The sequence below is a fragment of the Anomalospiza imberbis genome, chromosome Z (assembly GCF_031753505.1).
Source record: "Anomalospiza imberbis isolate Cuckoo-Finch-1a 21T00152 chromosome Z, ASM3175350v1, whole genome shotgun sequence".
NCBI classification, from domain to species: Eukaryota; Metazoa; Chordata; class Aves; order Passeriformes; family Viduidae; genus Anomalospiza; species Anomalospiza imberbis.
Window position 1 is genome coordinate 183634 of NC_089721.1, and position 60125 is coordinate 243758.

The following is a 60125-nucleotide window of genomic DNA, read 5'->3' on the forward strand; positions in this document are numbered from 1 at the left end:
AGGTCCCAGAGATCGCAAGGCAAGATTGTTAAGGCAGTGTAAGAAACTCAGTATTTCATTCGCACCTCCCGATCCCCTTAGAAGCACTTCTAAGGCATCAGAAGGGGCCTGTGGTTTGTGCTTGCCTTTCCCGGAAAAGGCGTTTGGTGCAGTGTGAAAAGGGGATGCTCAGAGACACCCGGGAGCCGCTGGGCCCCGGGCAGCGGCCGCACCGCCCCGGAGGAAGAGGGAGGCGCAGCGGGGCCCGCGGGGCCCTCACCACCGCTCCTTCTGGTACACCTCCGCCTGCACCATGTCCCCGGGGTGCTCCGAGATGCAGGCCCCGTTGATCTCGTTGAGCTTGTTGTCCGGAAGATCCTCGGGCTTTGTGCAAAGTTTCAGCGCCCTGGAGATGAAGACGTCCAGGTCGAACTCAGGGTCGGTCTCGCTGCTCACCTCCGCGGGTTCCTTGTGGAGGCGGTGAGGAGAGGAGGGCAGGCTCCGCTCCTGCATCTCCGGCAGAGAGCTGGGGCACTCCAGCCCCACCTGCGTGCTCTTCACCCACTGGGCAATCTCCAGAAACAGGTTGGATGGCTCCTCTTCCAGCGACAGCTCGGCTGCGGGTGCTATGGTTGCCCTTTTCCAGTGTGACAAATCCAGGATTAGCTTGGGCTCTGAGTAGTGGTGGGGCTTACTGTCCCTCCACAGCAATTTGTCCAAATAGGAGGGCGATCCCACTTTGTAATCACACGATTTCCCGCAGTCGGCATCAAACACTCGGTCCATGGACGAGTGGGACAGCTCCAGGAACCTCTCCGAGCTGCTCTGCGAGTATTTCCGCGGGTCAACCTGCGCCTCCTCCGCGGTGGACTCGGAGCCCGCGCGGGGGTCCCGCTGGACCTCGTCCATGTCGTGGTGCTTGTCGTGCCTCCAGTCCAGGTCGGAGGAGAGGCTGATGTGGTACCTGCCAAAGACACGCTGCTGTGAGGCACGGGCAGCACGGCCTCGCTGGCAACCGCAGTGCCCAGACCAGGCCGAGCACTCTGCTGCTGGCCTGGCCTTCTGCTTGCTGATTTAATGTCTTACTGATAGCACAGATAACCTTCTTCTCTGTTAAAATATCAGGGGGCCAATAATTTTTATTTATCAAGAGCCTGAGATGCAGGAATAAAAGCCCAGCAACCAAATCAAGCGGTGCCTTCCTTCAGATGCCGATCATCTCCCCTCCACTCGGGACTAAAACATGATTAACACCATTAATAACCAATCCACCCCTCAGCCCACAGACAGGTACCGCGGCGAGAGTCCTTCCTGTTTGGTGACAGAGCAGTAAAAGGCATCAACTTAAAACTGACAGCACCAGAGGACACAGGCTCAAGCTGCGCCAGGCGAAATATAGGTTGGATGTTAGGAAAACGTTTTTTACAGAAAGAGTGATAAAGTTCTGGAGTGGCCTGCCCGGGGAGGTGGTGGAGTCACCATCCCTGGATGTGTTTAAACAAGCCTGGATGCCAGGCTTTAGTTGAGGTGTTGGGTTGGACCCGATGATCTTGAAGGTCTCTTCCAACCCAGTGATTCTGGGATTCTGTGAATTCTGTGAACAACCCCACTGAGGCTGGGCATCACCAGTTTGTTCTGATGTCAATGACCCAGAGCATTCCTGGAGGGTCGCCTTGCTCAGTGACAGCTTCCCCAGCCAGCTGAAGTCCCTGACTTGCACCTACCCGACAGCACCCACGGCTCTTCCAGTGACACCTGATTTACAGTTCCTAACCTAGCTGCCTGTAGGACACGTTATCCCAGGCACTGGGGGCTCTGTCACGGCAACAAACTGCTCTTTGGGTGTCCCACAACGCACAGCCAAAGTCACCTCCTGTCCCCAAAACACCTGGCTCGTGCTGCAGAACCTACAGCCTGCTATCGGGTGCCCCCAGCTCGGGGGCAGGACAGCCTCACTCAGCTTCTTGTGCCACACCAGGAAAGCCAGCCGAGGTGACAAGGTGGCCTCCAGCAGCTGAGCTGCTCTGGGGGCTGTACCTGGCAGGGATGCTGGGACTGTGGGGATACACTGAAGGTAGATATCCTGCTTCCAGCCTTCCTCCCCACCTGACTTGAGCCCCCAGCCCCACCCTGACACTTGATCACTCAGGCAAAGAGACTAATGACAGTGAAGGCAAGGTGGGGGTTCCTTTGGGTGATTTTTTCAGTGCTGGTGAAACCCAGTGGATCAGGAAGGCGAGGAGGTTTAATTGCTCTGCTGAGAGGAACAATGCTGCAGGCATCCTCGGCCAGTTCATCCCCTGCAGCCGGAAGGAGCTCTACAGAAAACTGAACCTCGTTAATCCTTAGCTGCTTATTTCACCCTGCCTGCTCCCGTGCTGGAACAGGCCCAGGGAATGGGGTAATCACCTAGAACGTGGGAGACCTCAGCTCAAGGCTTTCAGCTGTTCTAAACTTCCAGTACGGCTTCCAGCAAACCATTTAAACATCAACACAATTCAGGATTTTTTACAAGGCTCCCAGATCTGTGGCCTCTGGGGCTTATGCACCTTGAAAAGTGGTGAATATAGCACAGGGCCAAATCAGGCCTTGTCCCCAAAAGGTGCAAGGATTACAGTAATTTGTAACCTGTGCTACAGGGACAGAGGGCAGAGGTAAGGGCTGCAGAGCCACTTAAACCCACATGGAGACAACCCAGGCTGTGAATTAAACCAAGAACAGAAAGGTACTCAGCAACTGGGCTGTGCAGGCTCGGCTTCTGGTCCCTGTGGAATCCAGGATGAGCCTCTGGGTGGCTTCAGCGAGGCGCCAGCTTGGGCTGGAATTACAACATGGCATAAAGAAGGAAAAGCAGGCATCTTTCATGGGCCTGGAACATGGTGCTGGAATCCAGCCACGAGCACGTCAGAGACTCACCAGCCCAGCTCTGCCTAAAGCACTCCAGGCAGGATGTGCTTTCCAGCCCAGCCCTGGTACTGTACCTGTCCCAGTTGGACATCTGGCTCTGGTTGGCTTCCATCAGCAGGATATCATCGATCTCGTCCTCGATCCGGAACGGGTGCTGGGACACCGGCTCGTCCTCGGGGCAGGCGTACGGGCTCATGTAGGGGTGCTGCAGGCCCATCTCGGCTGTTAGTCGATCCATGGGGTTAAATGTCAGTATTTTCTCCAGAAAATCAATAGCTGCGAGGCAGAGACAAACAAGCCCACCAATTCCTCAAAAGCAGTAACATCTTCCTTGCCACGGCGAGCCTCGCGGAGCCCCCTGAACAAACCCCCCTGCAGTAAGGGACGAGTCAAAGGCCACCCCCAGGTGGACCCAAACCAGGCACTTCTGTCCCTGCTGCGTCCCCCTGCCCCCCACGGCAGCTGTGAGCTTGCAGGGGAGCAACCCTGCAGCCCTCGGGTGTCACCTCCTGCAGCACAGCCGGGGCAGCGGCTGCGAGAGCACCCTCGCACCTGCGCAGGACAGCAGGCGTGCGTCACACGCACCCCGCGCTACGGCCCCGGCACAGAGCTGACATCTCGCCCAGCACAGAGCTGACATCTCGCCCCAAAAAGGACTTTGGGTGGCGCTGGGATCTGACCCCACACCCTCAGATCCATTTGACAAGCACGCTGCCTTTCAGACAACTGATTCCACATCTTAGGTGCGAATAAAGTGGATTATATTTACTGTAATTTTTAAAGCCTTTGGCGTGACTGATGCTATGAAATTATTTTACCCATTAATGTTTGAAGAATTCTGAGTGGCTAAAATAATTTTAGAAAGACTGTGGTGCATGAAATCTTTCTGTGATGACAGGAAATTTAAGTGCAATTAAACCTAAATGCAGAGTGTTTGCTATGATTGCTTTGATGATTCCTTCTCCGGAGGTTCTGTGAAAAGGTAAAATCCTGTCACTGAAGTTGTTGCCTATCCAGTTGATCCTTTCATGGGAAAGTCCCTTTGAGTTCAGGCAATAAGAATAGGAATAATGCCTTTCTTCAGATACAGCTTCGTATTGAAACCTTCGGGAACATCCCCGTTAAAGTGTAATTGTGTGAATGGGACAGCTTCTGTAGGGGCAGAACCCCTCAGCAGAAAGGACAGCCACGCGTGCTGCCCCAGAGCTTAAACATTAACCAGTTTACGACTGTCTCCTGCGAGATTACCTCATGGCCCGGACTAATTCAGCAGGAAGGAATCAATTGCTCCATAAGGTCACGACAACGCGTTACAGGTTATATATTGTGATGCACCGCGGGTCAGCGAGGCAGGGAAATGACAATGAATTGTGTAAGGGGTGCGGGTGACCTTTCCTCCTGCAGCCACGGCAGGGAATAAATCTGCTGCTGCTTGCCGGAGGCTGACACGGCCCCGGGTGCCCTGGGCCCATGGATATCGTGTCACCAGGGCCAGGCACGGCACGTCTCACAGTGAGGAGCCTCACCGGCAAACGTGAGCTGAGCCTGGTCCTGACCTCTTCCCAAAAGCAGGTGGCCAGGCCTGGTTTAACCCTCAGAAGGAGCTCAGGACAGCACTGCTCGGTGCTCCTGTCCACAATACCTCAGGAGCCGGGGTGTTTGTCCCAAAAAGGAAGGAAGAGCCTTCCCTCGCTGTGCTGCACAACTGTGCCCAGGCCAGAAGCACGGCGAGGGAACAGACAGGGCTTGGAAGGAGCCTCTGGGCTGAGCCCTCGCTCAGAGATCGGGGAGCACACAGGAAGCCAGGCATGTACCTTCAAAGGGCCTTGGAAGTGTGTTTCACCCTGAGGAGCCACCTGTGAGCAAGCTACAGCATCGTGAGTGCTGTCCTGCGGCAGGGCCCGGGGACAGGCCACCACTGAGGGGACAGCAGTGGGGACGTCCGAGCTACAGCCAGGGATGTGCATCCCCTTCTCCAGCGCTCAGGCCCTTGGCCTTGCCGGACAGCTCCTATGACGCTCCAAGGAGACAGCTCCGAGGACATGGCAGCCGGGAGAAGCCCCGCCGAGCCAGTGGCCACCACGGTACCTTCACTGTCCACCTCGGGCAGCAGCTTGCGCAGCGGCTTCCGCACTTCCCACGTGCTGTTGATGAACATGGGCATCACCTTCAGCAGCTCCTCTTTATCCTCCTGGTGGATAACGGGGATTGTCTCCAGAATCAGCTGCATCTGCTCCAGCTCGTGGCCCCCTGAACGGGAAGAAGACAGCAGTGAGACAGACGCACAAGTTAAACTGGGGCGGGTGTGGGGTACTGTCAGCTCCGGGTGTCCCCAGGCTCCACCTTTAAAGGAACGCAGGTGTCCGACCCCAAAAAAAAAGTGTTTTCTGACCGGCTCCCAGCGGCTGCTGGGCACCAAGTCATGGCTCTGGCGGTGCCAATCCCCACGGCTGCTGTGTGCCGTTACGTGTTTTCAGTCCTTTTCCTCCAGGACATATTTATCCACACAGCCCCACGCCCCGCTCAGGGCTGGCTGCCGGTCAGTGAGAGGAGAGGAGCAGCAGAGCCAAGCAGAGCACCTCGTCAGTGAGCGCTAATCCCACTCTTCAGGCTCTCCTGGATGTCACCAGGAGCTCCGTGGCGGATTTCCAGCTTCCCGCGCGCGCGGAGGAGCCTGGCAGGAACGCAGAGCCGCGCTGTTGAATTTCTGCCTCTAGCAGGAGGGCTGGCTAGAAATGCTCTGTCCTCAGAGGCAGTGTCGGAGTCCAGGACATCCCTCTGGCTGCCCTGGCTGTCTCGAGACCCTGGCAGGGGTCTTTGATACCCTGCATGAAGTCAAAACCACCCGTGGCTTCGATTCTAGCCCGTGGGAAAAAGCTGCCAACCCGGTATGAGGAATTACAAGCCACAAGGGGTTTGAGTAGTGTGGTAGGTGAATTAACAGAGGGTGAAAAAGTAGAATTTTGGGGTTTTTAGAATGTGATTCAGGGGTACAAGATGGAGGAGTTTGGGCGTGTCCTGACCTCCTTCTCCTTCTTCTTGTCCTCCATGTCTTGGTGTGATGGTGGCACTCTTCTATTGGTTTAAGGTAGAGACACACTGTCTAACATAAATGATAGATATTAGCTATTAGACGTTAATGTAAACATAGTACACATAGTTTTTAGTATAAAATGTAAATGCCGCCCAAGATGGAGAACAGAATGCCATGGCCGACCTGCTAGACAGAGCTCAGCAGGTCAGAGAGAGAATGTTATAGATAAGGACGAATAAACAACCTTGAAAAGCCGACCCTACACATTTCAAACTTCTTCTCTGGCTGCACAAGCTAAGAAAAAAAGACTTTTACAATCTTAAGGTCATCCCAACTCCCACACCCCAAAAAGGCAGGACCAGCCACTGAGGCAGGGAGCAGCCTGGGGCAGCCAAAACAACGGGCATTTTCAGGCTACCAAGGCCCTGCTGTCCCAGTCCTGCCTTTCAGGCTGCTTCAATGGCGATCAGCGCCCGTCCGATCTACGACAAGGAGAGCCAAGCTCATGGACGGCCGGCACTTCTGATCAGCCAGCAGGGAGGGTGGGGACGGGGTCACAGGAGATGGGGATCGCTCGCCCTGAGGCAGCCCTGTTCCTGTGGAGGTCCCTGGTGTTTGCAGGGGCTCCCCTCCACAGCCCAGAGCTCCCTGTGGGTCAGCACGAGTTTTCCAGACTCACACCCATGGAGCTGACCCCCAACACAGCCCCCACGCGGAAGGGTGGGGACAATCATCGATGCTGGCAAACTTTCTTCTCCCATCCTGGCTGGCCACTCCCAGGCCACAGGGCAGAGTGGCCAGCAGTGGCACGGCAGTGAACTCAGGCAGCCCCAAGGCGATGCTGACGGAGCCCAGCTGGTCACCACCGCCACGCACGACCGCTCGGTCAGCGCCCGGGGAGGAGACAGAGCCACAGGAAAAGCAGAGAGGACAAAGGGAGGGACGCCCTTCCCATATCAACCCCGGGCAGATTAATTCCCTTCCCTACAGAAGAGCTAATTTTAGGTCACTCAGAGATTCTCCAGGGGAAACTAAAGGTATCTACCAGGAAATGGGCGCCTTGTTAGTCAGGCTAATTCCCAAGCTGTGATCAAAATTACAGGGTGATAAAAGTCACAAAGCCTTTGTGGCTTTTCTCTCAGTGCAGCCCCAGCCACTGCTCACCAAAGATACCTGGCAGCCAAAAGACACTGTGTTCAGTCACAAAAAGGAGCTGCTAATGCAGTGCTGGAAGCCTTGAATTATGGCTCTCAAGAAACCCCATTTTCTTCCATTATGCTCTATTTATGGAATTCCCAGGGACCTTTTTCTGAAGGTATTAACTCCTGAAAAGGAGAACACGAACCACAGGCAGAATAAACTCATCAGGCTGTTGTTACCCAGGGAGAGAACGAGGAGCTCTGCACCACGACTTGGAAAAGAGAACCTTCTCCAGGCTTGCAGCCAAGTCCCAAGGTAACACCCAAGCCTGGGAGTAAGCCCTGATCCCATGGGAAAAGTCCCTGTGCCTTCTCTAGCTCTTGTTCACAGGCACGGCCCTGCTGGTGAACCCCATGGAGATCTGCAAGGACAGATCTCTTTTCCTTTTTTCTCCTCTTTTCTCCTTTTTCCCCATTTACTCCTGCTTCCACTGCCGCATCTTTCTGTGGAAAAGACACAGGAGGGAGCTGTAGCTGCTCAGCTATGGACGCTTTTCCCTGTTTTCTGTCCTGCTGCGGGTGGGGAGCTCCCCCACGGCCTGCAAGCCAGGATCCAGCTGTACTCCGTGAGCCTTGGGACAGCCAGGTTTGCTGTGGCCTCCCAGGGCTCTGCCAAGCCCAAAGCACCCAGGGAAGGGCCTCTGGAAGGGGCTGGGGTCCCTTTTTGCTGCACGTCCAATAACTGGTGTGGGAGGATGGAAGCGGTGAGTGGCATCTACTCCAAATAACCAATCACCTTCATTTACCTGCCTCGCTTAAGCACCCCAGATAGACTACTGAGTTAATTATATTGATTTATGCTAAGCACTCAATTTAAACAGCGCCGCTGACGCACTCTCAAGAAACCATTTACCCAGGGCGAGGTGCTGCTGCAGGTTGGAGGCTTCCTCTGAACTACACTGCTGTTATTTCCCACGGGGCGCTGGCTGGCCAGCCACGGCTCTGTGAAAGCCTCATCCCGCAGGGAGGGAGGCTGCAGCTCTCTGAAACCCTCATCCCGCAAGGAGGGAGGCTGCAGCTCTCTGAAACCCTCATCCCGCAAGGAGGGAGGCTGCAGCTCTGTGAAAGCCTCATCCCGCAGGGAGGGAGGCTGCAGCTCTGTGAAACCCTCATCCCGCAAGGAGGGAGGCTGCAGCTCTGTGAAACCCTCATCCCGCAAGGAGGGAGGCTGCAGCTCTGTGAAACCCTCATCCCGCAGGGAGGGAGGCTGCAGCTCTCTGAAACCCTCATCCCGCAAGGAGGGAGGCTGCAGCTCTGTGAAAGCCTCATCCCGCAGGGAGGGAGGCTGCAGCTCTGTGAAACCCTCATCCCGCAAGGAGGGAGGCTGCAGCTCTGTGAAACCCTCATCCCGCAAGGAGGGAGGCTGCAGCTCTGTGAAACCCTCATCCCGCAGGGAGGGAGGCTGCAGCTCTGTGAAACCCTCATCCCGCAGGGAGGGAGGCTGCAGCTGGCTGGGGGTGAGCTCCTTCTCCCAGGCAAAGAGGAGAGCAACAGCAAAGGTGATTTCATGTTGCTGTGCAGGTGTTTGTGAGTTTTAGCTGCTCTGAGGAGCTGGGCTTTACTCTCCTCCTCTCTGCACAGCAGCAGGTGAAAGTCACCATGGGCATCCTGCCTGCTGCCAGGCACCTACCCTGGCCTTGCTCTACCTGCTCGCACAGGAGGAGGCCAGGAAAAAGGGCCAGGGGCCAGAACCTCCCATGAGAACGATGTATCTTAAAAGCCACCCAAAAGGAGTTGATATTTTGAGCTTGGGTTTGATCCCCGCCCGTTAAGCAAGCATCCTGCCAGCACATGGGGATTATCAAGCAATTTATCTGGGCTGCAAGGCACAGAACAAGGGATGCTCACAGCATGTGTCAGGCTGAGCCCAGCCTGTGGTGTGCCAAAACCCACCTCTGGTCACCAAATCACCCCAAATCACCTCTGGTCTGCACCTGCTGAGGGCTCCCGGGAGCCAGCCTGGGGAGGTTCCTGCTCTGGGGCAGCTCACCAAGGCAGAGGACAGATCAATCCCATCCCAGGACTGCTTCTGCCTCTGCCTTACCACAAAATGAGCTTCAAGCACCACCTCGGATGCCTCAGCGGTGTCAGCCAATATTACTTACACCGTGGGATCCACAAAGAACAAAAAGAAACCCACGCTGTGGCTGAGAGAGGGGTCAAGCACAGTGTGAAAAGCCAGAAATGCTCGGGAGCTGTGCTGGGGTGGCCAGGGGAGCTCGACAGGCAGCTCTTGTTTTGCTGTTTGACGTGAGGAATAAGTACAGGGGAACAGAGACTGCAGCATCTCCCAGCAAGGTCAGACAATGCCCTGCAGGGGCAGATGTGCCTGCTCCTAGAACATATCCCAGGGAAACACCAGGAGCAGACAGGTTAAACGCACCATCTTCAAAGCTGAAATCCCTGCACTGGAAAGTTTTGGTGAAATTTGAGGACAAAAAGAAGGAAGGAAAGGGAGGCACTTTTAATGATCTCTTCATAATGGCACTGACTGCTTATTTTTAAACTTTCACAAAAGAAATATGGAAGCTGCTGGCAGGAACAGCTGCAGCCAAGTCTGTGGAGCTCAGCGGTGCGCTGAGATATCTGTGAAGGAAACGTCCTCCTCCATTATTAACGGGCCTGATTATTTATTTACACAACTCTGCAAACAGCTGCTCACGAAACGCGTTAAACCCTGTCGTTCAGAGCACTGGCAGGCACGGAGGACAGCCCGGGAGGAGCCGTGCCCGGGAGAAGCCGTGCTGCAGCCCTCGGGCCGAGGGGAGCAGCTCCTGCAGCAGGCAGAGGGAAGCTCCTTCATCCCCCTGTGAATGGCTCCGTGTCCCAGCCTGGGAAGCACAGCTTTGCTCCCGACACAGCATTTTTGGGACTCTAATTAAATACATATTTTCTTCTCAATAACGTCAGAGCTGAACTTCAGATGCTGCATTGATAACTCCTTGACATGCTTTTGTTGTCTTCTTTTCTTGCACTTCACCTTTACAGCTGTAATCCGTGCTTACAGGTAAATCCTAAGTTACGTGGCATTCCAATGTCTTCCCTCAAAGGAAAGAAAAAGCTTGGAGACACCAATCACGATCCAAATCCACGGCATAGAGTAGAAATCTCCTGGAACAGGGCACCAGCACCTCCTCCCCTCACACAGGGCAATTCCCTCTGCTGGGCTAGGAAGCCTTGGAATTGGGTAGCAAGGAAGGAGGGAGGTAAAAAGTGAATCAACGGGAGACAGAAACCTACCAGCGAAGAGCATCCTCCCGGTCAGCATCTCGGCCAGGATGCAGCCGGCTGCCCACATGTCGATGGCTTTGGTGTAGTTGTTGGGCGACAGGAGGAGGCGAGGCGAGCGGTACCACTTCGTCACCAAGCCTTCGGAGAGGTAACCCTGGAACAGCAGAGAGGGCTCAGGAGGGGGAACGGGCAGCACAGCTCCTTCAGCCCGAGCAGAGAGGGCTCAGGACAGGAGCGGGCAGCACAGCTCCTACAGCCCGAGCAGAGAGGGCTCAGGAGAGGGAACGGGCAGCAGAGCTCCTCCAGCCCGAGCAGAGAGGGCTCAGGAGAGGGAACGGGCAGCAGAGCTCCTGCAGCCCGAGCAGAGAGGGCTCAGGAGAGGGAACGGGCAGCAGAGCTCCTCCAGCCCGAGCAGAGAGGGCTCAGGACAGGAGCGGGCAGCAGAGCTCCTGCAGCCCGAGCAGAGAGGGCTCAGGAGAGGGAACGGGCAGCAGAGCTCCTGCAGCCCGAGCAGAGAGGGCTCAGGAGAGGGAACGGGCAGCACAGCTCCTGCAGCCCGAGCAGAGAGGGCTCAGGAGGGGGAACGGGCAGCAGAGCTCCTCCACCCGTCCCCGGTCGCTCCTGGCTGCGGCCCCACCGCAGGGAATCCTGCCCCCATGGCTGTGCCGCTGCCGTGGCCGGCTGGGGCTGCCTGCCCTGCGGGAAGCAGGGACCTGGGATGCTCCAGTGGGGACAGGGGCACCTCAGGGCTCCACCAGGCGGGGCACTGGCTGTTTGTCACCATGGTATTGCAGCATCACCTGCAAAGGACAGATGGCTTCGGCAGCACAGAGCTGCGGATCACACCTGCCCGAGTCATTCCAGGTCACCTCTGGAGGACTTGGATGTATCCTACAAATCCCAATTCCCCTTCACGTGAGACATTGTTCAGAAAATCAAAAGGGTCAGGGCGGATGGGCAGTGCAGTGTGGAAGGAAAGCCTCTTGTGTCAGAGGCTGTCTGCATGGGGAGCAGAACTGCCAAGGGCTCTCAGCCAAGACTCCTACAACAACATACCACGGGAAAAGTGGGAAAGCCCTTCTGGGGAGCACCTGGCTGATGCAGGGATGGGAAACCCTGTTCTTCCTGCACTGAGCCTGAGCCTTGCCTAAAAAATCACCACCCTCACTTGTCACGGGCTGCTGTGGCTCCGGCATGGCGAGGGGCAGCTCCTGACCCCCAGCCCCACTGTGCTGGCACTGAGGATGGTGAGGGGCAGCTCCTGACCCCCAGCCCCACTGTGCTGGCACTGAGGATGTCCTGGGGCAGCTCCTGACCCCCAGCCCCACTGTGCTGGCACTGAGGATGTCCTGGGGCAGCTCCTGACCCCCAGCCCCACTGTGCTGGCACTGAGGATGGTGAGGGGCAGCTCCTCACCCCCAGCCCCACTGTGCTGGCACTGAGGATGGTGAGGGGCAGGTCCTCACCCCCAGCCCCACTGTGCTGGCACTGAGGATGTCCTGGGGCAGCTCCTCACCCCCAGCCCCACTGTGCTGGCACTGAGGATGGTGAGGGGCAGGTCCTCACCCCCAGCCCCACTGTGCTGGCACTGAGGATGGTGAGGGGCAGCTCCTGACCCCCAGCCCCACTGTGCTGGCACTGAGGATGGCGTTTGGGATGCTTGACCTGGTTCCCCAGGAGAAGCTCTCAGCAGCATCCGTGGGACAAAGGCCATCACCTCTCTGAGGCAGGGCCCTCCTGCTCCTGAGCCCACCCAGGAGAATTGCCACCAGAGCCAAGTGCTCAATCCCTGCTGGAGCCAGGGATGTGTCCCAGCAGCCTGGGAATAACCCTGGCACCGCCAGGGACCCCTCACTACCACCGTGGGGTTCAGCATGGATCGTTATTGCATCGGGATAACATTGGAATATTCATAAGCAGCCCTTTCTATATTAAATTTAACACATTAGCAGAAGGAGGTAGATTGAAATGCAGCAGGAGCAGCAAAATAAAATTAAATTATAAAGCTGAATTGCATTTAAATGCCACAAAGCATTTGGAGAATGTAAAAATGCAATGACAGCATGAAGACAGTTCACATAAAAGCTTATTTGAAAACTCCTTCCCTACTGATTTAGTTCCACAGACTGTTTTCAGCTGCACTACACCTGGAGTTGTGCTGTAGAGCACTTCCTTGGATGCTGCAGGATGCATCTCTCCATCTAAACACAGGAGCAGTGCACCACCACAAACACCACGAGGCTGATCACGCTCCTCTTCCCCCAGTGCCGGTTTTTGTGCCAATTCCCAAATGTGCGAGTCATCAAGCTTTTAATCATAAAGGTCTTGCTTTTAAAAGAGCATTTTAATTTTGGCCTTCTCATGATAAGTTGTAATGGAGTCTGATTAGCTGAGAAGCTTCCTTTAATGCTGTTATATTTTTGCTAATGCTGCTCAGCCAGAACCAGCACAAAAGCCCCCAGGCATCATCCGATCAAACCACCACTTCTCAGCTACTGCAATTATTCCCAACAACGGAGATGCTGGAATTTATTGGAGAATCCCAGGAAAATAAACTCTGAGGGTAGTAATCCAGGGCAATTCCTATCTGGAGCCATTTCTTCCCTCTCCCAGGGAAGGAGCGCCACCCTCCTTACGGATTTAACACTGCTCATGTGTTTCTGCTCTCTGACAGCAAGAAGGATCTGAGTTCTCGGGGGTGTCTGCACCATGCAAGATGCATGAGCAATATACTGCAAATATCTGAAAGTCACAGCAAGCCGAACATTTTCCTCCCCTCATGTCTTGGAGAAAATTCCCTGCAAAAACTCGCCAAATGGACAAATTTTCAACCTTCCTGCTGCCATGTGAGGCTCCTGGCGGTGGTTAATTCTCACCATGCTCCCCTCTCCCGCTGCCCCTCACCCCAGGTCTGACTGGAAGCCATCTCCCCGCTTCCATCTGCTGGAAAACCCTGGCTCGCCCCCAGCACGCCCAGGAAGGGCCCATGGAGAGGAGGAACCTGCAGCTGCTCTCCGTCCCCCCCGCTCGTGGTCCTTGGAGCCAGACCCCACCTCGTGGACCCCACCACTGCCTCCTGGGGCATTCCACACCGGGCTCTGTGTTATCCCTGCCCTTCCTCAGGGGACAATACAGGGAGGAGCAACTGGAGGTCTGGAAATCGAGACTTTTCCGACCTGGCTCGAGGTCCTCCCGTGGGCAGCACAGCATCCCAGCCTCGAGCAGCTGACACAGCCCCGACACCTTCCCCCTGCTAACAACGTGGGCTAGATCCCCGTTTTTAGGGAATACCCAAGCTCCTGTCCTGCTGCCTGCAGGAAGTAGCTGCAGTCCCGCGGACTAACAGGTTCTAGGGGGAAATGCCACCACAGCTTTGGGAGAAATGCCACCGCAGCTTTGGGATCCAGGATCTCGAGGTCACTGCCACGGGACCAGGACCCACCTGCAGCTGGGCTGGGCACGGGCTCAGCCCTGACCTGTGGTGCCAGGCTGGGGAGCCCAGGCACTTCTGGCCATCAGCTCAGCAAGGCAGGGCTCCAGCACAAGGATTTCACCGTTTATGTAGATTCAGCGAGACAGCAGGACCGAGAGCTGAAGCATATTAATTAGTTCTAATTAAGATGGAACATAACCTCTTTGTGACAATATTCTGTGGGTTCAGCACAGCCCTTTCTGCACTGAAAAGTCTCTTTAAAAAACAACATAATGGAGTTAACAGAAAAATAGAAGTAGTTTCAAGTCTAAGCCCTCCCATGCTAGATTTTTTTTTTCCTGGCAATTTTCAGGTATCATTTTCCTGCTTCTCCTCTTGTCCTCCCGCGTGTGTGGCAACAGCTCAGGCAATCTATAAAGGTGGTGAATTCACTACAGGTAGGATAAGCATCGAGTCGGATCAAACAGCACAGCAAGGGAACTGGAAAGCAAAGAGAAATGGATGTTTTTTCAAATTCCTTACACGACACATATTTTGCGTTTTGCTTGCAAACACCAGAAGGAGAAACAATGCGGGGCAGGCCCTGCTGCATCCCGGTGTCGCCCTGGCGACAGCACACTGAACCTGCCTTCCACAGGCGCTGAGGGAGTCACGGCGGCACACGGGGAGCACAGAGCTGCTGGTGATCCAAAACCACCACCAGCCAGCCCCGGGGCTCCTCCCTGGAGCCAGAGGGATCCTCCTCCAGGGGCCATGGAGTTCAGGATCCCACCTGCTGCAAACCCAGCAGCCCCCACGCCACAGCCCAAGGCTTCTCCCAGGGGTGTTCCACACCAGAAGCCACCTTTCTGCAGCCAAAAAGCTGCAGAGGTGCAGACCAGGTGCTCTCAAACAGGAGATCCATCAGGATCCAAGCGCAGCCTGCGTATCCGTGCCTCCAGCCACAAACACGGCTGGGATTTCTGCTGCTGCACCCGTGGGAGCCGGATCAGCTCCTGGTGCAGATGGGGGGCTCAAAATAGCAACAAGCCCAAGCTTTTGGAATAATCCTGGAGCAGCTTCTGCCTCTTCACAGCAGGGATTTTAACCTCATTTATAAAATGCATGTCGGGCAGCTCTAGGAGGGGCCGTGGGAGACGCCGGGTTTGCGGGAACGCTGTTCCACAGGAGGACAGCAGAACGGCTGTTGTGCGTGGCCCCAGCAGCGTGACAGGCTCACGTTTGGGAGGGTTTTGGGAGGGCAGAGGGCGTTCATTTCAGGAGCACGCACGATTACGGGCCTCGTTGGAGGACAGAGAAGGAGAACAAACGAGCCGGGGTCACAGCGGGGAGGTCAGCACCGGCTGCACGGGCGGGTGCCGTGGGCTGGACACGGAGGGTGGTCCTGTCCACAGGAGCACACAGCCCCACACCCTCACCTCCTCTGAACTCCTCCTCACCACCACCCAGCTGGGAATTCTCTTATTTCACAGGGCTGGAAGTGATTGGAGAAAATTCTGCATGGGCTGGAAGTGATTATGCTTGCACCGAACGGCAAGTACAAAACTGAAGGAGGACTCCAAAGCTTTTGAAGAAGGTCAGTGAGGTATTTACCACAATAACTCCTCCCAAAAGGGCTGGCACACCTCCACGGTGTGGAATTTCTGCCAGTGAATCGTGTAACGAATGCTGCCAACAGGCAGAGGGAGAGCAGGTCCCCTGGGAACGCCGTGCCGATGTCCCCAGGTGCTCTGGAGCACCCAGAAGGGACAATCTATCTCGCACAAGGCAGGGAGGGTAAGGATCGTTCCAGTTCATGGTCGTGTCATCCAGGGAAGACGTTCAGCGAGTCTCTGTGTCCCCATCAGCAGAAATCCCCTGTCCTTCCCAGACAGGACCACCCCAGTGCTGGGGGGTCCAGCTCGCCACACGGGATGCATGCTGGGGATGAGTCTGCCCTACAAAACGTTTATTGCTCTAAAGTCCACACATCCACGGGCGGTGATGGCAATATTTAATGCGTGACGTCGCTGTCTGCCTGCTCACCCACAAGCTGAGGGGGCTCCGGGGAGGAGAGCACCACCCTTCCACAGCACTTCCCTCCCAGACCTGGCGCAGTGCGGTCTGAGCTCCCGTGTGGAGACAAGGGCGCTCGTTAGGGCACAAGAGTGGGGATGGAGGGAGGGATGATGGATGATGGATGGATGATGGATGATGGATGGATGATGGATGGATGGATGATGGATGGATGGATGGAGGGATGGATGAGGATGGATGGATGGATGATGGGTGGATGGATGATTGATGGATGGATGGATGGATGGATGGATGGATGAGGATGGATGAGAATGGATGGATGGATGGATGATGGATGATGGAGGAAGGGATGGATGGATGGATGATGGGTGGATGGATGATTGATGGATGGATGGATGGATGGATGGGTGGATGGATGAGGATGGATGGATGGATGGATGGATGGGTGGATGGATGATGGATGAAGGATGGATGAGGGATGGATGATGGATGGATGATGGGGGGATGGATGATGGATGGAAGATGGATGGATGAGAATGGATGGATGATGGATGATGGATGATGGAGGAAGGGATGGATGGATGATGGATGGATGAGAATGGATGGATGATGGATGATGGATGATGGAGGAAGGGATGGATGGATGATGGATGGATAATGGATGATGGAGGAAGGGATAGATGGATGATGGATGGATGATGGGGGGATGGATGATGGATGGATGAGAATGGATGGATGATGGATGGATGGATGATGGATGGATGATGGATGGATGGATGATGGGTGGATGGATGTTGGATGGATGAGAATGGATGGATGGATGGATGGATGGATGGATGATGGATGGATGGATGATGGATGGATGGATGGACGGATGGATGATGGATGGATGGAGGGATGGATGGATGATGGATGGATGGATGAAGGATGGATGATGGATGGATGGATGATGGAGGGATGGATGGATGAAGGATGGATGATGGATGGATGGATGATGGAGGGATGGATGGATGAAGGATGGATGATGGATGATGGATGGATGAGGATGGATGGATGATGAGTGGATGGATGGGTGGATGGGTGGATGGATGGATGATGGATGATGGATGGATGGATGGATGGATGATGGATGGATGGATGATGGATGGATGGATGATGGATGATGGATGATGGATGGATGGATGGGATATGGGCATCAGGCCCAGAGCCTCTGCAGACACACAGGCAGTGACAAGTCCATGGGGCAGGCAGGGCCGCACAGCTGCAGACAGGGAGCATCGTAGAGGATTCTGGTGGGGAAGGTGGGATGAACACATTCCCCACGGGGATGGAGGGCTGTGAGCAGGAAATGCCCAACTTTGCCTGTCCTGCACAAGGATAACGACTGTGTGGAGGCTGGGAATGCTCCTTTCTTTGCCTCCAACCCCCCCTTTGCTCACCATTTGGGCACCGAGGTGCAGGGCCAAGTGTTTGAACCACAAGCAGCAGCGGCCAAGGAGAAATGCAAAAGTGTGGAGATGTTCCAGAGGGATAAACTCCCAGGGATAAAGAGCAGTGTGGTGGAAAAGAGAGGAGCCTGCACTGCTGGGTGGTGAGAGCTTTGGGGAAGAGACAGGATGAGAGAGAGACATGGCTGAAGAGGCTCAGCTGCTGAGGGTTCTCTCCTGCTACACCTGCTACTCTGTGCCCTAAAGAGATGCCTGCAAGTACCTGAGCTTAGAGCCTCGCCTGTCTGAGACAGGGCTAAACTTGTCAGGCCTGAGCAGCCTGGGAAGGTGCAGACCGAGATCCGGATGCGACCTTGGCAGCTGGAAATCCCTTTTGTTCACTGTGGACAAGTTTCAGACAAAGAGATGTCCCTGTGCTGCCCTTACCACATGGAGAAAGGTATCTGAGCAGCAAAACCAGCCAGACAGTGGGAGAGACAAAGCCAAAGCTGCTCTGCTTCGCAGCTGGGGAGGCCAGCTCCTCGCTGTGCCCCACGGCATCCCCCAGGGCTGGGGAGCTCTCCCCTTCCCACCACGTTATCCCAGTTCAGCATCCCCCAGGGCTGGGGAGCTCTCCCCTTCCCACCACGTTATCCCAGTTCAGCATCGCCCAGGGCTGGGGAGCTCTCCCCTTCCCACCACGTTATCCCAGTTCAGCATCCCCCAGGGCTGGGGAGCTCTCCCCTTCCCACCACGTTATCCCAGTTCAGCATCCCCCAGGGCTGGGGAGTTCTCCCCTTCCCATCACGTTATCCCAACTCAGTGTTTGGCTGAGGAAAATCACATAAACAAGACATCTTGCCAGGCATGTCTTGGATGGTATGTGTATTCCAAGCTGTGTTTGAAATTCTGCTCACAGTCCAGCGTGGTTCACATCTGCCATTTTAACACTCAGCAGGATGGTTTGGGGTTTGAGAAACACCAGGTCAGAAGAGATGTGCCCTTTGAGGCAAGTAACACCACAACCTGCAATCGTTTTTGTTAGCAGAGCCCAGCCATTAGAGTAAGCATATTCCTGACACAAAACATGCTAAGAGAAAAAAAAAATCCACGCGCTTAAGACAACTCTTCCTCGCCTCAAAGGCTCCCAGGAAACAATTAGGACAGAGGTGCAGCTCTGTGCTGCCTCCAGAGGTTTGGATCTGCTGGGTCTTTGGGGTAGTTAATTGCCCAAAGGGTGCAGGATTTCATCTGCTGGTGGGCACTTCTTCTGCCCGAGCACAGGCCCGTCCCTGCTCTGCTCGGGCCCACGCCTTGGAGTGGCTGCCTGGAACAGAGGCTGGACAAGATTAGGAGAATAAAGTGGGCATTTATTAAAGGCCCTCAATAGCTACACCTTGGGCAGTCAAAGCCTCCCAGAGGCCTCACCCAGGGTGGGCGATGGTCTCGAGTTTTTCACACAATTTTAAGTTGGGTCCATTTACATGTCAGGGGTTAATCCTCCAATTACAGCTTCAGGTAATGAAGTCACACACCCCCAGTTTGCTTCTCCCGATTCACTTTTGTTTGTACTTTTCAGGGCCTGAGGCTGTAGGGTGTCCTTGGATCTCAGGCCTAGAGGGATTGTTCTGCCTGCCCAAAATGTGAAGCCAGCACCTAACACTCCATATGGAGTTCGGAGCTATGCGCTAAAGCAGTACAGGATTTGAAAAATATAAAAGCTAAAATCCTATGGCATCGTGGGGCCCCGGGGTGGAGGCCCCACAGCCTCAGACTCGGGATGCTCCACTGCTCTGCCTCCTGCTGCTGCCTCCTGCCAGAGCACGGAGCTCATCAATCTGAGTGAGCCTTGCAGGAGAGCGGAGCTTGAAAGGGAAACAGGGAAAGGAATTGATTTCTCTGAGTTATCTCCGAAGCACTGGACATCAAAGGCAGGGCTGACCCACACCCCGTCCTGCTGTAGCCCTGCCTCTGTGGGCCCTGGCAAACCCAGCCCTGGCAAACCCATCTCTGGCAAACCCAGCCCTGCCACTGCCAGGGATCACCAACAGCTGATGTTATCTGCTGCTTCCAGCTCTGCTCCCGAGCAGCCTCCAGCTTTCTCTGCACACTCACATGGGCTTTTTTGCACTGATGCTCCAGCCTCCCATCCTGTGAGGAATTGGAGGTGCTCGTGCCGTGGCATCTGCCAGAGTTAAACACCAACATGAAGCTGCAGCCCTTGACAGCTGCTTCCACTGCACTGGCTGTTATTGAGGCAACAGAGAATTGCTTAGAAATAACAATAATTCTGCAGCTGACTTGAACAGATGACTCCTACCCTGATCCCGCAGTCCTTGACAGCACGATGCTCCTTAAATCAGAGACTTTTGGTGTTCATGTAGCCTGCCCTGTTTGCAGGGGTTTTCTCTGGGATTTACCTGACTTTAAACAAATAAATCACACGTTTGAAAAGCCAGGAGCCTCTTCCTGAGCTGGGCCGTAAATAATGAGTGAGGAAGGGAGCACAGAAAGGGCAGGCAGAGTGACAGGGACCCTGTGCTTTCTTCCTGCAACCTCATTCCTTTTCCCCAGGCTCTGTTTCTCCCCACAGCCCAGACTCATATCCAGAATAAATCAGCTCAGGATCATGAGATTGTCTCTCTGCCATCCTCTGCTGCCTCCCCCTCCATGCCTCCCTTCCCAGAGCAATGGGCAGGAACCCACTGGTAAATGCAAAGTGCATTTAAACCTTGGCACAGGCACAACAACAGATCCACGTGGGACCCCAACCTCGCCCACAGATGCATCCAGCTCTAGAAAACAGATTCTATCTGGTCTCACAGCACCAAACAGTGACTTTAGCCAGAAGCCAGCTGCAGACCACACCGTGGCTTTCTGTTCTCCCAGGAACGCGCGGGCCCACGGGCTGATGGAGCCTCCGCCACGTTCCTCCACTGCTCAAGAGCTCCAGCCTGGAAGGCAACCTGCACTTTACATCTGCAGCTGTGTTCAGGATCCATTAGCATCAGGACTGTGTGTTACAGAGCCTTGTCACCCATTACCCCTCCCTCCCTGCCTCCCACGCCGCCTGCCCGCTGTCAACACTGCAGGCTGCCCCGGTCACTCGCGTTATTGCTGCTTCATGATACACTGAGTGCCAAGCAGCAAAGAACTGCATGTGTCCTTTGGATCCGGACCTCAGATGAAAGGATTTGGCTGAGCCTCAAAGACCCACTCCTCTCCCGCCATGTTAAATGAATGTGATTCAAACGAAATCGGGTTTTTAAGAAGCTGGTTGGCACCGAAGCGAGGACAAAGCCCAGCAGAGTGGGTGTGGACATGCCAGGTCCCCTCTCCATGTGCTTCCAGCAGCTTGTGCTTTTTAACAGCAGCAGAGCAAGAAACGCAGAGCTTAGTCATTTGAGTAGAGCAAGCAAACACACGCCTCCCCACAGTCCACTGCTGAGACAGAACAAAATACCTGAGCATGCATTTGATATACACAGGGTAAAGGATTGCAAGGCAGCCGAAGGGCACTCAAACCCTTCCCGTGCCCTCTTTGCAGAGCCCCGGGGACTCTGGCAGAGCTCAGCGCATGGGCTGTGCCCAAAAACCATCGAAGGCCAGGCTGGACAGGGCTCTGAGCAGCCCCTTTTAGTGGGAGGTGTCCCTGCTCGTTGCTGTGGGGTTGGGCCGAATGAGCTTTAAAGGTCCCTTCCCACCCAAACCGTGACTCCCTGGACATGTGCCACGGCTTGGGGCAGAGCAGTGTGATCACCCAGCAGGGCTCACAGCTGCCCAGAGAGGCTCCAGGACCAGTTCCCCTGGAAGATCCACCACGGCCCAGCCACATCACCCCACAAGCGCTGGCTGACCCCTGTGCTGGCCAGCCGGGCCCTGCCTACCTTGTGCGAGTAGTGCTGATCCACGATCCTGGCCAGGCCGAAGTCGCCGATCTTCAGCACCAGGTCCTCCGTGCTGATGAAGATGTTGGCGGGCTTGAGGTCGCGGTGCAGGACGTTGGCCGAGTGGATGTACTTGAGCCCGCGCAGCAGCTGGTACATGAAGAGCTTGGCGTGCTCCTCGGCCAGCTTGCCCTGCTCCAGCAGCCGCGCCAGGTCCGTCTCCATGTACTCCTGCACGATGTACACCATGTTGAACTTGAAGAAGTCCCCGCGCAGGTTGGCGCCCTTGGGGCCCAGCACCTCGTAGACCTTGACGATGTTCTCGTGGTCGAGGCGGCGGATGATCTTGATCTCGCGGAAGGCGTGCTTCACGCTGCGCGCGTCGCCCAGCGTCAGCTTCTTCACGGCCACCTTGCGGCAGCTGCGGCTGTCCAGGGCCGACAGCACCAGCCCGTTGGCGCCGAAGCCCAGCGGGCGGAAGTTGACGAAGCGGCAGCCCAGGTCGTAGCCGTACATGCTGGCGATGCAGTCGCACTTCTCTGCCATCGCGCGCTCCGGCTCTTCCCGCTCCTCCGCCCTCGTCACTCGAAAAGCCGGGAGCGTCCCAGGGCCTCCAGGTCAGAAACGTAGCTGGAAATCAAGCCCCTCATCATTACTCACAGGTGCCTGGGGAGGGGTCTCGCTCTGAGCCCGTCGCTTCAAGACGACACAGGGCGAAAATAAATCTGAGGGCACACACACACAGAGAAATTAAATGTTTTAAACGGACTTTCCAAGCAGCATAGAGAAACACAGCCCAGAGATCTCTATCAAAGCAGAAGGGTTCTTTTTCTTGAGATTGAAAAATTAGCACTGCTACATTTTTCAGCCCCTGCCTCGCTTCCCTTCCACGGTGTCCTGAGACAATGCTGAAGGGCAGGGCCGGTGGCACAGTCCTGTGTCCCTGCTGTCTCAGCACCAGGACAGCCAGCCCCGCTGCGGGGCAGAGGCAGGGAAGGGAAGGGAAGGGAAGGGAAGGGAAGGGAAGGGAAGGGAAGGGAAGGGAAGGGAAGGGAAGGGAAGGGAAGGGAAGGGAAGGGAAGGGAAGGGAAGGGAAGGGAAGGATCCATTTGATGCCAGTGCTGCCCGTGCCCTGCCCACGTAGCAGCTCCATGAAGGTTGACCATGAGCAAAGCTGTGACCTTTCAGAGGATCATCAGTTATCCCCTCCCAAGGCACGCAGCACCACCAGCATTTTTCAGCTGCTTAATTTTCCCTTTCCCATTTGTAAGATGCAGAGAACTGTAACTCTTCCTTTCCCCTTTGCTGCTGCCTTTTTTTTTTTTTCCCTTTATTCTTTTTTAAAATTTTCTTGAAAATATTACAGAGCAATTTGCAGAGGCTGCACAGCGTGTCACGTCAGCAACTGCCCATGTAAACCACGCGGCAAAACCAGCACAGAAACGAGGGTGCAAACCCTCCCTGCCAGGCAGCTGAGAGAGCCAAGGAGCTCTCCAGCTTATAACAACCAGGACTGGTCAGGCAAACGAGGCGATTTTTGCAAAAAGCCTTCGGAAGTGTCTGTGAGGATGTGACACCCCCCGAACTCAGGTCCCACGGCAAACATCGGCAGCAGCGCGGGGATGCCATCCCTGGGTCCTCTGGAGTGGTAAACGTACACATATTTATAGAAGAAGGATATAAAGTTTGTTTTCTCACCCACTGAGAAGCTGTAACTGGTGCGTGTGGGCTGACCAGGAGCTGGGTGAGCAGCGGCAGCAGGCTGAGCCGTCTCTGGAGCACAGCCCCAGGGCCCAGAGCTCTCTGCCTTTCGGCTGTGCCAGCACACACCCCCGAGCAGCCCAGGAGTCTCTCACCAAGCTGCAGCGGCTTTGGAAGGAATCTGCTGGCACCACGGCAGACCCTCAGCTCTCTGTGGGCCTCTGCTGGGCTGTGCATTCAGCCAGAGGATCCCAGCTCCCGGGGGATCTTCTGACAAAATGTCCTTGTCTGGTGGCAGGTGACCATGCAGACCTGGCCATGAGCAAGGGACAATTTCTCACAGCTGTTCCAGCTGGGAAAAGACCCTCAGAACACTTCAAGACTCAGAGCACTTCAAGACTCAGAGCACTTCAAGACTTCCACTGTGGTTTTCACCTCCTTTGGAAACAGAATGGAACAAAAAGTCTGAAGCAGGAGGGAACAGCTGGGCTTCTCCTCCCGGATGATCAGCACAAGGTTCTCAGCTCACCGTGTCTCCCTGCAGCTGCTTGTGAGTCTAGAGGAGCAAGGACACCTCTCCTGCCTGAGCCTGGCCCCCATCCTGCTCCCAAAAACCCCTGTGCCACCCCATGAGGGTCCTTCCTGGCCTGGGGGACCTGTGGGACCACCCAGCTGCACAGGGGCTGTGACCTTGCGCAGGGATGTCCCAGGTTACCCACTGGGCCCAGCAGAGAAACATAAAATAAAATAAAATAAAATAAAATAAAATAAAATAAAATAAAATAAAATAAATAAAATAAAATAAAATTAAATTAAATTAAATTAAAAATAAAATAAAATAAAATAAAATAAAATACCCAAAATAAAAATAAAATAAAATAAAATAAATACCCAAAATAAAAATAAATAAAATAAAATAAAATAAAATAAAATAAAATAAAATAAAATAAACAACTGTGGATCTGCTCCTGTTGTGTTCTTCATGCCAGAAGGATGGCTCTCTTAGAGCCCCTGATCACCAGAGCTGCTCCATTAACCTGGCAGAGGGTTCACAGCCTGGTCCTGTGCCCTGCGCTCCCCAGGCAGTGCTGCTGGGACCCTCCTGCTCCCTGGCAGAAGTTTCCAGGAATAACAAAGCGCCAGGGAAAGCATTAAGCACTGAGCAATCACCCACGGCTGAGGGTGGATGAGAAACGCAGCGCTCCGGGGCTGCAGCGGTTTGGAGAGGGAGCCAGCTCACAGCTGAAATGAAGGCACACGGAGCATCTGACGGCAGGGAGGATGTAGGCAGGGCAGGGATACCCTCTGAGGAGCATCTGCCAGCAGCTACCGAGCCGTTTGGCAAGCACTGCCTGCTCCTCCAGTCGGGAAGCAAAAATAATTACAGCCTCTTTTCAATCCAGCAATTATCTCTAATGCTGGCTTTTGCACGCAAGGACTGAGCAGAGAAAGCTGCTGGTGCTCTCAGGGAGTGGGGCAGGCACCAGAGAGGTGCCCCGGTCCACAGGCAAAGCAGAGGGACAAAGCCAGATGGAGAACTAGGGGAGAAAGGGAACGGGGAGGTGGATAAATCCTGAGGCTCTGCAAGGAAGGAGCAGGAAGGTGCCCCAGCGTGCTGACCCAGCTGCGAGGCCACGGAAAGGGAGCAGGTGTTGCTGAAACCACCGGAGCTGCGGGAGGCTCTGAGGACCATGGCAGGGCTCAAGGGCAGCCTGGGACCCGGTGAGCAACCAGGAGGCTGCAGCAGCAGTGGGACTTTTCCACCGTGGGGAATCACCTGAGCTTCCTCAGCCTGCGCTGCAGACCTGAGCCTCTGCACGGGTCTGGGAGAGAGCCTGACAAGGAAAGGAAAACAAGTGAAAGCAACCAAAATCTCCTGCTGGCGAAGGGAACTCTGTGAAGTGGGGCTGGGATCCATGTGCTTTAGCACGGTGCCACGGTGCCTTTGGGAGCCATCTCCACACCCCGCAGCGGCCCCAGCACCCAGCCCCAGCACGGCTCCCTGCCGCTCCGCTCTCCTGGGCCGTGGGACTGGGTGGTCCTGGAGGGCCCTTCCAACCAAACCCTGCTGCAGTCTGTCGGCAGAGCCCCGTGGGGCTGCTGAGCCCAGGCAGCCCTGGGCAGGACCCAGTGCGAGCCCCCAGTCCGAGCTCCTTGGCTGACTCCAGTGGAAAGAAAAAAGTTCTGCCTCGTCAGCCCAATTATTAATAATTAGTAGAGCTCTAGAAGCACTGAAAGGGAAAACGCAACACATGGGGAAGGAAAGGGAAGAAAGAGCCCTGTTTTTCCTCACAAGCAGGACGATGGCCTTTGTGGTGCTCCTGGCTGTGTCTCACCCTCAGCTGAGCCAGGGCGCTGCTGCAGCTTCTGCAATCAGAGGGGCCGAGGCAGAACAGCCCGAAAGGATGGCCCTGGAGCCCAGCATGTCACGCCCCTGTCCTGTCGTGGCCGCGTCTCACTGAACGTCCAGGGAAAAGCTGCTGGCAAATACAGGGAGCCGTTCCATGGCCAAGGGACCAGCAGAAAACAGGATCCCACGGGAGTGGGAGAGAGGCAGGGCAGGGGAAGGGATTCTGCCCCTCTGGCCCTGGGCTCAGCTGAGACCCCACCTGCAGAGCTGCCCCAGCCCTGGCTCCAACAGCACAAGGACGTGGAGCTGCTGGAGCCAGCCCAGAGGAGGCCACGGAGCTGCTGCCAGGGCTGGAGCCCCTCTGCTCTGGAGCCAGCCTGGCACAGCTGGGGCTGTGCAGCTGCACAAGAGAAGGCTCCAGGGAGAGCTCAGAGCCCCTGCCAGGGCCTCAAGGGGCTCCAGGAGAGCTGCAGAGGGACTGGGGACAAGGCATGCAGGGACAGCACACAGGCAGTGGCTGCCACTGCCAGAGGGCAGGCACAGATGGGATATTGGGAACCAGGAATTGCTGGCTGGGAGGGTGGGCAGGCCCTGGCACAGGGTGCCCAGAGCAGCTGGGGCTGCCCCTGGATCCCTGGGAGTGTCCCAGGCCAGGCTGGACAGGGCTTGGAGCACCCTGGGACAGTGGCAGGTGTCCCTGCCCATGGCAAGGGTGGCACTGGATGGGCTTTGAGGTCTGTTCCCACCCAAACCACTCTGGGAAGGGCCAGGAGCCCCGTGGTGCCACCAGCCTGCCCTGCAGCCACCGGGAACAGATGGACACGGGGAGGGGACCAGGAAAGGATGGGGGAGCTTAAACCACCAAATTAAAAACCAAAACCACCCTGCATTTAAGAATAATGCAGGAGATGTAGAGCTATTCCCTCCCGATGAACACGGAGTGTATTTCACAGATTCAATTCACCTCTCACTCGCTTTTTCACCAGGGGCGGCCCCAGCAGCTGCTTCTGCACAGATGCAGAGATTTTATAATTGCTACCCTTAGTGCCATGAAATACAAAGATGGGGGGAAGAATTCAGAAGTTTTCCTCCACTGTTCCATCCTTCCTCTCCCTCTCCCGTGCTTCTGTGCGCAAGGGCAGCGTTTGCCCTGACAATGCTGCTGGGATTTGTGCTGACCTTCATCCTCACTTCTGCTGCCTTCATCCTCTGAAGGCTCGGGGGCCCTCACAGGGCTTGGGGGGTCTCTGGGTGCCCTCAGAGGGACTCTGCCTGCCCTCGTGGGGGCTCTGGGTACCCTCACAGTGGCTCTCTGCTGTCACATGCCAGTGAGCTCCCAGCACAAGCCCGAGGGTGACGCTTGAGTGAGCTTCTCCTTGTCCCCAGCCCGCACTCCGAGGGCAGTGATCTCCCTAGCTGGGTGAATCCACTAAAGCTCGAGAGCCTGAGCAGGATGTCTGTCATTAAGAGGGCACCACAGGTGCTAATTAGGGCGGGGTGGCAGTGATCTCTGGCTTGCACATCTTGGAAAGGGCTGGACCCCACGGGCCATCACACCTCGTATTCCGGGTGGCTCTGGCAGCAAGCAGCACAACGAGGTTCATTTTTTCCCTTTTTCTCTTCACCCCAGCATTCCTCCCCCCTCAGCCAAAGCCTTCCAGACATCCTTTATCCTGTCCCACAGTCCCCGTGATGCCTTCAGACCTGCTGAAGACCTGCCTGTCTTCAGGAGACCTCTCCAAGCTTCAGTCACAGCGCCGGAGCTACTGAAGCAGCAGGAAACAAGGACAAGGCTCCTGCTGCTCTTTGCTCCCACGCCAGCAGCTGCTCCAAGGCTGAAATTTAATTACTGCAGCCCATCAATAAACACGGCTCCTGGTGCTCAGCTCTGCAGAGCATCCCACAGAGAGCCCCGGGGACGGTGGCTCCTCGGAGACAAGCGCAGGTGGGGGAAAGCTCTGCTCTCCTCCCCTGCTGCAGCTCCAGCTACAAACCACAGCGCCTGGCTCCCTGCTTTGCGCCCTCCTGCCTCGCCCAGGAGCACCAGGTGTCTGCCACAGGGTTGGGGATCCCTGTCCCCCCTTCCTGTGACCCCCCCCCACCCCGACACCGAGGTCTGTGCCCTGCCCTGGCACCGGGAGCACAGCGGGACACCGGACGGGATATCCCAGGGACGCAGGGGCATCACGGGCTGAGAACCCACCCCAGCTAAACCAGCCTGACCTCAGCAGAAGAAGCTGTTCAGAGAATCATTAGGGCTGGAAAAGGCCTCTAAGACCACCTAGTCCAAACATTAACCTAGTGCCAGCATGCCACAGCCACAAATGCCACATCCACGCGCCTGGAGAACACTTCCAAGGTCCCCAAATGCCACATCCACGGGCCTGGAGAACACTTCTAAGGTCCCCAAACCCTGTGGCGAACACAGCTCATCTCTGAAGGACTCTGAGGAGCAAGGGAGGCTCCTGGGCTGTGCGTGCCCTGTGTCGGGGTCTCCAGCAGGGACACCCCGCCCTGGCCCCCAAGGCGCCCTGATGGCTCTGGGAGCTGTCTGAGAGCCAGCTGCCGTCACAGGGCTGCACTGGGAGCTGCTCTGAGTGAGGCTCTCACTGATCACCCGTGGCACGAGGTCCCCCCGGCAGAATCAGACGCCCTCGGCCAGAGCTGGTCACAGCAGAGACAGAGAGGGCCAGTCAAACCAACCCACCCCAGGTTTGTGAAGGGAACCTCGCCCTCCCAGCCTCACTCACCGGAGCTGCACAGCACACCAGTGCCCCGGTGATCCGAGCAGCCTGCTCTCCCAAAATCTGCTCTCACGGGTGTCCCGCTGCCCTGGCAGCCCGGCTGTGCCCAACAACAGCCATGCAGGCTGCTCAGGAGTGGATTGTGTTCCTTCTGTTCCCCTGAAAACACGACTTTTCGAAATGTCCTTACTACCAGGAACCACACAGAAACTCATCAGCGAGACGAGCAGACGCGCCACCAGCTAATAGCCAGAAGGCACCAAGCAGCACTGCCACAGGAGGGCAAAATCCTCATGAGCCTGTGGGAGAAGCCAGAGGGAAAAGGCAAACCCAAGGGAAACAGCACAAAACGACCCCAAGTCCTGGTGTGACCAGCAGTAAAACACAGTTTTCCCATGCCCTGTGAACAAGCAGAGCATCATCACCCAGCTCTGCAAAGACAGCTCTGCTGCCCAAACCTGACTCAGGGAAACAGGAATTCTCCTCCTTAACAGCTAGGGTAATTGTGGACAGGCCAAAATACACTCAGAAAAAAAAAAAATAAAAGGAGAAAGAAAGATCAGACAATGCTCATTAGCTCACAGAAAGAACAGAAAACAAAGAAGAACTTGCTGACACTCACAGGGGCTTTAGGCAGTGTGGGAAAGCCACCCATCTGTTCCTGAGCAGGCAGCCAGCCCTGGTCAGTCAGCCGTGGAGGGGCTGAGCAGAGCCCAGACGTGGGGACAGGCCTCGTTTCCCGGTGGGACCCAGCACATGAAGCCACTGGGGCTCGGCTGTCTGCAGCCAGACAATGACCAGACAGTGCCTGAACAAACGCGGCCGGGCCCGCGAGCCTGCGGCCAGCAGGGCTGCCCCGCTGCCTGCCACCTGCCCCCGGCATGGCCTCTTCCCGTGACAGCAGCACCCACCTGTGCCAGGCACCCACACAGCCGGATGGCCCAGCAGCTGCCTGTCCCTGTGGCTCAGCCCCTGTCCCTGGTCACCCACAGCCCCTGGTCAGCCCCAGCCCCTGTCCCTGGCCAGCCCCAGTCCCAGTCCCAGCCCCAGTCCCAAGTCAGTCCCAGTCCCAGTCCCAGGTCAGCCCCAGTCCCAGTCCCAGTCCCAGGTCAGTCCCAGTCCCAGCCCCTGGTCAGCCCCAGTCCCAGTCCCAGGTCAGCCCCAGTCCCAGTCCCAGTCCCAGGTCAGCCCCAGTCCCAGCCCCTGGTCAGCCCCAGTCCCAGTCCCTGGTCAGTCCCATTCCCAGGTCAGTCCCAGCCCTATTCCCATGTCAGCCCCAGTCCCAGTCCCTGGCCAGTCCCAGCCCCAGTCCCAGCCCCAGTCCCAGGTCAGCCCCAGTCCCAGTCCCAGGTCAGCCCCAGTCCCAGTCCCAGTCCCAGGTCAGCCCCAGTCCCAGCCCCAGGTCAGCCCCAGTCCCAGTCCCTGGTCAGTCCCAGTCCCAGTCCCAGCCCCAGTCCCAAGTCAGTCCCAGTCCCAGTCCCAGTCCCAGGTCAGCCCTAGTCCCAGTCCCAGGTCAGCCCCAGTCCCAGTCCCAGGTCAGTCCCAGGTCAGCCCCAGTCCCAGTCCCTGGTCAGTCCCAGTCCCAGCTCAGCCCCAGCCCCAGTCCCACTCCCAGCCCCAGTCCCAGTCCCTGGCCACTCCCAGCCCCAGTCCCAGTCCCAGTCCCAGCCCCAGTCCCAGTCCCAGTCCCAGCCCCAGTCCCAGTCCCAGTTCCTGGTCAGCCCCAGTCCCAGTCCCTGGCCACTCCCAGTCCCAGCCCCAGTCCCAGTCCCAGTCCCAGCCCCAGTCCCAGTCCCAGGTCAGCCCCAGTCCCAGTCCCAGTCCCAGCCCCAGTCCCAGTCCCAGTTCCTGGTCAGCCCCAGTCCCAGTCCCTGGCCACTCCCAGTCCCAGTCCCTGGCCACTCCCAGCCCCAGTCCCAGGTCAGCCCCAGTCCCAGTCCCAGGTCAGTCCCAGTCCCAGGTCAGCCCCAGTCCCAGTCCCAGTCCCAGTCCCAGCCCCAGTCCCAGTCCCTGGCCAGCCCCAGCCCTGCCAGCTGTGGTTCCCATCCCGCACTTTTGCTGGCTGACAACACATTGATTTAAAACCAGCAGAATTATCTCTGTTACCAAAATAAAGCAGTTCCTGGAAGGGATGACTCAGAAGCCTCTCCCCTCACCATAAATCAGAGCAGAAACATGATACCTCATTGGGGCAAATCACTTTGCCCTTTTGGTTTGGCACCTACAGCCTTTTTTTCCAGAAAAAAAGAGATTAGAAATCCACTCTGAGCCGGCACTTTGTTGGAGAGCTGAGCCTTTCCTCCCCGGGACGCCACGGCTCAGGGCTTTGCCTGTGTTATCACTGGAGGGGCTGGACAAAGATAAGCAAAAGCAGGATGGATATTAAAAAAATAACTTTTTGAAAAGCATACAGAAACAGCCCTAGAGGTTTTTTTTACTGTCTCTGAGAAGCCTGCACGAGGAATTTGCCCCAAAGGAGGTATGTGCAGCATGTGCCAGCAAGGCAGAGCAGTGGCAGAGCAGCTCCTCCAACCCTCCATGGGCCCCAGAGATAGGTATCTTTGCAGAGAGAGCCCCTGTCCTCTCCAAACACTGCTCTGGGACCTCACAGAGGTGCCTGCACAGCCGGCCTGTGCCTCCCCTTTAATCCTTGTTCTCGCTGACAAATCTCACCCAGCTCGCTCCGGAGCCGGATCGCTCGCAGATCCGCACGCCCAGCGCGGGCAGACAACAAACGCGGGCTTTACGGAGAGGGAGCCAGCCTGCCTTGGTCTGCACAAACCGTCTGGGCAAAGGGTTCCACCCTGGCTGCTCGCTCACACTGCTGTGCAACACCGGGAACACCCCCGTGCCCTCTGCTCCCCCAGGCAGCCGCTCCAGGGCTCGGGGAGCCGCAGCCCCGCGTCCGGGGAGCAGCCGGACAGCAGAGACCCCAGTGAGTGACAGCAGACACACCAGTGAGGAGGGGGATGGCCCCACGGCCCTGCACTGGGGCTGCCTCAATGTGAGAAAGATCCAAAGCTGTCAGAGTGTCCAAAGGAGGGACACAGGCATGGGGAAGGGTCTGGAGGGGCCATGTGAGGAGTGCCTGGGCACCTGGCCCGTTCGGGTGGAGGAGACTGAGGGGAGAGCTCACTGCAGTTACCGCTTCCTTGTCAGGGGAACAGCAGGGGCAGACACTGATCTTCCTGCAGGGGTGACAGGGACAGCACCCAGGGAACGGCTGGAGCCGTGCCAGGGAGGTTTGGGTGGGATATCAGGGAAAGGTCCTTCCCCAGAGGGTGCTGGCACTGCCCAGGCTCCCCAGGGAATGGGCACGGCCCCGAGGCTGCCAGAGCTCCAGGAGCCTTTGGACAGCGCTGCCAGGGACGCACAGGGTGGGGTTGTTGGGGTGTCTGTGCAGGGCAGGAGCTGGACTGGGTGATCCATGGGGGTCCCTTCCAGCTCAGGGTGTTCCGTGATTCAGTGATGATAGGGCAAGGCCACCGAGCAGAGCCAGCACCGAGCACAGCCAGCACCGAGCACACGGTGCCCCGTACCCCACACTGCCCAGCCAAGGCTGCCCAGGCCTTGGGGCGATCCAGCAGGATCCCCAGCAGACTGCCCAGATGCAGCGAGGCACAGGGAGCACTGCGGGACTTGGGCACTCTTCGGCCAGTCCTTGGCCCGAGCACACAGAGGCTCACGGAGCCTCTCCTGGGATGTGCCCCTCTCCGAGGGCAGGCTGGAGCCGCCTTCCCCCCACAAACTGCTCTGCTGCTCCTCGCTCAGCCAGCTTTCCGTGTGCCACACGTCCTCCCAGCGCTGGGAGGCATCACTCAGCACCCCAAAATCCGCCTTTTCCTTGGGCTGACTCCCTAGAGAGAGGGGCTGTCCCACACCTGCAAACAGGGAGAGGGGAATCCCACACCTCATGTGGCAAAGCTCCCCCTCGCCTGCTCTGCAGTAAAACATAATCTCTGCTGCTTTAATGCCGCCCAGTAATTTTGGGAGACCCTGCTGCACAGCCGCGGGATGCCAGAGGCCAGCAAAGCTGAGGGACAGTGGCAAAAACAATGCAGGACATTTTCTAGGGAATCACAACAAAAATATTGTAAGTCCTGCTCCTGTAATAGACCGACCAAACCCAAAATGTGCTCCCAGCGACTTTTAGCCACCCACATAACAGACAGGGAATAAAAGGCTTTGCTGGACCACTGCTAAAGCTTGCTGTCAGTATAATCACCTACTACTATAATGAGATTACATGGATTAGCTGCATTTTAAGGAAACATCAATGAGCTGGACAGCCTTTCTAGGCAGGTTTTTAGAGCTGCACAGGATAATACCGGAAAAACCGGGAGGCTATTTTTAGAAAGCATTTCTCCAAATAACCTGGGTGGGGTGGGCGATCACAAGGCAGCAGAGGTGTGTTGATGCGGGCAGGAGCTGAATGAATGAACGCTGCAGGGGGGAACAGATCCACCCCTGGTCTCCCTCGGCCGAGCTGCGCAAGAGATTAACTGAGCCGGACCCAGGCCTGCGCTCCAGCCGTGCTGAGCTGCGAGATGGACTCACGGGCTGGAGGGGAACGGGGGCACAGCACGCACCGTGCTGAGCAGGGAACGCCGGGGCCCGGCTGAGCCGCGAGGAACGCGCTGGCATTTGAGCCGGGTCCCCTCGGGGCACCCGCAACCACAGAGCCGACGAGCCCCAAGCCCTCTCTCTGGCTGCACACAGGGTAGCTCCCAGGAAAACGTCCCCAGAATCGAGCCCAAAGTGAAGACTTCCCGGCCACCGCGGCATCCATCGCCAGGTGGGACCCGCGGCTCTGTCCCATGCAGCCCTGGGGATGCTGGCCTTCACCTGGAGGAACAGGGCTGCTTTGCAGACCCCACATTCTCACCCAGGGAATCCCACACCCACCTACACCCCCTCATTTTCTCCCAGCAGTCCTCAGGATTTTAGAGGAACTCTCAGGCAATCTGTTTTTTGTTTTGTTGTTTTGTTTTTTTCCCATTGCTTTTTGTCCTTGGAGCTTACTCCTACAAAATACCCATCAACCATCCAAAACAAACTGCACACTTCATTTTACAAAGTCCGTTACTCTTCCTTTCCAGGATGGATCCAGCCTGGAAGCCCTGGGGAACTGCAGCCTGGATATTTTGCTCCCCATGTTCCATCCAGCCGTAACCCCGCACCTTCTCCCTCGCATTGTGACTCAGCCAGGGCTCGTGAATAAAACCCAATTAGTGATTAAACATCAGAGCAGCACAGCAAAGGGATGGCCCCTACCCCAGGCAGCTCACAGCCTGGGATCCTTAGCTCCCACCATGGTGAGGCGACAAAAATAACCCATTAAAAAGTCACTTTAATTGCCTTGACAGCGGTTTGCACAAACTCCAGCTAAAGCTGGAGGTAAAAATGAATTAAAAGCTTAAATAAAAAATTCTCTTTCATTACACCCACTTTTACCCTTAAATTTTAATGGGGTCGTGGTGAGGCAGGAAGCACATCCAGCCAGTCCTCTAGCTCCTCTGCAACAAGGACCAGCCTGGGCTCTGCTGGGTTTGCTCCACCACGGGCTCCTGTGCAGGCCTCCAGGCTGCCCTGGACACCCAGGCTGTCCTGGGACAGACACCCAGGCTGCTGCCAGGCACAGCTCAGGCAGCCCTCAAACTCACATTCCTCAGGCCAAGAGAGCCTTAACCAGGACAACAAAATTTAGAGGGTGAACCCTGCGGCAGAGTCCCCCAGAGCCCTGGAAGTTCTGTCCCACGTGTGGTTTGTGCTTCTCAGCCACTGCCCAGGGAAGAATTCCAGAGGATCAGGGGCTAATGTGCATGTCCGAAATACCAATAGCTGCATGGTGTGGAGCCAACCAAGGATTTTTGGGAATAACAAACAAGGACTGTTGGTAAAAACACACAAGAGAAAGATCGGGATGGAGAAGGGGCCATATGGAGGCAGGGCTGCATTTTCTGGGACAAACCTCCTGGTTGTGGCTCCTGCAGAAAAGCACAACCCGGCTCAGCACAGGTGCAGGGACGGGGCTGAGAAGGACCGGGCACTGCAGCGGGGAACGAGCCCATCCAAGACCCCAGAGCCTCCAACCCATTACCAGAAAGGTCTGAAAGAACCACTGTGAATGAGAACTGACTTGCACAAAAAGTGGGAAACTTCTCCCCAGAGAGTGGAAGACTTAAATGTGCCCCACAAAGCCCAGGGCCCCAGGACATCCCATCGGCTGGATCGGCACTGGAGCCAGGACTAGCGATCTCTCTCTTCTTCTGTCTCATGCTCTCTTCTCTTCTTTAATTAATCTCTTTCTTTCTTTCTCACTTCCCTTTCATCTTAGCCCTTCATTCAAACCCCGCTGCTGTGTGCTAATACTGGAGATCAAGCACTAACACACCCATGCCAAGGCCACAATACACCAAAAATCTCTGTGAGCTTTTGTTGTTCCTCTCAGACTGTGAATCCTGGGTGCTCCCTCATCCCTCGGGGTGGGACGCCACACACAGCACTCCCTGTCCAAGCTGGTTCCGTCTCAGGAGAAGAAACGCTCCACCACCTCCCTTTTGGTGGAGAGAAAGACTCAAGCAGGAGGTGAGCAGAGGTCTCAGACCCCTCGGGGATCACAGCCGAGCTGCCTGCCCGCTGCCAGCCGCACAAGGATCACCTGAGCCCGCCGTGACCCCGCTCTCCACCCAGACGTGGAGCCCAGAAGGGAGGAGGGAGCGGGGCAGCAGCTCACAGCACAGCTGGGAGCTTGCTGGTGGGTTTTGGGTGGTCAGCTCTGTTCCCAAACGTGATGGCTTAAATGAAGGCTTACAGCACGGCCTCGCTGAGAGCAATGCAATCAAGCTCGGGCTCCAGACCCCACGGTGCCCAGCATTTATTTTGCTAAATATTGCTCTGAAACGTCCCTTCTGCTCTGCCCAGGTCTGTGAAAGAGCCATCAGGATGGAGCAGGTTCACGGCTTTAATCCCTTCCTTCACATTGGGCTCCAGTGGGCAGCAGCAAGACCATTTTGCAAAAGGAATCATGCCAAGGAAACCTGGCTGAGGGGTTTGGTTTCTAAGTTCCAGAGACTCATTTTTCTTCGTCCCCTTTCAATCTCTGTTGCTCAAAAAATTCTCACGTTTCCGAAGCATTTTGCAGCTCTTACAGCACTTTGCTGGGATGAAGAAAAGCTGACACACATATCACGGCAGCAAAGATTATTTTTGCTGTCTGAGTAGTAGCAGGCACGTGAGATTTATTCAGATAAAGGAGGTCAGAGTCGGAAATGAGCTTAGATTCCAGGCTGTGAGTCCAAACCATTGGGAGATTTGGCGTCTCCAGGGGGCCAGACACTGTGCAGCCCCAGCAGAGTGTCCTGTGTCAGCATCACCCCACAGCCTCCCCGGGGTCAGCAGGGCTGCCTGCCCCCCCAGCCTCACCCAGAAGGCTGAGATGAGCACAATCACCAGCTGGGCTCCTCCACAGGGGGCAAGGAGCTTCCCAAACTTTGCTGTGGCGTTTTCCTCCCTGTCTGCTCAGCCGCGGCATTAGTGCTGCCACTGCTCCTGGGATCTGCTGGAACACACCAGGTTTTCAGTCCTGGAAAGATCGTGCGAGTGTTATTACAATCGGGATTTCCTCCCAGCTGCTTCTCTTTTTCCACAACACGCCCTGCGCTTGAAGCAGACAGCAATTAGCTTTCCAGCTCGGAGATATGTGATTTTTTTTTAACCTTAGACCCATCTTTAACAGAAGAGATCGGGGGCGCTCCTAATGACTCAAAGAGACAAAGACTTTAAATGCCTTTCCCGAAAGCAGATTTGCATCCAAACACGGGAGATAAGGAGGCTGTGGGAGCGCTGTGATCCAGCTCCAGCCCTGCCTGCAGCTCTCTCGCCCTGCTGATCGCTCGGTATTTACCAAACGCGCCGTGTTCCCCTCCGGAGCAGGGAGGGACGCGGCGGTGCCTGTGCAGCCGCAGGGACGCGCAGACGGCCGGGCACCTGTCCTGCCCCACACCCAGCACGGATTTTGGGAGCAGGTGCGGCCAGCAGGGATTTTGGCAGCAGGTGCGGCCGCCTGGTCACCTTCGGCGGTTTTGCGTCCTTTTCAAACAGGCGGGGCAAGCCCCAGCCTAATGACGAGGCTCGGAATGAGAGATGAGCCCACAGTCAGGAATATCAAAACCGGCATTTTCTGGTAAATATAAAACCTATCAAGATGCCCTTTGCGACTTCCCTGCCCCTTGCTCAAGTAGAAAGGAGATGACCCAGAGATGGCTCAACCCCTTCATGGCCACTACCGACCACTCCAAATTCGTTTTCCGAAAGGAGTCTCATCAAATTTCACATTTCCTTGACTCTTCTTCCAAAGCGCCCAAAGCTGACACCAGCTGTAGAGTGAGCCCGGGGGGAAAAAGGAGAAAGGGCAATTTTGCACTTAAATGTAGCTCACTGAAGTTTAGTATTTGGTGGCACAGGCTGGGGGAGAGAGGAACACACCCCAGCCCTGTGCTAGCACAGCTGGATGCACACCTGGCCCCAGCGCTGCAGTATTCCTGGCCCCAGTGCTGCATCATCCCTTTCAGCCCAGCAGTAACTCCAGGAGCTACAAGATGCCTCTCCATCCCACAGGCATTTCTGCTTTCCAAGAGTTCTCTTTTCGGCTCCCCCAGGAACAGCTCCCTGGCCACCATTCCCGGCTCCCAGCTCTCCTGAGCACGAGGTCAGGCCTTGCCTGCTCACTGCCTCCCTTAGAACACGTCACTATTTCTAATTTAAAGTGTTTCTGCCCTTGGCCACGCTCAGCCTGGGAGGTTGTGTGGAAGGGAGCTAAGCCTGGCCTGCTCTCTGCAAGCTCTGGATAAAGCCTTCCTCAAGTTGATACAACTGCACACTGAAAAAAGCAAGCAAACAAACAAAAAACTATGGAGAAAGGAGAATTCCCAGAGAGTAAAAGAACTGCAGTTCTTAAAACAAATTATCTGAAATAGTCTCCTGAGTAGAGGTGCCCAAATACAGGTCAGATTCACTGCTTGGAAGAGAAAAGCAAACCAGTGACAGAATTCCAGAATGGCTTAGGGTGGAACAGACCTCAAAGCTCATCCCGTTCCACCCCCTGCCATGGGCAGGGACACCTCCCACTGTCCCAGGGTGCTCCAAGCCCTGTCCAGCCTGGCCTGGGACACTGCCAGGGATCCAGGGGCAGCCCCAGCTGCTCTGGGCACCCTGTGCCAGGGCCTGCCCACCCTCCCAGCCAGCAATTCCTGGTTCCCAATATCCCATCTGTGCCTGCCCTCTGGCAGTGGCAGCCACTGCCTGTGTGCTGTCCCTGCATGCCTTGTCCCCAGTCCCTCTGCAGCTCTCCTGGAGCCCCTTGAGGCCCTGGCAGGGGCTCTGAGCTCTCCCTGGAGCCTTCTCTTGTGCAGCTCTCCCAGCCATCTTCTGACCATCTTTGTGGCTCCCCTCTGCCCAGGATTGCCCCCGGCTCAGGGCTGAGGCGCTCCAGCACACCCGTGACCTGATGAAGTGCCCTGGCCCAGGGCCCGGCTCAGGTCCCAGGAGCTCAGCTCTGACTCGCAAAGGGTGCAGCCCCCTCCCCGTGGGTGCAGCCCCTTCCTCACCCGCCCATCCCAGCATCTTTCCTGGGATGCAGGGTGGGAATTACAGCCACAGCAACCCCAGAACAAAACCAGGAGCAAACCAACCTTTCTGGGCACCCGTGGGGAGTGGGGAGAAGAGCCCAGCACTGAACCCAACCCAATGCTTCACGCTGCAATCCAGATAGAAATGCAAAGATAACTGTTTTTTTTTCTTTCCCTCGTCCCATTCTCCTTGATCTCATTTTAATTGGAACCAGTCCCAGATGGATCAGATCCCGAGAAGCCCAGCACCTACCCTCTGTCCTTGAAGTAGTTTTAAGCCAGGACTTGTTTCCACATTCATGTTTCCAGCCCTGCCCCGCCGCAGCCGGCCAAGGGTTTAATTCACCTTTACCCAAAGGCGCTTTGCGATGGTTCAGAACTTTTCCACAGCACGGGGCAGGGGCAGTTAATGGAGCACAGAGCCCGGCCAGGGGCCGGCTGGCACAGGGGGATTTCCAGCCTAGCTGCAAACCTGGCCCTGCCTCCAGAGCTGCTGGAGCACCCGGCCTGGGGCTGGGAACACCCCCAGCTCCTGCCAGAGGGATCACAGAGCCAGAGATGGGCAAGGGGGAGCAGCCTTGTTCCCAAAAGGCTCAGCCTCCCCAGCTCATTGCAGGATTTCCCAGCCCCATTTGACTCACACAGAGGAGCAAGCCTCCCTCAGGGGCTGGAGATGACCTGCAGAGCTTCCTCTGGGAAGGGATTTCAGAAGGGTTTAGGAAGCCTCCAGCTGGAAGCAGCCTGCACTCCAAAACATGAAATTTGATTGGCCTTTTATCTTGGTTTACATAGCTAATTGTTGCAGGTGTATCAGTTGCCATGAAATTAATCCTGTTGTAAAATCAGGTGTAGCCAAGAATTAAATTGAGCAAATAATCCAGACAGCTGGGATAGATGGACACCAACAGGACTCAGCTCGGGGTATTGTTTGCTGTTCCCCGAATTCAGAGGGGCTGTGACACGGCCAAACCACTTCCCCGGGAGATCACAGGGACCCAGAGTGTCCGTGGCTGGCTGGGAGCAGAGCCAGGGCTCGGGGCAGCAGGAGGTGGATGTTTATCCGGCAGGTCAGGGCAGGTGAGGCGAGGCAGCTCTGGGCACAGGCGCAGCACACGAGGGAAGGGTGCAGGTGGCCGGCCCGGGAGGGGACAGCTGTGCCCCAAGGAGCGCGGGGGGCACGCACCGAGCGCTCCGCAGAGCTCCCTGCCCAGCTCCCTGCTCCTTCCCTGCCTCCCGGGAGCACCCCGAGCAGCCGGGAAGAGCCGGCGGCTCCGGGCTGCGGCAGCGGCGTGGGCTGGCCCGCTTCCTACGGGGATGAGCGCTGTGTATAATATAGAAACCGAGCTGCCTGTTCCAAGCACAACCACGCCGGCTGCTTTTTAAAGACAGGCTCGGCTCGGGTGGAAAGTGCTGCAGGAACAAGCGGCGTTAATTCCCCCCGCAGCCTCCCAGCCAGGGGAAGCCTTCAGTGGGGACATTTGGGAGCTGGTCCCGCTCCTGGTCCAGCCCCAGGGACAGGGAGTGATGGCAAGGTCACCCTGGCACCTTTCACCTGGGCTGAAATCGGCTCCTGTAAATCCTCGCAGGCAATCCTGCCTGGAAAGCCCTGGAAGCAGATCAGTGTTTAATCTCAGCCCGGCGCTGGGCAGGGGGAGCACTCGGTGGCCTCCTGGAGCCCAGCTGGGCCTGCACCGGCCGGCACCACGCCTGCCTGGCAGCACATGGCCGGGTCTGAGGGGCGCCGCGGTCACCTGGGAGAGTAGTGGGAGGACATCCAGGCACAAACAAAGAGTTCAGTGTGCCAAAACAATTCTACCGCGTGGAGTACGTGATTTCGTTCCCCAGCGGTGTCAGACACCACAAACGCTGAACTCCACTCTTCTGCGTGCACAAGGACACCTTGCCAACATCCATCACATCCACACAGCCGCGGGGGGGGCAAATAAAAATGCCACAATGCAAACAACTCATGAGTAACTGATACCAGACCCAGGGAGCTCACAAATCTTCGGGATGAGAAGTCGCTGCTGGCACAAGGAACGGGTAACGTTTCAGCGTTAATTGTCCATGGACTGGCAGCAGGTCTGCGTGACAGGGACGAGGCCAAAATGGACTGCCATGTCTAATGCAAGTCTTCTTCTATTATAGTTTCTTTCTGTTTCTCTGCTGCTCACAGGAACGGCGAGCCCAAAATAACGGCAGCAGCGTATGACTTTAAAAGGGCAAATTTAAAAAAGCCCAGAGCAGTCGCTGGCATCAGTGAAAGCAAGGAACCCACTTAAAGCTTCTACCAAAGACCCCAAAAGTCACAAGCCTGGATAAGCAGCAGGATTTAAATAATGAAAAAGCCATTCTGGCAAAGATGAGACATGGAAAATGCATGGGAACGTGATCTTTCTAGGCACAGGAAAGGAGAGAGAAATGGCACTGGAAAAGTGACTGATGGGGATCTCCAAAGGAATCCATTAAATCTGTACAGCCAACAGAACTAATCGAAAAATAAGGCACTTTTTAAGCATGCTAGGAATAGAGAATTAGATGTCTGCCAGATTCACTATTAGGTACCATCAGTAAAACTGAGGAAACAGTATCCAAAGAGGACGAGAGGAGCCCACAGATCAACCATGTGCACCCCACTGTGCCAAAGCAGGGCTTTTCCCACCAGCCCTCTGCACAACCTGCTTTAAAACCCCTTAACTGACCCCTTAACGACAGAAATTTCAGTATTGCCAGACATCTGCCAAAATAAAGCATTTCCAGACCAACTGGTGGAACTCGGAAACTTTGTGTAGTCACAGTATTTGGGTAGAAGGTGGGAGCAGCAGGCAACCCGGGGCCAGCTCCAGCTAGAACAGCAGGACAGAAATTTCAGGTAAATACACGAACTGGAGACTAAAAATACAATTCCAATCAGCCAGCTGAGTTTCCTGGAATTAGATCTATTTAGGGGACTTATTATCTATCTAAAGACATTATTGTTGCCTCGACACAGTGTTTGCCCACACAGAGCACATAATATCCTGAGGATGAATCTCACAGCAGATGTAACCAACTCCACATGCGTCAGGTGTGTGCTGAGACAGCCCCTGCAGAAACAGCAGCCGAGCACCTTCCTCGGGGATTTTTGTCACTGCCCACTCTCACCCCTGACTCCCTCCGTGGGATTATATTAAATGGAAATCTCTAGCAGGAAAAGCCGCAGTAACTCACGGATGGTGAGTCGGTCGGTCGGTGGCCCAAATCCCCTCAGTGAGGCCGCAGTCGGACAAACCACGGCTTCGTGCTGCAGGGAGATGCTTGGGGCCGGGGCAGAGACCTCTGCCAGAGCCAGGAAAGAGTTTGGGATGAGCACGGAGCATCTCCCGCCTAAGGCATCTGCACAAAGCCGGAGCGGTCCCTGAGGGGGCAGTGGGAGCACGTCCGTAAGGAGTCAAAAAAGCGAGCTCACACCCATGGCTGCACCCAGACGGGCACCTGGGCAACACGGCCACGCCAGCCACATCCCGAGGGTGCCACAAAAACCACGCGAGGAGGAGCAGGAACCCCGCGGTGTGGGGGACAGCACCCTCGGGCTCCTGAGGAGCGGGTGTGGAGGTGATCCCGCCACTGCGGGCAAGGAGCGGGGAGCGACGAGCCACCTCCGTGACAAGGACACGGCAACATCCCCTCCCCGCAAGCCAAAACTAGATAAGTTCAACCTTGAAATGAGATAGCATCTCTCCAGAGTGAGAGCAATTAAATGTTGGCACACGGTAGGGAGGGAGGGGGTGGAGGGGGGGACTCGCCATTGCTCAGAGCCATTAACACAAAATTAACAGGCTGCTTGTTTAACCCGGGCTTCTGTGTCTGCAAGGAGGATGAGCTGCAAATGCTTCCCTGCAGTTGCATTTCTGCAACACCTCCCACCTGGGGGGGGGTGGAAAGTTTCAGAAGCATTTTCTATGCTTGGGAAGAGTCCTGAGTGGTAGGAGAACAGCAGGGTCATGCTAAAAAAAGGAAAGATCAAGGCGAAAAGTCTGAAAACCACGGTTTGCAAGCACCGGGTGAGATTCATCTCGCTTAAATTTAGACCTCTCAAGCTCAGCTATCCAAATCAGAAGCAGCGCCCGGGAAAGGCATTTGCCTGGCCTGCATACGAGGCTTTCCAGAGAGGGGAAACAAGCGTCATTTGGAGGTGCCTGTCCCCGCTGTTTTGTGGGGGACAGCTCGGAACAGACCCTTTTAGACCCCTAAGCAAGGGTAAACAAACAGCACCCACTAAGGCAGCTCCAGCTGCAAGCCAGTAGGCTCATGCAGCCTGCAAAGCTGAGGGGTAATTCCAGCCCAGAGTAGCAGTTCTGGAGAATTTCCCTGGCAGCCCAGCACCCAGGGGACAGGAGCAGGGTGAGGATGAATCCAGCTCCTGGAGGCAGGTCTTCACTACTCTGTTCTAAGCGTAAAGAAGAGACAAACACGAGTCCTCCTCTGCCTGGAGGACTCGGCCCTGAGAGCGTGAGGTTGGTCGAGATGTTCCCAGATCAATGTCATTCTTTCCAAACGCGGGTGATTGACTGGGATTTCAGGTTTTATCAGTCCTTACTAGCAGGCTGAGCTCAGCTGCAGGAGGGAAAGGACCGCGATGAATCACAGCCACAGACTCGTTCAGGTTGGAAAAGCCCTCCAAGATCACCAACCACTAACCCAGCACTGATAAACCCACCCCTAATTCATATCCCTGAGTGAGCCCGACTCCACTCTTTGGCTCCAAGGGCACACTTGGTTCTCCCAAGCACAGGGGTATCAATGGAACTGGGATTACTGTGTCCCTTTGCCCCCTCTTCTTTTGTAGGGATGGGGAATGCTGATGCTCTCCTGCTGGGTGTGAGATTTATCCTCAAAAGTCCAGCTCTGGCCCTTATTCCTGCAATTTCCTCATTACAGTCCTGACCTCCTTTTCCCTGCAGTCCTTCACCCACAAACCTACACGGGGCTTACCACCTTCCACCTGAGGGACACCTGTCCAGCCACAAAAAGGTCAGGGCACTGCAGGTCTGAGCTGCCACCCTGATTGCATCCAAGGGGCTGGAAAAGATGTCCCTGTCCCCAGGCCTCGTTCTGCAGGAGGCTGGGATCCTGCTCAGACCGGGAGAGGGAAAAACACTGGTTTGCTGGGAAGTTCCCAGTGCCAGATAGGATTAGTCGTGTCTAATTAACTGTGAGGAGCCAGCAGCACTGAGCTGACTGCAGAGACCAGGACCCCCTCCCTCGGCAGCAGCCAAGCTCTGTGTGTCCACTACCGAGCCAGCTGCTTGGGCAAGGGAAACCATGGACACGGCACATTCCCTCCTGTGGGCACCGTGTCCCTGGGCACACAGCCCAGGCAGGCACAGGCACCCCAACACCTCCGACACCCAGCAAAGGCTGAGTTCTGGATGCACACCACAGCCTGGGGACCCTCTCCCATAACCAGCCCCACACCTCGGGGTGGAGGGTTCCTCTGGGCAGCTGTGTGGGGACAGCCCAGCGGAGCCACTGCCACACCAGGCTCAGGTTTGCCTCCCCCTTTCTGGTCCTCACACCACAGCAGCCCGGGATGGATCTCCCCAGCCAAACTCACCTTCCCCACACGCCAGGCATGTCCCATGCCATTAAAGCCTGGGCTGTCACCGCCTGCCACCTCCCCACGAGGGTCTGGCTCAGTTGAGACGAAATAAACCTGAGTGAGAGCAAATGCAGCCTGCCTTGGAGCAGGACGGAGGGAGAGAAGCTATTTTCTCTCTCTGGGCACAGGGAAGGGGTCCGGGGGACGTGCCGGGCACGCTGACACCGGGTTTGCCTGTGGGCACACGCAGGATCTACAGGGCCATGGGGTACATGTGGGCACGCAGGGCAGGTACAGACCATCACGGCACCCATGGATAGATGGATACAGCTCACAGAGACACCCCGGGGCACGTACGGACTCACAGGGCAGGTACAGACCCACAGGGACCATGGGCACACACAGCACGTTTGGGCTCGCAGGGCACTCACGGACACAGAGGGCTCATGTGGGCAAATGGGGCACGTACAGACACACACCGCCGGACAGACAGACAGGGCACATACAGAGACAGCCCGGACAGACAGACGGGGCACGCACAGACCGGCGGGCACGGACGCACAGACAGGGCGCACACAGACCGGCGGGCACGGACAGACAGACAGGGCGCACACAGACCGGTGGGCACGGACAGACAGACAGGGCACACACAGACCGGCGGGCACGGACAGACAGACAGGGCACACACAGACCGGCGGGCACGGACAGACAGACAGGGCACACACAGACCGGCGGGCACGGACAGACAGACAGGGCACACACAGACCGGCGGGCACGGACAGACAGACAGGGCACACACAGACCGGCGGGCACGGACAGACAGACAGGGCACACACAGACCGGCGGGCACGGACGCACAGACAGGGCACACACAGACCGGTGGGCACGGACAGACAGACAGGGCGCACACAGACCGGCGGGCACGGACAGACAGACAGGGCACACACAGACCGGCGGGCACGGACGCACAGACAGGGCACACACAGACCGGCGGGCACGGACAGACAGACAGGGCACACACAGACCGGCGGGCACGGACGCACAGACAGGGCACACACAGACCGGCGGGCACGGACAGACAGACAGGGCGCACACAGACCGGCGGGCACGGACAGACAGACAGGGCGCACACAGACCGGCGGGCACGGACAGACAGACAGGGCACACACAGACCGGCGGGCACGGACAGACAGACAGGGCACACACAGACCGGCGGGCACGGACGCACAGACAGGGCACACACAGACCGGCGGGCACGGACAGACAGACAGGGCACACACAGACCGGCGGGCACGGACGCACAGACAGGGCACACACGGGCGCACGGCGCCCGAACAAGCCCACAGGGCACACAAAGACGCACCGAGCCCGTGTAAAGCCGCGGAGAAGCAATGCCCGTGTCTCCGCTCGCCCTCGCAGGCAGCGAGCCGGCGCTCTGACGGGTTTGAATCCCTCCGTGCCGGGCAAGGGGGTCCGGGGCACGGGAAGGACGAGGCGACACCGGCACCGCTCCCAGGGACGCTCCCGCACGGGGCACGGATCCGCCCCCCGCCCCCGCCCGGCTCCCCCCGCCCGCCCCCTCTCAGCAGCAGCGCCCGGCGGGGCTCGGGGGCAGCGCCGGGGCCGCCACACTCACCGGGGCCGCCGCGCTCGGCTCCGCCATGGCCCGACCGGCACCGGCACCGCGCCCGCCCTGCCTGACGTCACCCCCGGCCCCCGCCGCGCCGGCACCTGCGGGGGGCGGGGCCGGCAGCCGCGAACCCCCCATCCTCGGGAGGCACCGCCGGGGGTCCGGGCATCCCTCGCCATCCCCGGGAAAAGACGCTGGAGAGGTCGGTTCCCCCCGCGCCATCCGCGGGAGGAGCCGCCCGGGTGTCTCGCCCTCCCTCGCCATCCCCGGGAAAAGCCGCCCCCGGCATCGGGTCCCCCAGCCCGTTCCGGGGAGGGACCGCCCGGGGGTCCGGTCATCCCTCGGCGTTCACAGGAAATGCCGCCGGACGGGTGCCAACCCCTCTCGCCATCCCCGGGAGGAACCACCCGGGGGTCCGTTCAGTCATCCCTCGCCATCCCCGGGAAAAGCCGCCCCAGGGACCCGGACCTCCCTCGCCATCCCCGGGGGCAGCGGCACGGAGAGGTCCGGTCCCACTCGCTGTGCCCTGGGGGAGCCGCCGAAGGCCATCCAGACCCTCCGCTCCTCCCTCGCCATCCCCGAGAGGAGCCCGGTGAACCCGGTCATCCCTCTCCATCCCCGAGAGGAGCCCGGTGAGCCCGGTCATCCCTCTCCATCCCCGAGAGGAGCCCGGTGAGCCCGGTCATCCCTCTCCATCCCCGAGAGGAGCCCGGAGCCCGGTCATCCCTCTCCATCCCCGAGAGGAACCCGGTGAGCTCGGTCATCCCCCGCCATCCCCGAGAGGAGCCGCCCAGGGGATCCGCTCCCCGATCCCCGCTCCCTGGCGGTGCCGCCGGCGGCGATCTGGTTCCCCCCTTCTGCCGCAGCCCCTGTGAGGAGCCGAGGGAGGGGGACCCCGCCTGGCCCCCACCTCGGGGTATCCCTCGCAGCGGAGGGTGCCGAGCACCCTGACCCTCCCGGCTGGGCTTTCTGCCCTTTCCCCTGCCCGTACCCAACGTGCATTCGCTTATCAGTTTTAACCTGCGGGTTTCCGGGTCTGCACCAAGCCATCGTCCCCGTGGGACCCTTCTGGGGCCTGCTTTGGCCCCTGGAGCTTGGCAGCGTCCCTGCGCTCCGGAGGTGCTCCCAGCGGAGGGGGTGTGATGGATCACAGGTGAGGCAGCTGAGCTCTTCCTACCCGCGGGTGCCTTCACCCACTGAGCAGCCTCAAAGGAAAAAAAAATTCGCTGTATTTACAGTGCGAAAGAGCAATTAAAGGAAGCTGCTTCAACAGTCTAAGTGGAGGAAGCGTGATAGCTCAATAGTTATTGATCCCCTCCAGACAGGCATGCTGCTTTGTTGGAGCTGAAGGAACCCTTGCCTGATGCAAGGGAAGTGGTGAGAAAAAAACAAAAAATGGTCCTGTAAATTAAAACTCCCACGGAATTACATGGGAGGAAATGAAGGTGTATAAGCAATTTCTGGTGGCATAGTAATCTGTAGCTCTACTGTTTTGCTGTCTAGGATTAAAATGAATGTTCCCATCCAGTTACCCCGTGAGCAGGAAGGCATTCAATGGAAGCTTATGCCTGTGGATGGAAGGGTGAAAACAGAGAGCAGAAAGAGGAATAGGAGCATTAGCAGTTATTGTTAAAACCTCCAAGGGAAACTGCCCCCATGTGATCTCTGTGCAAAGTGTGGAGGCTATTCCAGTGGCTGTTTGGCCCCAGGTGACAAACACGCTGTCAGGGACACTTAAGGGCATCCTGGGGCCCTCCTGGCAAAGCCCAGTGCTGGAATACAGTGGAGCTTGGGCGAGGGTGTTCTCAGACAGGGCTGCTGTTTGGCAGCGTGCTTCAAGATGTCACTGCCGCAAAACACATGGTGACATGCCTGGCTCCGGCGCCGGGGTCCTGGTCTGGCCCTCAGCACAGGGGTTTCCAGCCCTGGAGTGGCCCAGCAAAGGACAAAGTGGAAACAGAAAATCAGTGGCCATCCTGGCCTCAGGCTGAGGCCGAAGCGCACAAACCCCGTGCCATGGGAGCACTCCTGGCACCTGCCCTGCCTGGGAGGGAGGCAGGGATCTGAGGGCTCTCCTCCCATGGCTCCAGCCCTTTGGCTTGTGGCATGGCCATGGGCTGGTCTCTTTGAGCATCTGGGCCAGTGAGTTCTGGAGTGAGGCCAGAGGAGGCCACCAAGATGATCAGAGGGCTGGAGCACTCCTCCGTGAGGAAAGGCTGAGACAATTGGGTTGCTCAGCCTGAAGAGGAGAAGATTTGGGGTGACCTAACTGTGGCCCTCCAGGACCTGAACGGGCTGACTGGAGAGATGGAGAGAGACCATTTACAAGGGATGGAGTAACAGGATAAGGGTAATGGGATCAAATTGAAAGAGGGCAGGATGGGATATGGGGAAGGAATTGCTGGCTGGGAGGGTGGGCAGGCCCTGGCACAGGGTGCCCAGAGCAGCTGGGGCTGCCCCTGGATCCCTGGAATTGCCCAGGGCCAGGCTGGACAGGGCTTGGAGCACCCTGGGACAGTGGAAGGTGTTCCTGCCCATGGCAGGGGTTGGAAGAAGATTGCCTTCAAGGTGCATTCTGTGACCCCATGATTCCTTCTCGCAATTAGCAGTAATAGCACTGAAACACATTCATATTTTCTTCTCAGGGGCGAGCATTGGTTTGGTTGGTATGAGCTTGGTTTGGGTGAAGAGACGGGGTAGTTCGGTGTTTGTCACCAGCGCTGCAGGAAACCAGGGCAGCACCTCGCAGGACCTTGGCAGCCGTCCCCGGAGCGCGAACAGCAAACCCTGGCAGTGCCCCGGGCTCTCACACCGCCCTGGCAACAGCAAGGCTTGGCAGGGTCAGTCCCCAGCGCCTAGCACAAAGGGGCTCTGTGCGGAGCGGTGATTAACCCCTCATCCCCGCGGAGCACCCTCCTGCAGGCTCTGGCACCCGCGGGTGTGCCCCGCGTGTTCCACCCGGCCTGCCGTGGGTGCCGGGGCGCGGATCCAGGGGGGAGGGAGACCGACAGCACGATAGCACGATAAACAACTTAATTAAACACTGCGGAGCCTGACGACATAATCACGGCCCCTGACTAGATAATCTGTGCTGCATCCTCAAGCACGAGGGATTGTGTCTCTTTTCAAGCAGGGGAAGGAAAGCTCTCAAAAACCTGCCGGAGTGTTTACATCAATTTCCTGGTGATTGCTGAGGAGGGACCTGGCACGCTCGATCAAAGCCGGCGGAGCCGGTGCCTGGGATGTGTGTCGGCAGCGGGAGCTGCGACCATCTCTTTTCCTCACCCTGGCGCTGTGTTTTTTTTAATCCAGGCTCTCTCCCTCCGCGGTGTGAGACAGCCACAAGCGCAGGTAAGGCGAATGCGGGAAGGTGTGGCTTCAGTCCTGCCTTGCCAGGCGTGGGCTGTCGGATGCTGCCTTCAGTGAGAGAGTGCTTATCTCCGCTACCTCCATTTCTAAGGCTTACTGTCGTGGACAGAGGGAGCATTTTCGTCACCTGGTCACAGCACGTGCAGCCGAGATTCACCCCTGCCACAGGCGGAGGAGCCACAAGGCACAGGGGGCACGTTCAGACTGCTCCGGGGGGCTCGTGCCCTGTCCAGGGCTGGATTTCACCGTGCTTGTATGGAAAGGCTGCCACGCTCACTGCAAAGTGTTTGTCTTGCACAATATCCCTCTGTCTCCCATCACACGATGCATTCAGCCTCCTTCGGGGGTTAGATCGCTGGCTGCTAAAATAAAAGGGACTCGAGTGTCTCATCAGGAACAAGTTTCAGACATCCCCTGCCAGATGTGGGCGTGCTGACACCAGTGAAGTGACACCAGTCAGGCTGGCACTGTCGTTTCCCACTGGGTACAGCGCACTCAGCACATCCTCCTCGACACCCACGACACCTCCTCTTCCAGACACATCCCTGGTACTTCATCCGCCCTTGGAACACGGTGCAGAGCTGGTCCTACCTGCACCAGCACACCCTGGGATGAATCTTTAACGCCTTCACAGGCCCAGACACAACAGGCAGAGAGCAAAGACTCTGTTTTTCATAGCAAATCCTATGAAATGAAGAACTGATGTAAAACTGGCCACATTTCCAGAGGTGCTAAAGCCTGTCTGCTGGCCAGCATCTCAGTGCCGTTGGGGGAAAAAAAAACACATTATAAATCAACTCTGTGTGGGCTACCTTCTCTCTGCGTGGATGGGGAACCCTTAGGAATTGCTCTCCTCCTATCAGTTTCCTCACAGGCTTTTCCAGTAGAGTGCTGACCATCTCCAGGCACGGAAGATCGTACGGCGGGGTAGGGGGAAGGGGATGTAAGAGCCAGGGTTTGTGTGTGAGGCAGCTAAAAAAGCAAACAGTGTTTCTGGCCTCGGCAGCCTCCTCTCCCAGCTGCAGGCTGCCCACCCCACATCCACACACTGCTCACTAAATTTTAGCTTTCCTCAGCACTTCGAGCTCGCAGCCCAATTTTGTTCTGTCAGCTGTATTATTAATCAGCAGGCTGCAAATTATGTTGCTGTAACCCACGTACTTTTTATATTTTAAATTGAAAATGAAATAAATTGGTGCATAGTAAACAAATCCCAGCTTTCTGGGAGCAGCAGGCGGCTGAGCAGGGGGAGCTGTGGGGTATCTGGGGCCAGGACAGATGGGAGCCCATGGAGAGCCACACTGTCCAGGCTGGAAAGGCATTGAGGGGCTGGAGCGTGTCCAGGGAAGGGAATGGGGCTGGGAATGGGCTGGAGCCCCAGGAGAGGCTGACGGAGCTGGAAAGGGGCTCGGCCTGGAGAAAAGGAGGCTCAGAGGGGACCTTGTGGCTCTGCACAGCTCCTGACAGGAGGGGACAGCCGGGGGGGTCGGGCTCTGCTGCCAGGGAACAGGGACAGGAGGAGAGGGAACGGCCTCAGGCTGGGCCAGGGGAGGTTTAGAACAAATATTGGGAAAATTCCTTAATGGAAAGGGCTGTCCAGCCCTGGCACAGCTGCCCTGGGCAGTGGTGGAGTCTCCATCCCTGGAGGGATTTAAAAGCTGTGTTGATGTGGCACTTGGGGACAGGGGTCAGTGGTGGCCTGGGCAGTGCTGGGGAATGGTTGGACTCCATGGCCTGGGAGGGCTTTTCCAGCCTAAAGGATTTTGTGATCCTATGATTTCAGCCCAGCTGCCACACAGATCTGGCCAGAGAGCTGGGTACAGCACTTGCCTCTGTCACTGCCTCAGCCTCAGACTGCTCTGAGTGGGCAGCTCTCCAAACAGGGGGAAAAAGGACAACATGAAACATTTAAAAAAGCTCTTCTGGCTTCCTAACCTTTTGTGCAGAAAAAGGACGTACAGGAATACCGGAGGAGAGGCTGATTAATGGTTGGAGCAGAGCGAGCTTCCCATGCCCATGTTTCATATTCAAGCCCTCATAAAGGTCAGCTTATATTTCCAGCACACAGAACAAAAATGCCATTTAATAACGCATCTACCTTTTTAGCCCCACCTGTTACTCAGAGGTGCCTTGCTTAGCAGAGCTCTGGCACAGCCTGCGTGGCGGTTTGCACATCGGTGTAAAGCTCCACTTGAGTGGCCCAGTTGCACCAGCCCTGGGTTAGCCACTCCTCTGAAGCTACTCTGCCTTTGCACTGCTGTCACCAGGAAAAGATGAATTCTCCAGGGAAATGCGTGACAGCAACGTGTGATAAACTGCCCCAGAGTAGCATTAATGTAGGAGAATAAAGTGGAAATTAAAAACAGCAGGACAGAAAAATGCTGTGAGTGTCAATCTGGGGAAATAAAACTGCTGCGACTCGCCATGTGCTCTGTTCAATCCTTCACACACACTCTGATTTCTCCCCTGGGTGTTATAAATCAGATTGATACTTAAATATTGGTGCCTACCAAGCAGCTGTGCAGGTGGGGAGCAGTGCATGGACTGAAGCAGCCCCACCCTGCACCTGTCAGGTCACGGTGCTGCAGCACCAGTGCTGGTGCAGTTCCAGGTCAGTTTAATGGAACAGAAGGGAAAGGAAACCTTCAAGGAAGTTGAGGCTAAACTGATGACGGTTTGGGAAATCAAAAGTTTGGCTCTTGACTAGTTTAGCTGCCAGTGAGGTGCAAGGAGCAGGCTGGGGAGGGGTCTGGGGTCCCACTGGGACTGAGGACATCACCACAAACACCAGCCTGCGGGCAGGCATCGCCTTCCTCTGTCTCCTCACCTCTAGGACAGCTCAGGGGCTGAGGTTGTGTAGGAATATAAAAAGGTAAAACACACTTTCTAAAGCTGAGAAAGGCTGGGAAATGTCTAAACCTTCTCATGGGAAGCTAGGAATTTAAGAACCAAGTGAATACATTTATATTTTTTGTTTATATATATATATATATATATATATAGTTGTGCCTCTCAGAAGGGATCAGCTGCTGCTGCAGGCCTGGCTCACTTGGTGCTGATGGAGCAGAGCCAGCGGCATGTGAGGGCCCCCTGCCCTGCCCACGGCAGTGGGGGGACCCTGGCTCTGGGCTCAGACCACTGCTGGACACCAGGACACGAGCCAAGGCACTCCCGGGGGGTCCCCTGGGGGAACAGCTCCTAACAAAGTCTGCCTCTTGGAAATGGGAGCGCTTGGAAGGAGGAAATGTCAGAGCACGGGATCTGCCAGGCACAAGTGAAGAATTGCCCTCAGCCCTGCCAGCTCCTCCAGTGAGGGATGCAGAACTGCACGGAGCAGCAGGAGTGGTGGGAGAGGCTTCAGAGCAGCCCTGGATCCAGGGCTGGGTGGTGGGGCAGAGGAGGGCACAGAGCAGCTGTGCGGAGAATGATGGAGTGGTGAGCAGATGTGATGTCCAGACATGGAGCTCCTGGGGCTGGGTCTGTGTGGAGAAAGCAATATCACAGCACAACCCATCTGCTTCCTAGTTATTGCAAGTCCTTGTTCACGCCCTGTGCCCACACTGTCTGTCCCTGCTGCCCTCCTTTCTGCCCCACAGCTGCACCCAGGCCCCCTGACATCCTGAAATAACAGTTTATTCACTTCTCCCTCTGTTTTCTCACATCACATTTGATTTAGTGCTGGTGTTGGGGCACCCACCCACCACCAAGCCAGGGCAAGAGTGGTGAGCATTGCCACTCACCAGCTGCGAGGGATCCCAGCTTGCTCCTTGCACCTCACTGGCAGCAGAACTAATCAAGAGCCAGGCTTTTGATTTCCCAAACTGTCACCAGTTTAGCATCAACTTCCTTGCAGGATTCCTTTTCCTTCTGTTCCATTAAACTGACCTGAAACTGCCAAGGCGAAGAAAAAAGATGAAGTCTCTCTCACGTTGTAGGCAGCCACCTTTGTAAATCCTTGGGAACGAGCTTGACACAATTTCCTGGCACCGGGGGATGCCGCTGGAGCAGCTCTCCTCTGCCCACCCACGCCCCCAGCACTTCTCACCTCCTGCTGTTATTTTTGACGTGCCCCGTACCCAGCCTTTGCGCACCCAGAACACGTGGGAGCGGAGGCAGGACACCCCTGAGGGGACAGCTCCGCGTGCTGGGGCTCCAGGGGTGGCCTCGGAGAGCCCAGACTTTGCCACAGCCGCTGCCCCGGCCCAGGGACAGCGCCAGGAACATTTCCTGCTGAGCAGGAGGAGCACCCTCACACCACAGCATCCCCTGCCTCGCCCAGCATCCTTCCCCGCTTGCCACACAAGGGCATTAACAAAAGCCCTAATTGAAAGCACAACCTCTGCCTGCTCACAGCCCCCCCAGCTCCTGGACACCGAAGCCATAATGGACGGGGAGAGCCCAGGCACAGCAGGAAGGCACCACACAGATTGTGGGGTGCAATTTTACAGTTCGGGGTGCCCGGATCAGCTGCATTCCTGACCATACCCAGCAACGAGAAGGAAAATGGATGGCATCATTTCAAAAGCGGTGTTTTCCTGTTTGAAAGCAGAGGCCTTTCTTTTGCCATGGCTGTCCCCAGCCATGCAGATGATGCCCAGGTCAAACAGCACCACCTCAAAACTTCTGCTCCCCCACCCTTTGGAGTCAATCCCTTGCAATACCTGGATCCCAGCTGAGCTTTAACGAAGGAGCTGTCCCAGGAACAGCTCACCTGCCCACCTGGTTATCCATGGGCTTTGCCAGCTCCCAGCATTGGATTCCTGGATGTTTGCAGGGCTGAGCCTGCAGAAAACAAGCAGCCTGGTTATCCATTGCATGGACTTTCATAAGGCATTGCTCCATATTATCTGGGAGAAGCACGGGAAGCAGAAGAGAAATAAAAATGGGAGTTAGTCATGGTCCTCCTATTTATTCATAGGTTATTTTAGCCGTTAATTAAAACAGAGCGTGCTTCAGAGCAGGAACTGCCTCCCTGAGGTCCCAATTAAGCAGGATGGCTTTGAGCAGCCTCCTGGGTGTCGAGGGGCTGGGCTGGGGCAGAGGGGCTGGCGGATGGCAGCACTGGAGGAGCTCTCCAGTGACCTCCAGCAGCCCGCGCCGGGCAGGCTGCGCTGCGTGTGCCAGGAGATGCTGTATCCTGCAAGAACAGCCCAGAGGAGGCATGCCAGTCCCGCTGTGCTCCAGATCCAGTGCCTTGGGAGGGTTCCAGCCTCAGAGACCACCAACGCCAAGTGCACAGCAAGATAACTTCTTTTTTTTTAAACTCTCCCAAGACCGGCCATTTTCCTGCATTGCTGCTCTAACTGCAGAGAGCGGTTTGAAGCTTAAGAACCTGCTTTGGAGGTGATGGAAGCTGCCCAACCTCCCAGCCTCTTTGATCCCAAGACACACTGAAGCTGAGCAGTATCCATCTGCATTAGCCTTTCGGCAGGGGGGAATTCACCACCGAACCCCAAACACACCAAAGCTGGGAAGGCAAAGGGGTCCAGGAGCTGGCACCGACCTCCCCGCAGAGAAGCTTCCCAGCCCAACACCGCCAGCAGCGTCTGATGTCTCACGGGGAGAACGCTGGGGACAGCGCCCATGGCAGCTTTTAATTAACACTGCTGTGCCTTTTCTAGAGGTTCCTAGCTGAGAGTTCACAAGGGCAAGGCAGGCAGCGAGGCAGAGCTGCTCTCTTCCACCCCAAGCTGAGCACATGGAAATAGCCTACATCCAACACCATCCCTTTATCCAAACCACACTGCTGTGTGCTTACGCTGGGAGATCAGGGACTAACAACAATTTCCATGCCAAGTGTGTAATTTACTAATAAAACTTCGTGAATATTTGTGGACTTTCTGATTTTGCAATTCCTTTCAACCACGAGCACTTACGAGCCTTAGGTGTTCCCTTCCAGGAGGTGCAGCAGCCCGAGGATGGGATGTAGGCCGTGATGCTGTGGATTGCTGGCATGTGGCAGCCAGCAGCACCCCCCGGCAGCACAGGAAGATCTGGCTGCTGATGAGATGCTAATGATGGCAGAGCTGAGAGCCTGCCCTTCCCCACCAGCTGGGTCTCACCAGCCACATGGGCCTGGGCAAGGCTGGCAAGCTCTGGTCACCACTGGGGGGCTGGAGCCCCAAAGTCAGGCACGGCGCATGGGGCAGGGCTGGGCTGAGGGTCCCCAGCTGTCCCAGTCACCTCCTCACAGACCCCTGCAGCTGAATTTTGCTGGAGGAGTTGTCCAAAAGGCGTATGGAGGCAACTGCTCACTGTCCTGCCCACACCCCTCCCTTTGCTGTCTCCTGGTGGCTCCAGGCACTGCTTTTGTGCCTGGAACAGGCCAGCAAGCCCTGAGTGTCCCCCCTGGTCCCTGCAGGAATGCTCCTGCTGTGCGGGACACGTGGGCTGCTCCTCCCAAGCTCTCCTTCCCTGGGTGTCTGCGGGCAAAGTGTCCCTGCCCTGGGGCACAGCTGATGTTGAGTCCCTCAGCCTGTGGCTCCCATGGCCGTGCTACTCCTCTCAGTGCCCCCCAAGAATAGGCAAGCACTCTCCAGTTTCACCAGGACATGGCTCAACCCTGGGAAAGGCTCTGGATCAGCTGGGGCTGCTTTTGTGAGAGCTGAGGGCAGCATCAGTCCCGGCTCATATGGACACACAGAGCCCGGCATGCTTTTGCAGTGCTGGCTTCACCTCTCTGGTCCTCCCAGGCCTCCAAGACACTTCCAGCTGGAGATCAAACCAGAATTACCAGCTGGGCCACTGGTGCCAAGCACAGCCTTTGGTCTGGGGGAGACTCCAGCTGCCAGAGCCAGTCCTTCGGCAGCCAGGGGAGCCTGGCCAGGCTGCTGATGGAAGAGTCAGGACAGCTTGCAGAAGACCCCGAGCACCTCAGCGTGGCTGTCACCAAAGGCCACAGTTCCAGTGACAAGGCCTGAGGAGCCGGAAGGCACTCCAGGATTTTTTTATGTGCGACAGATTAATCCGTAACTGATGTTTTCTGCCAAGGAAGTTCTACCTCATCTGAGGACCTCTATTTGTATATTCTCTGTGTGTTTGTGGGTTGCTGCTCCCCGCAGCTGAGACCAAAGCTTGGCCTCGGCAGAGGAGAATAAGAGGCTGGAAATGCTCCCATGAAAAGCACGAGCAGGCTGTGGAGCTTTGTGTCTGGGTGCTGCCATTAATCAAGCTAATTCACATAAGTGAGCCATTCAAGTGATATTAGGCCCAGCAAGAGCAGACAGAGAAAATTAATTAAGGCCTTGGGAGAATAAAGAAGACTCCTGAAAACACAGATCAGATTTCTGATGGTTTCTGTGGGCACATGTAGGAAGCCAGAAAAGCAGAGACCGAGGGCCCAGAAGCCCAGGATGCACCTGGGGGTCAGAGCACAGAGGATCTGGTGTCCACACCAAGCAGGAAGGATCATCCTCCAGTGGCTGGATCTGGGTGCAGTTTGGGGCATTTTTAAAATGAAGTGGTTCAGCTGGAGATTTCTAAGCACCCTTTTGTGGCTGCTGGGGTCAGAGTAAGGAATAAATTAGAATTCACCATCTTTGCAAGAACCCTCCCTGCAGCCACGGCTGCCACCACTGCCCAGCTCCCCTCCCAGGCATCATGCCCCAGATGTGGGCACAGAGAGGAGCCAGAGCTTCAGCCCCTCTCCTCACTGCTTTTGGGGTGAGAAAACGTTTGGTAGACCTTTTGTATCACCCCACACCAGGGTTAGGTGGTAGGGAATCAAACCAGGGGAAAGCAGAGGATAAGAAGTGAAGATAAAGGATGGTTGCTCCAGCCATCCTATCATTCCTTTGTCACCCCCTCCCCGTGTTCTTTGCGCCCTGCAGTGGCATTTTGTAGAGGTGGAAAAAACAGGAATTGTCTTCCTCAGCCACCAAGGCAAGGATTCCCTGCTTGGGCTCCCCATCTGTCACGCAAGGCAGCCTGGCTTCTTCCCTTGCTGCAAAAAAGGAAGGACCTCAGCTTTGACTGGGTGAAAACATCCCTGCTGAAGGCAGATGAATGGAAATACCGAATCCAGCATCAAAACAGCTTGCGGCGGCTCTTAGCTGAGCAAAGCCTTCCAGAACCTGCGCCTTAAGCTTGATCTGCTCCAAAAGTTGGCTCTACAAAGCTCTGCAGGTTTGCGTCCCGCCCCCACCTCTGCAGAGCGTGCTTCCAGCTTTTAAAAGAAAGGCTGGTTTGCTGTTCTCTGATGCTTCTGGTAACATTTTGCAGAGCGTCTCTCCTGCGCTCTGTTTCCAGGCGATCTTCCCAAGGCTCGTAAAAAATCCGACTGTGGGGTTGCAAAGGCAGCATCCAAGGGTGCAAACCTGCAGCTCGGGTGGGAGAAGCAGACAGGCACATGGCCACGCATGGGGAAGGGCTCCTGCAGCAGCACCTGCATGGGATTTGGAGGCAAGGAGCCCCAGAGATGGTGGAATTTCCCATTTTTCACCTGCTTCCCATTTCTACCCCACTTCTGGGCACAGACACCTCAAAGCCACAATCAAGAAGAACCAGAGGAACCGCACAAACACGGAGAATCACAGAAGATGCACATCCTGCGTGCTCAGGTGAGGACCCAAATTAAATGTTGCAAACCGCTAGTAACGGAACGGAAAATGGAAAATTTGCTGGTGGGAAATTCACCCCTTTCAGCCTGGTGTCCGTGACCATGAGTGGGGTTTGCAATGCTTGGCCCTACAAATGGTGGCACCAAATTCCACTGAGAAAAGTGGGAAGGCAGACTCCTGCCAATTCCTGGCAGCAGCATCCCCGGCTGGGGGAGACACCAGGACAAGGAAGGAGAGCAGGTCTGGCTTAGGGAAGAGGGAGAGGTGCAGGGCCAGAGCTCACACAAAGCAGCCTCCAAGGCCAGGCACAAGGATGGCTTTCTCAGCCGTGGCAGGATTTAAGCTGGATATTGGGAGAGGTTTTTTCCTGTTAAGGCAGAAACATCAGGGCTTCCCGAGCTGAAGGGGCAAGGGTGCAGTCAAGTGGTTTTAACATGGAGCTTGTCAAGTTCATGAGCAAAAATCATCACTTCTCAGGCCTGGATTTGCAAAGCTGGAGCTTGGGGGAGCATGGGGAAGTGGCAGCCAGGGACTCAAGACTTTGTGTGCAGCCTTAACCACAGACTCGTGGTGTGGCCTTGGGAAGTACTTAACTGCCTTAACAACTCATCTTCCTTTTGTACAACAGGGATAACACTTCTCACCCACACCTAGAAACCACCCTGGACATTAAGGCACAATCACAAGAGAGCCCCACCTGGTTCCCACTGCATCACCGAACTTCAGCGACTTGGGCTGAGCCAAATAATTTGTGACAGCTCTGTGGGCACACACAGGAAGACAGAAAACCAGAGGCACTGAGGGTCCGGCAGCCCAGGACACACTTAGGGGTCAAAGCACAGAGGATTTGGTGTCCACATCAAGCAGGAAGGACCCTCCAGTGGCTGGATCTGGGTGCAGTCTGGTGCATTTTTTAAAATGAAGTGGTTCAGCTGGAGATTTCCCTGCTGAGTGTCGGGCACAGGTGCTCGACAGAGAGCTCAGCTCATACCCACACAGGCAGAAGCCCCACGGGCACATCCTGGCAGGCGATGGAGCTGCCGAGGCACCTCAAACACCTGCAGGCAGGAAGGACGAGCAGCCGCGGGGCAGGCAGGGCCGGGGGAGCCGTGCAGCCGGGGGTGCCCAGCAGCACAGACACCCCTTCAACACTCCTGAATTCTACCTGCAAACCGGGCTGTTTAGATGTGAATTGGCGTGCCGGTGGGTCCGTACTCAGCTGCTCTCCTGCCCGCGGGGTTGCCATGGCACCTCCAGCCTGTGCCCCGGCACCCGGCGTTATCCACCCCAGTGTGGGTGAATCCGGCTGTGGGCATGCTCCCGGGGCTTTCAGCACTCCGTGCTGTTAGGAATTAGACGCTTGACTATGCCAGTATATCAAGCAGCAATTGAATTTTTTAATTAATATGGTAACGTATGAGCAAAGGCAGTGCTGGGTACAGTGGTGGGGGTTTTCCCCTCCGACTGCACGCCGGTTGTTGGGCTTGCTGGTATTTATCGATCATATTCATGCACATTCATAATATTTTCCCATTTTCTAGGTGAGCCTTCGACAGTTTCCATTTCTACCTTTAACATCACAATTCTGTACTCCAGGATCATAAATCTATGATGGTGATGTCTGGTTCCTTTCCAATTTCTATACCTCACTGTGTATATCCCAGGATGTGTGTCCAGATGGTGGGGTCCAACTTCTGTTTTCTAGGATCATTAATCTATGGTAATGATGTCCAGCTTACCCTTTCAAAGTCACCAATCAGCAACCTTGATGTCCATCTTCCTTCTCCAGGAGCTTGGGATAGGGTCCCCAGTTCTGTTCCCTTCCCTTTCTGTTTAAATCCTTTGAACATTCTAAAGCTACAGTTTAAATCCTTGGTACTAAGCAACATTCTAAGGTTATAATTCAAAAGTCCTTATTACAAACCAGCTTAAGACATACATTCTAAAACTACAGTTTAATATCCTTAATACTAAGCAACATTCTAAAGTTGTAATTCAAAAGTTCTTATTACAGAACCGGCTTAAGACTTACAATTGTTATTTGCAAACAAAAGATTGGTTCAGAGGCCTTCTTCCATGCTTTCCTCGGTTGTTTATTAGAACTCATCTTTGTAGCTGTCCCATGGCCGTGCTCCACACATTTCATGACCACAACTATACAGGTTGCCTTTATTTACCTGACACGAAACACAGCTTTGTATTTCACAGTGCCACCGCTGCTCTCCTGCCTAATTACCGGCTTCGTTATCAGCAGGAGAAAGCCGCGCCGACACCCCAGCCGTTCCCAAATTTCCCGGCTGCCTGGAGCTCGGCGGGCTGGCTGGCCGGGAGAGCCCCAGCGCTGGGCTGGGGATGGATCCCATGACAGGACCCGCCGGGAATTCCCCGCAGGGCCAGCACTTGCCCAGCTGCTCATATGTGTATTTCCATCTCCCACCCTCGGCGTGCAGCCTGTGGGCAGCTCCCGGGGCTGCTTCCCAGCGGGAAGAAATTCCCGAGCCTTTCTCTCCTCAAGCAACCCAGCGACAACCAGAAGGAAACGCTGCTGCAAAGAATAAACACAAAACCCAAAGTATTTCCAGCTTGTAACAGTCAGCATATTATTTAATTAAAAACCTCTATTAAGATCAGTGTGATTTCCCAGAGGAAAAACATATCTTAATTATTTCAGCAGCTGATGCTCGCTGCCGTTACTGTAAGGCAGGGAGGCAGCTCTGCCCCAGCCACCCTCTGCACCAAGGAGTGATGAGAGCAGGAATATTTTTAATGCCATTTCTTTGTGCAGTCAGGTCACAGGGCCACCTTCATGTTCGTGAGTCTTCCCATGCGGCAGCACAGGCCGAGAATTCACAACCCATTCATTCAGACGTGCTCAAACAAGTAACCTCTACACAAGGGGTTTTTTTTTTTGGGTTTAGAAGGATATTGCAGGAATACATTACTGGGCATTGCTAAAGAGCTAGAAAATGTAATTTTGATTTAGGCTCTTCCAAAGGCAGATACCTGCAGCACCTAGAAGAGCAGTTTTCCTTACCAGTTTTCCTGAAGCTCTGACCGGGCAGGACACACCATCCCAAATTATTTTAATAAAATAAACCTGCTTTAGCCACCATAAAAGATGTGGGTCTTGAGCAAAGTATTATACAGAAATTAGAAACTCTTATGGCAACAGGAGGGAATCGAAGGGTCCCATTAATTTCATTTATTTCCTTCCTCTTTAGCAAGGGTGCAGAATGGGCTCGTTAGACCTTCAATCCAGGCTGCCAAGACAACCAGCACAACCACGCTGTCCCCAGATGGAAGCAGACAAGAGACTAGCAACAAACCTGCTCTAAATTAAACATTTGTCTTGAAATTACATACTTCTGTGTAATTATCGCCATCAAGACAAACACCAAGTGGATTAAAGCAAGAAAAGACAGACAGTAAAGGTTAATGGGCCTTTTTCTC

The 60125-nt window shown here is 56.1% G+C and overlaps 1 protein-coding gene across 1 annotated transcript; it reads right to left on the reverse strand.

The window, feature by feature from the left end:
• Positions 1 to 242: 242 nt before the first annotated feature.
• Positions 243 to 44778, reverse strand: MAPK4 (mitogen-activated protein kinase 4). Its single transcript, XM_068175617.1, has 6 exons — positions 44755 to 44778; positions 21114 to 21838; positions 10360 to 10504; positions 4975 to 5136; positions 2961 to 3162; positions 243 to 943 (listed from the first exon to the last, which is right to left on the reverse strand). The coding sequence occupies exons 2-6, from the start codon at positions 21657 to 21659 to the stop codon at positions 256 to 258; spliced, it is 1743 nt and encodes a 580-aa protein (XP_068031718.1). The 5' UTR covers positions 21660 to 21838; positions 44755 to 44778; the 3' UTR covers positions 243 to 255.
• Positions 44779 to 60125: the final 15347 nt, after the last annotated feature.

Excerpts from the sequence above, each read along its gene's own strand:
- MAPK4 (XM_068175617.1), bottom strand. The coding sequence starts at position 21,659 with ATGGCAGAGAAGTGCGACTGCATCGCCAGCATGTACGGCTACGACCTG. Across the intron at positions 3,163-4,974 it reads GCCCGAGGTGGACAGTGAAG|CTATTGATTTTCTGGAGAAA; the intron begins GTACCGTGGTGG and ends TCTGCCTCGCAG. Across the intron at positions 944-2,960 it reads CAGATGTCCAACTGGGACAG|GTACCACATCAGCCTCTCCT; the intron begins GTACAGTACCAG and ends TGTCTTTGGCAG.